Source organism: Chenopodium quinoa, unplaced genomic scaffold (assembly GCF_001683475.1).
Source record: "Chenopodium quinoa cultivar QQ74 unplaced genomic scaffold, ASM168347v1, whole genome shotgun sequence".
Classification (NCBI taxonomy): Eukaryota; Viridiplantae; Streptophyta; class Magnoliopsida; order Caryophyllales; family Amaranthaceae; genus Chenopodium; species Chenopodium quinoa.
Window position 1 is genome coordinate 3,673,561 of NW_018742651.1, and position 72,089 is coordinate 3,745,649.

The 72,089-nt window shown below is 35.1% G+C and overlaps 6 protein-coding genes across 8 annotated transcripts in view; 1 reads left to right on the forward strand and 5 right to left on the reverse strand.

Annotated features, from left to right (window-relative positions):
* The window catches only part of LOC110722134, a 3,655-nt gene extending 2,556 nt beyond the window's left edge, over window positions 1-1,099 (reverse strand). For both annotated transcript variants that reach the window (XM_021901387.1, XM_021901388.1), the window contains exons 1-2: window positions 578-1,099; window positions 1-19 (exon numbers count right to left, since the gene is read on the reverse strand). The exon at window positions 1-19 is cut by the window's left edge and continues 1,569 nt beyond it. In XM_021901387.1, the coding sequence (XP_021757079.1) occupies window positions 1-17 (17 nt within the window). In that variant the 5' untranslated portion in view covers window positions 18-19; window positions 578-1,099. The remainder of the gene's footprint in view (window positions 20-577) is intronic.
* Window positions 1,100-5,288: 4,189 nt separating this feature from the next.
* On the reverse strand, window positions 5,289-5,819 carry LOC110722175. The gene has a single exon (XM_021901441.1). It carries the CDS (start codon window positions 5,817-5,819, stop codon window positions 5,289-5,291), a length of 531 nt encoding a protein of 176 aa, XP_021757133.1.
* An 84-nt stretch (window positions 5,820-5,903) lies between these two features.
* Window positions 5,904-6,365, reverse strand: LOC110722176. The gene has a single exon (XM_021901442.1). It carries the CDS (start codon window positions 6,363-6,365, stop codon window positions 5,904-5,906), a length of 462 nt encoding a protein of 153 aa, XP_021757134.1.
* Window positions 6,366-8,266: 1,901 nt separating this feature from the next.
* Window positions 8,267-11,315, forward strand: LOC110722135. The gene is made up of 2 exons (XM_021901389.1): window positions 8,267-8,788; window positions 9,021-11,315. The coding sequence occupies exon 2, from the start codon at window positions 9,033-9,035 to the stop codon at window positions 10,962-10,964; it is 1,932 nt and encodes a 643-aa protein (XP_021757081.1). The 5' UTR covers window positions 8,267-8,788; window positions 9,021-9,032; the 3' UTR covers window positions 10,965-11,315.
* Window positions 11,316-46,086: 34,771 nt separating this feature from the next.
* Window positions 46,087-58,048, reverse strand: LOC110722136. Of its 2 annotated transcripts, none has more exons than XM_021901390.1 (10): window positions 57,734-58,048; window positions 57,242-57,624; window positions 56,932-57,068; window positions 55,401-55,514; window positions 55,223-55,306; window positions 52,242-52,415; window positions 49,637-49,781; window positions 48,846-49,006; window positions 48,640-48,766; window positions 46,087-48,504 (listed from the first exon to the last, which is right to left on the reverse strand). In XM_021901390.1, exons 2-10 carry the CDS (start codon window positions 57,563-57,565, stop codon window positions 46,561-46,563), a joined length of 3,210 nt encoding a protein of 1,069 aa, XP_021757082.1. In that variant the 5' UTR covers window positions 57,566-57,624; window positions 57,734-58,048; the 3' UTR covers window positions 46,087-46,560. The 2 variants fall into 2 exon arrangements, with proteins under 2 accessions (XP_021757082.1, XP_021757084.1); XM_021901392.1 differs by having other exon boundaries at window positions 57,242-57,650.
* Window positions 58,049-70,319: 12,271 nt separating this feature from the next.
* On the reverse strand, window positions 70,320-71,734 carry LOC110722177. Its single transcript, XM_021901444.1, has 3 exons — window positions 71,513-71,734; window positions 71,267-71,417; window positions 70,320-70,888 (listed from the first exon to the last, which is right to left on the reverse strand). The coding sequence occupies exons 1-3, from the start codon at window positions 71,732-71,734 to the stop codon at window positions 70,320-70,322; spliced, it is 942 nt and encodes a 313-aa protein (XP_021757136.1).
* Between the last annotated feature and the right edge of the window lie 355 nt (window positions 71,735-72,089).

A 72,089-nucleotide genomic window follows, 5' to 3' on the forward strand; every position in this document is an offset into this window, starting at 1 on the left:
GAACCACTAGAAGACATTCCTAACAATTTCAACAAGACAACAATACATTTTCAGCAAATCAAACATTTATAGTTTAGCTCAAACAACACAATCAAATTACACAATGCACATGTGTTATATGTATAAGTTTATAGTGTAAATGTTAGAAATATAGAGTACTGTTTCATTTATATATACAGTATCCACATGCATATTATTTCTCCAAAACAATGGGCACTAACATACACAACATATATATCAATGCACTAATGCAGCAGTTGAAGGGCAAGCATAAAGTTTAGACTAAATGATCACAAAAATCACAAAAATGCACAAAAGTTTAGACTAACTGAAAGCAAGTTTTTAAACCCAAAAATGGTCAAAACTCAAAAGGGGTAAACAAATAACAAAAACGAAAACCATAAAGTTATCCAAAAAGATAAAACACTACATATCCCTTAATCTAGAACATAATATTGAAGTAATTGAACCACAAAACCATGATACAAATTACTGAAATTAGCCAATTTAAGCAAATCGTGAAGGAATGAAATAAAATTAAAAATTTAAAACGAGAATGAGAGATTGAGAGGAATACCTGAGAAAGTGAGAAGGCTGAGAGCACCGACGAGAGTGACGCCTGGACGGCGGCGACGAGCGACGAGTGACGGGCTGACGGCGAGTCGACAAAGGATTGAAGGAATAGAGTATTAAAGTGGCCAGGTTTCGTGATGACTGAGGAGTGAGGACTTGCGACGAGCGACGAGCCGACGACTGACGCTGTGACGGTGGACGGTGGGCGACGGTCAGGCGACTTCAGTCGGCGGCGATTTGGGTTTGAGAAGGTTGAGGTAGAATGAACTCGTGAAGAGGAAGATTGAAAGCAGTAGGGTTTGAGAAAAAAGAAACTGAGGGAGTTGGGCTGGAATAACAAAAGGGCGTGTCCAAAATAAAACGGGCCGTGTCATAGGGAGACACGGTCTGTGTCCATGACGTATTTTTTTTTAAAAAAAAAGGGACACGGATTTTGAAGTGTCGGACACGTATCGCACCGTGTCCCACCCGTGTCGGTGTCGGACACGCGTGTCGACACGGACACCTCAGCTAGGTGGCGTGTCCGTGCTTCACAGGTAATGAATCGATTTTGATCAAATTTAAGGTAGAAGAGCCATATATTATCCACAACTAATACAAAGTTTTCTCACAAAAACACCCCAATTACTAGGGTTTGTTAAATATGGAATAGAAAATAAAGAGAGATGAGGGAAGATTGTTACGTTGTATTTCATATTCCATCTAGTACGGGATATATATAATGTACATTTCCTAGGGTTCCATCAATGGATAAAACCAAATACCCAACTCTAGAATATTCTAGATTGTACATGGGATAATAGTCATCCATATTTAGATATTATCATAACACTCCCCCTTGGATGACTATATATTGAATAAAACAATAACTAACATTTACTACAAAACCTGTACAAAATAATACACTATAATGCGCATAAGATGCTGCCTCGTTAAAAACCTTACCAGGAAAACCTAGTGGGAAAAAACCATGGTTAAGGAAAAAAAAGTGCAGCGCGCATTAACTCCCCCTCATGACTACATCACTTGAGATCTTTAAGACGACGCAATCCAATGCCGTAAGCTAACTTTTTGAATGTTGCTGTCGGAAGAGCCTTAGTAAATAAGTCTGCTAAATTCTCACTTGAACGAATCTGCAATACATTTATATCTCCATTCTTCTGAAGATCATGAGTGAAGAAAAATTTGGGTAAGATGTGCTTTGTTCTGTCGCCTTTGATGTATCCTTCCTTAAGTTGAGCAATACAAGCAGCGTTATCCTCATATAAAGTTGTTGGTGCCTCTTTCCCAGATGATAAACCACAAACTTCTTTTATATGTTGAACTACCGACCTTAACCATACACATTCACGACTAGCCTCGTGAATTGCTAAAATCTCAGAATGATTGGAAGAAGTAGCTGCAATGGTTTGTTTCATGGAACGCCAAGAAATGGCAGTACCACCATATGTGAACACATATCCAGTTTGTGACCGACCATTATGAGGATCAGATAAATAACCTGCATCTGCAAAACCAATCAAATTTTCTTTGGACAACTTTGGGAAAAATAAACCCATATCCTTCGTACCTTGAAGGTACCGAAGTAAATGTTTAATCCCATTCCAATGCCTTCGGGTTGGACATGAACTAAACCTTGCTAATAAATTAACTGAAAATGATATATCAGGTCGTGTATGACTTGCAAGGTACATTAGTGCTCCAATTGCACTAAGATACGGTACTTCAGGACCAAGAATTTCTTCATCATTTTCTCGAGGTCGGAATGGATCTTTCTCTACTTCAAGTGATCTTACAACCATAGGGCTGCTCAATGGATGTGCTGTATCCAAAGAAAATCTTTTAAGAACCTTTTCTATGTATGTTGATTGATGCACAAGGATTCCATTCTCTAGGTGCTCTATTTGTAACCCCAAGCAGAATTTTGTCTTTCCTAGATCTTTCATTTCGAACTATTTCTTTAAATAATTGTCAGTCACTGAAATCTCTTCAGGAGTTCCAATGATATTCAAATCATCAACATACACTGCAATTATAACAAATCCTGATCCAAATTTCTTTATAAAAATACATGGGATGATAGGATCATTCTTATAACCTTCTTTCAACAAATACTCACTTAGGCGGTTATACCATATACGCCCAGATTGTTTCAATCCATAAAGAGATTTGTTCAATTTAATACAGAAATGTTCTCGAGAACTAGATTTTGCTGCTTCCGGCAGCTTGAATCCTTCTGGGAGCTTCATGTAAATGTCATTATCCAGTGGGCCATATAAATAAGTTGTGACTACATCCATCAAACGTAATTCAAGTCCTTCTCTTATTGCCAGACTAATCAAAAATCTAAAAGTAGTTGCATCCACCACAGGAGAATATGTCTCCTCATAATCAATACCAGGTCTTTGTGAGAATCCTTGTGCAACTAAGCGTGCCTTATATCTTACAACTTCACCCTTTTCATTTTTCTTTCGCACAAAGACCCATTTATATCCCACTGGCTTTACACCTTCAGGTGTACGGACTACTGGTCCGAATACTTCTCTTTTTCCAAGAGATTTTAATTCTGCTTCAATTGCTTCTTTCCATTTTGGCCAATCATTTCTTTGTCTACATTCTTCAATAGATTTTGGTTCATGATCCTCATTATTATCCATAACATCTAATGCTACATTGCATACAAAAACATCATCGACGTCGATTTGATTTCGGTTCCATGTAATTCCAGACATGATATAATTTATTGAAATTTCTTCATTATCAGGTACCTGAATTTCTTCTTGTATCATGTCTAAAGTCTCTTCTGGAGATCCTTCGGAAATTGTTTCTTCAATTTGACCATCATCAATCAATGCTCCTTTTCTTTTCCGAGGATTCTTATCTTTGGAACCTATTGGTCTTCCACATTTGTGGCGTGGTTTAGACTCATTAGCAATTTTATTTTGTCCTTCCGGGACATCTATTTTAAATGGAGCATTAACAGCTGGAATATGCGACTTGGTCACTCTTTTTGGGTCAGCAAACGAGTCTGGCAATTGATTCTCTAAACTTTGTAAATGAATTATCTTTTGAACTTCCAGTTCACATTGTTTAGTTCGAGGATCAAGATAGGATAATGATAATTCATTCCATTTAATTTCATTTTCCAGCTCTCTCTTTTCTCCCCCTAATGTTGGGAAAAGTGACTCGTTAAAATGACAATCTGCAAAACGAGCCGTAAATAAATCCCCTGTTGTAGGCTCAAGATATTAAATTATTGACGGGGATTCAAACCCAACATATATCCCCTTTCTCCTTTGAGGACCCATCTTAGTGCGTTGTGGTGGAGCTATTGGAACATAAACCGCACATCCAAAAATTCTTAGATGGGAAATATTTGGTTCCTGACCATAAACCAATTGTAATGGGGAGAACTTGTGATAACTTGTTGGCCTAATGCGAATTAGTGCTGTTGCATGTAATATAGCATGTCCCCAAGCAGAAATTGGGAGATTGGATTTCATAAGCAATGGTCTAGAAATTAACTGAATACGTTTTATTAATGACTCTGCTAGACCGTTTTGTGTATGAACATGTGCTACAGGATGTTCAACATTTATCCCAATGGACATGCAATAATCATTAAAAGCTTGAGATGTAAATTTACCAGCATTGTCAAGCCGAATAGTCTTAATGGGAGTATCTGGAAAATGTGCCCGTAACTTAATCAATTGGGCAAGTAGTCTCGCAAACGCCAGGTTACGAGTTGATAACAAAGACACATGTGACCATCTAGTTGATGCATCAATTAAAACCATAAAATATCTAAATGGTCCACATGGGGGATGTATGGGCCCACAAATATCTCCTTGTATACGTTCCAGAAAACTAATTGATTCAAAATTAATTTTAGTCGGTGATGGGCGAATAATCAGCTTGCCTTCCGAGCAAGCAGCACATGAAAAATTATTATGAAGAATTTGCTGGCTCTTCAAAGAATGTCCACATGAATTCGTAATTATTTTTCGCATCATTATTGAACCAGGATGGCCTAACCGGTCATGCCAAACAACAAAATCATTAGTAAACTTCTGGTTTACTATAGCATGAGCTTCAATAACATTGATTTTTGTGTAGTACAAACCACTAGAGAATGTAGGTAGTTTCTCCAAAACATGTTTTGAGCCTTGAGTTATATTTGTGATTTGAAGGAATTCGTTATTTTCTTCATTGATTGTCTCAATATGATAACCATTATTGCGAATATCCTTAAAACTTAATAAATTTCTTTGAGACAATGGGGAGTATAAAGCATCAATTATTTTAATTTCAGTTCCCCAAGGCAACTTTATAGTGGCTCTTCCGGAGCCCTCAATGATATTTGTACTACCCGATATGGTACTTACATTAATCCTTTTCATCATCAAATGAGAGAAATGTTTTTTATTTTTAAGTATTGTATGTGTAGTTGCACTGTCAGCAAAACATAATTCTTCACCATTCATAGCAAATTGAACTTGAGTAATATCCATGTTCTTCATGAAATAAAATACATGTCAAAATATTAAGCATAAAAATAAAGATGATAAAACAAATAAATCAATAAAAACACTCAAATAGTTCATAAATTTATAAAGCAAAAATCCTTATTACAACGAAAGAAATAAACTTAAATAAATTACTAGAATAAGCAAACATAAGTCTAATACTTAAAACTGACATAATACAATATAATTTTAATTATTCCCTTCTGGGGCAGTGAAGAAATCGACAACTTCTAAATGAGTTGTACTGTCAAAATCAAAATTATTCCCTTTCGGGAAAGTAAGGAAATCACCAACATCAAATTGATTGGCATTGCCAAAATCAAAATCACCTTCACCATTTTCAAGAACAAGGTTTGCCTCAACTTTCTTTCCTTTCTTCAATGATTCTTGGTAAAGTTCAATAAGATGCTTTGGAGTTCTACAAACCCGAGACCAATGACCTTTTCCTCCACAACGGTAACATATATTGTTATCACTTTTCTCTTTTTCATCCCTACATTCCCACTTCTGGTGGGAATGTGAGTTTGTGAAATGACCTCCACGACCTCTACCATATCCACGTCCACGACCCCGGCCACGCCATTGGCCACGACCACGACCTCTACCTCGACCACTACTGCTGGAATGGTCCCTGTTTTTAGTTTCTTTCCCGTTATGGGTTGTCACATTCACTTCAGGGAATGGAGTAGAGCCAGTAGGACGTGATTCATGATTTTTCATTAACAGCTCGTTATTTTTCTCAGCCACAAGAAGACAGGATATTAATTCAGAATATTTTTTAAAACCTTTTTCTCTATATTGTGTCTACAGGACAATATTATTAGCATGGAAAGTGGAGTATATCTTTTCAAGCATTTCTGCATCAGTAATATTTTCTCCACATAATTTCAATTGAGAAGTTATTTTAAACATAGCTGAGTTATATTCACTAACAGATTTAAAATCTTGCAATCTCAAATTTAACCATTCATAACGAGCTCTAGGGAGTATCACTGTTTTTTGGTGGTCATACCTTTCCTTTAGATTACTCCAAAGGATTTGTGGGTCTTTCACAGTTAAATATTCATTTTTGAGCCCTTCATGGAGGTGATGGCGAAGAAAAATCATGGCTTTAGCCTTATCTTGAGGTGTTGCCTTATTAGCCTCTTTTATTGTTTCACCAAGCCCTTTAGCATCTAGGTGTATTTCAGCATCTAACACCCATGATAAATAATTCTTTCTGGTAATATCAAGGGCCACAAATTCGAGTTTGGCAAGGTTCGACATTTTTCACTATACAAAATAATATTAAAAGATAAGTATATATAAATAGTATTCAAAAATATGTATTAAACGTTATAATCATGCATAAATAAACCTGATACAAATCATGCATAAATAAGAACGAAATAGAAGGGGAGAATGTTAGCATGGAGAAAAATAAAAATGGAACCTTAAATTATATATCATGCTCTGTATTCGTTATATATATTGATATTCCAATAAATAAGCATGCAAAAGTAGATAAATGTTAAATTATAATTGTTATGGGATGCGATCATACTTACATGATAATAATAATATGGATTCTAGATAAATGTTTGGTAATCCTACTCAGTTGACTAGCAATGGTGCTGATAACGTGTTAAATATGGAATAGAAAATAAAGAGAGATGAGGGAAGATTGTTACGTTGTATTTCATATTCTATCTAGTACGGGATATATATAATGTACATTTCCTAGGGTTCCATCAATGGATAAGACCAAATACCCAACTCTAGAATATTCTAGATTGTACATGGGATAATAGTCATCCATATTTAGATATTATCATAAAAGGGTTTTCAAAGCTAGCTTTTTAAACTCAAAACTCTATCTAAATCCTCTCTAATAATATTTGGTAAAGGTAGACTGGTCGTGGTTACGACAAGAGTCATGGAGGTGGTTGTTGGTTTCAGAAACTGGTGGTTTTGGTGACAACGGTGGAGGTGGTGGTGCTTTAGGTAAGGCGGTCGATGTAACGGTACAGTAGGAATTGTGGTAGATATCAAAAATCTAAAGTTGATATGAGATAGTTATTGAAGTGTTGAATTTAAATATTAAATTATAATTATAAGATATTGAAGTGTTGACATCAGATATTAAAATTTATGTATTTAATTTGTTAACATAAGTTATTTCATTATCGATTTAACCTACAAAACTGTCGATGATAAGCAATTGAATCACCATCGATATAAGTTTAAGTTATTAAATTGTTATTATAAACAATTAAATTGTCGATTAAGCTACTAAATTGCTGATACAAACAATAGTATTATTGATATAAGTTATCAAAATCTCAATATAAGTTATTAAACTATAGATATAAGCTATGAAACTACTAATATATGCTATCAAATTGTTGAGACAAGTTATTAAATTGTCAATAATATAAGCTATTGAACTACTAATTTATGCTATCTAATTGTTTAGACAAGTTATTAAATTGTCAATAATATAAGCCTAGTATTAATTTATTGCTGCTACACACAATATCATGCAGGTTCATTAGCTACAGCTCTAATCTTTTCAAGTACATAAATTGATCTTTTTTCTATAGAAATTCTCTTAGTTAAAATTTCACGTGGTATGAAAATTTATTATCGAACACCGAAAAAAAAAAAAACTAAAATTTAATACTTATTCTTAACGGTCTAATCTTACCTTAATATGCTTAATGATAATCATTTTTTAATAAGCACTCCGTATGATTAATCATATAACTAATATATAAAGCTAAACTTTTAGCCAGGTCATGAAATAATGACACTTGGCATTCTAACTTTCCGCCAAGTGTCGCGCCACCTTGGATAGATTTAAATAGATTCATAAGATAAAAAAAGTTAGTTAAAAATTATTTTTTCAATCAAATTAGGATAGAATTTTAGAATAAGATGTTTAGTTTAGAGTTTTATTTTCGATAAAATACCAAATAATAAACTTATAATTAGGCCACAAGACAACATCATATAGCATTTTAACTTTACGCCAAGTGTCGTACCACGTTGGATAAATATAGATAGACTTTGTAGAAAAAAAAAAAGTTAATTTAGAATTCTATTTTTAATCAATTAAATTGAATTATAATGTAATTTTATCTTAAAATTCCATAAACAAATCGGGTATCGCACGGGGCACAAAACTAGTAATCATTAAAGTCATGTGAAAACATCAAACAAATCTAACAACAAGTTCTGAATCTGCCAACACATAGACAGAAGTAAATTAAACAATAATTAAGAACCAAAAAGGAAATTTCATAATCAAACTATAGATTATTAACAATATAACATTATCACTACAAAAACCAATTCATCATAAAACAAGTCTATTATTCTAGTTTATAGTTTTATACCCTTTTCTCTTTTACAACTCTCTTTCATTCCTTATTTCTAGGATTCCTAAGTCCACCACCCCACCACCATCCTCTTCTTATCATTACTTCTTTCTCTCTCCTCTTAAATTTTCCAGTAAAAAAACACATCACTTTTTTTTTTCCTTTTGATTTCCCCAAAATTTCCTTTTCCTCGATTTTATACTCAAATCCTTACAATTTATTTTTTGTTACTTACAGTTTTTTTTATAGCAAATTTCTACATTGTTACACATGTATGAATAATCAGTAATACTATACATTACTGCAAATCTCCATTGTTGTAGTATGCAAGTAAGTTTAAGCTTTTTTTTTTTGGTTAGGTTGAATGATTTATAATTTCGAGAAAAACCCATGTTCTAAGGAAAATATAGCATTAAATAATTTCTGGGTATTAATTAATAATTATAACCAAAGATTTCTGGGTAAAAAAAAAATGCTTTGATTGGCACACTACTTTGGTTTTCTGCTGTCTGTTTGTTGGCTCAGTCTTTTATACTGTGTTGTTGTTTTCCATAATTTGCAGTTTTTTTAGAAGATGATGATGCCGGAGAAGTTGGTTAACTCGGTAACTCAGTGGCCGATTCTCAGGCTAACTCGCCGAGTTGGGGTTCTTGTTTCTGTAGCATTGTTAGCATTGTTGCTAGTTTGGAGCATTGATCAATCTGTTGTGTTTGATTTTCTGAGGTATCCAAGAGAAACTCTTTCTCAAAAACTACTTGATAATAGTACAAAATCTGCAAATTCTAAAAATTCTCAAAATTCTACATTATATGATGAATTTAATGCTACCCATGTCAGTTTTTTCAATGATAGTGATGTTTTATTGCCTAGAATAGAAAACCCAGATGAGATTTTGGTTAATTCAAGTCAAAGTTTTGTCAATGTTTCATCTGGATTAGACTATAGAAATGGTGGTGATAATGATGTTGATGGTGTTGGTGTGCCTGAGGGGCAATTAGAGGGGGATTTGGATCGATTTTCGGGTGAATTTGACCCGAAAGGCGAAACAAGGAACCTGAGTCATGGTTTGGATTGGGTGTCAGTTGAGTTTGAGCAGAATTATAGCTCAAATCTGTTGTCTAGGTGGTTGGCACCAGGGGGTGAGGCTTGTAAGGATTCGAAAACGGTTGATATTAGGTTTGTTGGGTTTGATGATGGGAAGGAAATTGTGTTGTCAACTGGGAATGCTCATGAGGTTGTTTTTCAGGCATTGGATGAGTTGGGAAATCTTCATTGTGTTGGAGATGATTATTTTGAGATTGATTTGTCGGGTGAATCATGGAAATCGCGGGCACCCATCAAGGATTGGGGCAATGGGACTTACTCATTTACTCTTCAAGTTCATCCTGATTTTCCTGGAACTTATAACCTCACCATTATCCTACTATTCCGGCACTTTGAAGGACTAAAGTTCTCAACTGCTCGATTTGGATATGATCAGCAGCTTCGAAATATTCCTGTTACGTTTACTGAATCTGAAGCTATCTTGCCTGAATTGCATTTGTGTAGAAAATCCGATTTCAATAGAGATGTTTGGACGGGGAGATGGACAAGACATGGTAAAAATGATGCTTGTGAAATAAGCAATGATGGGCGATATAGGTGTTTGGAATCTGACTATCCTTGCACTAACCCCTGGTGCAATGGCTCGTTGGGGATGCTAGAGAGTAATGGTTGGGTTTATTCTGCACATTGTTCCTTTAGATTACTCTCTGCTGATGATGCCTGGCATTGCTTAGACAATCGATGGCTTTTCTTTTGGGGCGATTCAAATCATGTGGATACAATTCGCAACATTTTGTTCTTCTATCTTCATGTTCCATATCAGGAACTAGATATAGTATCTAGGCGTTTTGACAATACTTTTACAAACCCGAAAAATAAGTCACAGTCTGTTAGAATTACAAACATCTTCAATGGTCATTGGAACATGACCAAGAACTATGAAGGCCTGAATTCACTAGCAAATGAAGGATATCGGAATTTGGTGAAGAGCTTCTTCAATGGATCTGCTGTACCTGACACTATCATTTTGAATTCAGGTTTACATGACGGAATTCATTGGCATAATGTTAGGAGATTTATTCAGGGGGCAGAAGACGCAGCTTCATTCTGGAAAGAGATTATGGAAGGAGTGAAGCAGAAGGGTTTAGCAGTATCGAATTTTATCTTCAGGTCTACAATCACTACAGGAGGATATGCTAGAACACTTTCATTCAATCCCAGTAAAATGGAGGTGTTTAATGGCATCCTCCTGGACAAACTGAAGGCAGCCGGTTTGATTACTGGGGTTGTAGATGATTTCGACATGACTTGGGCATGGCATTTCGACAATAGGTGCAATGATGGTGTACATTATGGAAGATTTCCAGCAAAAATGAAATGGAGAGACGGACAAATCGGGCACCAATATTTTGTTGATTTGATGCTCGGCCAAGTTCTGCTGAATGCTATCTGTGCAAGATGACAGTTTTTGTACCATAAAATTCATTTTCGGTTCAAAATTCTACCCTGGTGGGCGGAAGGATCCAGTAGATAAGAGTATATTGAGCTAGAAGAAATTCAATTCATTACAAGGTCAATAGAGCATCTGTATAATGTGTCAATTTTTTCGTTACCCAATTGTTTGGTTGAGCTAAATATAGGCTATATATGTCAATATTCACAGGGTACTCCCTCTGTCAAAGACTAATAGTCACGTTGATAGTGCCATTGAACTACTAACGTGACAATCAAGTCTGGACGTAGGTTGTACATTACACGTATCAAAATCATTTGTATTACTCCGTATTTGGAGAGACAACCATGTTTATGTCAATTCCAATGTGTTTAACAATAGTTTGCACTACATTATTATTGATGATTTTTATAATATTATACAGTACTCCATTTATAAGCCAAATGTAAGACCGTGTTTGGCTAATCTTGTTGATTAATTAACACCAGAATAAAATAATTTTGGAAGAATCAAATAATTAGAGATAAAGGGCACTAAATCATAAATGCGGTATGTGTTAGAGGAGTGAATAATAAATGCTGGAATAGCTTACAGAGGGATTCACATGATTGGTTGAGTGTGTTTCATAGCAATGGAGTAAAGTTGTAAAGCCAACAACCTTTTGTTAGGAAATTAATATGGAAAATGTTCAAGGAAACTTCTAGCTTCCTAACCTTATTTGCTTGACCTAAGTGTAGTTAGAATTTTATAGTTGCATGTACTTATTGTACTTGGAATAAATTTACGTGTTTAAGATATAAAACATGTTTTACGTTTGACTATTTGGGTAACGCTAGGGTTATATAGGCATTAAATACGAAGTACATATTTTAAATACAAAGTCTTATATGTGGTTGGCCACACGATGTGGCCAGTCACTATAGGGGTTCTATAGGGGTTACTTTGCTAGTGTAATGGGGGTTACTTCATCATTGTTATAGAGTTACTCGGTCAGTGTTATAGGGGTTACTTGATTGGTATTACAGGGGTTACCTGATCAATGTTATAAGGGTTACTTTAAGTGGTCAAACGGTGTGGCCGGTCGCACACAAGACGAGTCGTATTTTAAAATGTTATGTCCTTGGTTTCAAATGAGTTGTTAAGTTTTAACTTTTGATGGTATTTATAAATTTAATTTGTTAAGAAAAAAAAATACTCCATACATAGTTATATGAGATTTTATTATACTCTCTTCGTTCCTGATTGATAGTCACTTTTGCCATTTTTGGTAACTCAAAATGTTAGTCACATTTGCTTTTTTTCAAGTATCATTAATATTATTTTTTTACCAAAATTCTCTAACATTTGCAAAAATATTTGTGCAAATTTAACTTTTCCATGTAAATTTTACTTTCTAATGTACTATAATTACTTTCTCTCTCTATTTTTTTACATACCCAATGTAAATTTACTTTTTCAATGTACTTTATTTAATTCTCCTTAATTCCCGTGATTTTTTTAGCAAAAGTGACTATCAATCGGGGACGAAGGGAGTATTTTTTACCATTAAATACGAAGTACATACTTTAAAATGGTATATCCTTGGTTTCAAATGAGTTGTTAAGTTATAACTTTTGATGGTATTTATTATTTTAATTCGTTAAAAAAAATACTCCATACATAATTATATGAGATTTTATTATATCTTTTACCATATAACTAGTTGAAGTTGTATTAGGGTCTGTTCTCATACGTTGAAATTCAGTTCAGTTAAGTTCAATGAAATTCAGTTCAGTTCAGTTCAACTCCTAATTTCTTTCTCTTATAAAATATTCAATTTAGTTCAGCTCAATTCAGTTCAGTTCAGTCAATAAGAACAAACCCTTAATCTAGCGAGGTACAACTGTACAAGAAGTTGTCAACTTTTGTAAAATAATCTTTGTTTGGATTGAATTTTTGGATTTATTATTGTTGTTAAGTGATATTGAAGCATAATTTTGTTTATTAATGGTCAGTAGTTAGAATAGAGAAGAAATAAGAAGAAGATGAATAATTTGTACAAGTTGGCTAATTATTTTTTGCAAATGGGCAAAGAGTTACTAAGCTTACAGAAAGCACGAAGAAAGTGAGAACGACCCTAAGCTCTTCGTTCAGCAGTAGCTAACATATGAGCTGCTTGGACCATATCTCTTTGCACTTTGATGCACACCACCAGGTCCAAGTTTCTGCACAAGTGTAGAATGTCCTGTGTGATATTTTGGATGTCCGCAGGAGCTTGCATTGGGCTGTGAAGAGCCTTTACTACGCTCTCGCAGTCAGTTTTAATGATCACATTCCTACACTTAGCCTCTTGCTCTTTTATCCCCCACCATACTGCATAAGCTTCAGCTTGTCTAGGGCTCGTAGCAAAGATTTTCCTGGCGACCCCCCATGTTGTCCTCCTGTATTGTCTTCAGTCCAAGCCACAACAGCTATCCATCCCGGTCTGTCCTTTTCCTTTTGTTTCTTCCAAGCTGCATCCACTAGAATTGATCGAGTATGTTGCGTACTGGCCTTCCCAAAGAGGAACACTTTCGGCATCTTTGAGCTATTGTTGCTGCTTTTCCTCTGCAATTGCCACTCCTTATCCCTTATTCTTTCTGTGCCTAGCCATCTCTTAATGTGTACCTGCACCAGATCCATTATAGCCAACGGGCTAACACTCACATTTTTAAAAATAACGTCATTTCTATGAGTCCAAATTGCCCACAAGACTGCTAAAAAGTATTGTTGAATCTTTTCCTCCCTTCCATCTCATTTCCTAGCATATTGGAGTAGGTTTTGTATCCACGTAGTCAAAGAAACACCCTGGTTTGATGATGTGTTCAATCCCAACGCACTTGCCCTCCAGATTCTTTGTGTAATAGAACAGTCTCTAAATAGATGACATGTCGTTTCATCTTCGTTGCCACACAGAGCACAGTGTTGCTGGACTGCCAGACCCCTCTTTCTCAAATTATCTCTAGTCGCTACCCTATTACGCATGATCTTCCACGCTAGGATGATGCACTTTGGCCACGTTTTAATTTTCCATAATTCCTCCCAGCCGCCATTTGCCTCTCCTGATTGTAGCTTTTGGTCTTGCCACCAATATCCAGACTTGAATCTGTATGCTCCACTCTCCTCAGGCATCCACTGGAATTGATCCTCGCCTTGTTCAGGGATACAAATGGAAAGGATATTTCTAGCATCCTCCCGCTCAAACGTGCTCCAAATAAGTGATGCATTCCAGCACCTACCATTAGTCATTAGGTCCGAGACTTTGTTCATGCCCATCTCATAGAATTTTGGCTTTGGTTGTAGCCTCTTTCCCCGAACCCAGACATCCTGTGTTATGTCAATCGAGGCTCCATCCCCAATGATTCTACCAAGTCCGATCCCGACTTCATTTCCATTGTAGCTTTTACCAAGCTTCATGCGGCCCAAGATCCATGAGGAGGCACCCTTCCCATGTATTCCAAACTAATTGGGTTGTCACCATACTTCTTAGAAATTTTTTTTCTTGCTAGCAGTTCGGGGTGGGTGTACAGCCTCCAGCTTTGTCTCATCAAGAGAGCTCTATTCACTTGCTTTATGTTATTCATTCCCAGGCCCCCTAGACTCTTGTGAGCACACAAAACCTCTCTGTTAACCCAATACATAGGTTTCCCTTGGTTCTTATTCGACCAAAGGAACCTCAGTATTACTGACATTATACTCTTCTCACACCCACAAGGACACCAGTACACCGAGAAAATGTGTTGAATAGCTGCAACTAGGATCCCATTAATCAGGATCAGTTTCCTAGCCATCGACAAGTTAGCAAACTTCCAAGATGTGATTTTTGCTATGATTTTTTCTTGAACTTTTTTAAGCTTCACTGATGATCTCCCATCTATATCCATTGGGCACCCCAGATATGTGCCAAGTTCCCTTGTACTTCTTACTCCCAATGGCTGTCTTAATAATCTGGTAAATTTTGCTGGGGTGTTAGGACTAAATAAGATTACAAATTTCTGGAAATTTACAGCTTCACCTGAAAGCTTGCAAAATTTGTCCAAAGTTTGTTTCATAGTCTTTATCGCTGTAGGAGTCGCCTTGAAGCAGAATAGCGCATTGTCTGTGAAAAATAAATGTGAAATTGAGGGTGCTGATCTCGCAACTTTTATCCCTTGGATGCTCTTCTCCCTTTCTAACGCCAACAACTGTCTAGATAGGCTCTGCATTACTAGGATGAACAGATATGGTGATAAGGGATCACCTCGTCGAAGTCGAACTCTAGGGAAAATAAGATTTGTAGCTTCTCCATTGACTAAAATTGCGTAGCTCACTGATTTGATACATTGTTCAGTCCATTCAATCTATTCATTCGGGAAATTCATGCTTCTAAGGATCAAGATTACGAAGTCCCATCTTACTCTATCATATGCTTTGCTAAGATCCACCTTCAAGATAGCCTCGAACCTACCACCCTTCTTCCTCTTTTTTACCGAGTTCAGAAGCTCATGAGCTATAAAACAGTTGTCCACCATACTTCTGTTAGGCACAAAAGCATTTTGGAACTCCCCAATAATTGAACCCAAAATGGGTTTAAGCCTATTAACCAGACACTTGGAGATAATTTTATAGAACGAGTTGCACAAGCTTATAGGCTGAAACTCCGTAACTTTGGTTGGATTATTCAGTTTTGGGATAAGGGCAATAAAAGTAGGGTTTGTCTCCTTAAGCATATGTCCATGCTTGAAGAAAGATTGGACTCCCTTTATAACCTCATGTTTGATAGAGGCCCAGTTCTCCTGGAAAAAGAGAGGGGGTGCTCCATCTGGGCCAGGTGACTTTAAAGGGCGTGGAGCAAAAACAGCCTCTCTAATTTCCTCCTCCAAAAAAGGCCTTGTTAGGCTTTGGGCCTGATTTTGGCTTAGTTTTGGTAGCTCCTTCATCCAATCTTGGGCCTCCTGTATTTCCACCAAATCTGGGTTTGGGCCTCCTTCGTACATTCTCTTAAAGTGGTTGTAAAATTCTTCTTTTATCAGATTTCGGTCCACAATCCACTCCCCTTGATCGCCTTGAATTGCTCTAATTTCCATTTTGGACATTCTCTCCTTTACACTCTTGTAGAAAAAGCTTGAGGTTTGATCCCCAAACGCATCCCATTTTGACTTCGCTCTCTGTCTCCAATACCACCATTTCTTCTCCAAACTTTGCTCCACAGACGCTCTCTTCTCAAATTCCTTTGTTCCCAGCAGTTCAATCTCTAATTGGGCCATCTCCATCTCCGAATGGACTTCCTTCCAATTAAGGACCATTTCAGCTTTGTATTGTACACTCCAGCTTCTCAGTGCATTCAAACAAGCTTTGATTTTTCTTTGGGCTTTGAACATTTGGGATCCCACCACATTTACAGCTCTTTTTGTAGATGAAGCATAAAAATCAATATAACAAAATAGAACAACAAAAAAGTGTACCTCAGAGGCTCGGAATCAACAATGAAGGGGGGGGGGGCATACGAAGTATAAGAGAAGGAAGTACATTTCAATAAAATTAAAATTCAAACCTTAAATAAAAGAAGATTCTCATCACGTAAAAAACAGTGAATGAAGTTTGAAAAAACAAAAAGAGAAAATGAGTCTTAAGAATTTAGAGGGAGAAATATGAGAGCAAATGAGTCTTGAGAATTTAGAGACATAAAATAGGTGTTAAACTTAGGTTTTATCTGGCTGCTCTTAATTCTATTTGCACTCAAACTTCCCATGAATTTTCTTTTGATCATTTTGTTTAGTTAACAGCTTGACACTAAAACAAATAAAGGAAGTCACAATTTAGGGGATTTGTCACAAAACATGGCAATTTTATTCGAGAGCTGTTTGTAATCCCCCGTATTTTTAAATATTTTATAAATAAAATTTTATTTTATTTATAATATTTATTTGTACTTTTCCGGAATTTAATTACAAAAGTTTCAAGTTATTAATATTGGTCGAAAATTATTTTAGCACAAACTATTTTATGAACCTGTGTTCTACAATTCATGATCATACAAACAAAGCCTAGTCTATTTCATTTACCTAAATGGCCTATTAATTTTATGAGGTCTAATCTTCTTACTTACCCTACAACATTCTCTCCTATAAATACCCCATTAATCCCCAAAAATTTCCCACACAAAAAGGAGAGGAGTTTATTGAAGGTGATTTCTAGATAGTAAAGTGGCATACCAATTCGTTTATTCAAGGTACGTACAAGTTACAAAACCTTTCTTTTAGGTGCATGTTTAAGGATGGATCGAGAACTTAGTATCATGCATAGGGATGACTGAGTTAAATTGTTTGGTTATACATTGTGAATTTCGTATGACGTGCACTATTTTATATTGCAAGTATTATTTGTGCTCTAATTAGCAAGGTGCGCTTAGAGGCAAAGGTATATGATTGGTGTAATGATTAATTTATTACTCATTCATGATTATGCAAACAGGATGAGTAAAGGAAGAATTTAAGTCTTATAAGACGATGTTAAGGTTTTGGGGTGCCTTACGCACTCAAGGTGTTTATACACCGAGGTAGTTAAAGGAATAAATAATAAATGTTGCTTGTCACTAATAAATCAAGAATTGAAATTGGAAAGTTGTTTTACTTGATTGAATTGATATTGGATTGATTGTATTGTTTGCATATGAGTCATCACCAAGTCTAAATCTGTAAATCACGTAAAGTGCAAGATGGATGAGCAATAAAACTCTGGATTGGTGCACTTCTGGAGTAATGACAATCAGGGGTTGGGGTAACGGGGTATTAGCCGTGTACTTTTATCGAGGCCGTCTGATCTACGAGTCTCCTATTTCAAATATTTTTTAAAAACTAGGAGTTAGGTGAGATCTCATACTAACTACGGTCACGGAGTCGCGCCCGTGGTCGTTGGATGTTTATTGATGTTTCCGAAAGGAGGCATGGGGTTTTCTTTATTGATGTTCCAAATGGAGCATGGGTTGGACAACCTTGTCAATTGCTAAATCCAATGAAATAGATAAATGAGTTAGTTAATATTAACTAGTGAAGTCTTAATAAATTTGATGGTTGAGTCATGTGTTGAGTCTATAATTTAATGATGCTTATGCTTGATTATTAGTATCATGTTAGGTATTTCTTAATTTACTTCGCAGCTTGTATGTACTCAGCTTTGCTGATTACGTGCTTTTGTGTGTGTCTTTCTTTGGTCATGGTCTTCGCCTTTCAATGACCCTGTGACGATACAATTTTTACACTTGTAATATTGGGGAGAAGATTAACCACAAGGTCTTACATATGCAGCATTCGCATCAGGGTTGTGGGATTTTGAGTAATAGAGAGTTGGTTATTATTCGCAATTTATTTCTTTTCATAAATTTGAATTTATTTAAACTCTGGTTTTATTTATTTACTACTTTTGTGGGATTTTGAATAAGGGCCTTAATGGTTCCAAGTTGTATGATTTAATTTGGTTTTGGTTATTGGTTTTGAAACTTATTTATAACCGAGTTAGTTTTTCCGCTGCTAATTTCTAATATAGCCTTAACATTTAAACACGTGGCGGTAGCACGCTAGTAATTCTCTTGAATTTTGTTCAGGGTATTCACAGGTTTAAACAGAGAATTATTGGGGTGTTACACTGTTAGTCTATGTGTATCTCCACATAGACACCCAATACATAGAAGATAACTCATTAATTTATTATAATAAATGGGAGAGAGTTGAGCGGGAGAAAATTTAGTGACTTTCTCTCTCAGAAGAGAGAAGAAATAAAAACTTAATGTTGAATTAAATGAAAAAATTATGACACCATTTTCATGAAGAGAAGATATTGCGTCAGTCCGTATCGACGAAATGTTTCGTCACTCCAGGGATTTTTGATATCCTATATTGCTGGATGACATTCTCTATTGGGTGGATGATATCCTTTATTGGCTGGATAATATCATATAGCCAATAAAGGATATCATCTAACCATGATATTATATAGCCAATAGAGGATATCATCCAGCCAATAACGGATATCATAGACACAATCATAAATGATATCGTAGAGCCAATAGAGGATATCATCCAGCCATGATATCATATAGCCAATAGAAGATATCATGTAGAGGAAGTAGAGGATATCATCCAACAATTAGAGAACATCACCTAGCCAATAAAATATATCATAGATACAATCATTAATGATATCATTTAGCAATAATATCATATAGAGGATATCATCCAACCAATAGAGGATATCATCAGCTAGTTATGATATGTATAAATGATTGGAGGATATGTATAACTTGTTTGAGGATAATTATAATTTATTTGATAATATGTATAACAATGGCGGAACCTCCATTGAAGAGCTCATACTAAAGGTCATGGGTATAACATAACTTGCTCATTTCTCAATCAAAATACATGCATTTTCCATCAAAATTCTCACAATTCAACATATGTTTGTCCCATATGATTGTATGTTGAATTGTGAGCATTTTGATGGCATTTTTCTGAGCATTTTTCGAAAAATACGAGAATTAAACTTTCTCTCTCTTCCACCATGAAAGACCTCATTTCCCTCCTTTGCCATTGATGTCATCATCTTCATCGTAATCGTCACCTACAGGGGGAGAAAGAGATCCACCATTATTGTCAATATGTCATCATCGTCATCGTCGTCTTTATCGCCATCGTCATCTCCTCCGCCGCACAAACTATTTGGTTAGGCTTAACTACTAACCCAATAGTTTGTGTTTCATGAAAAATCTTACATCATCACAAGCAAGCTCTTTTGTGTGGTTTTGACACTATTTGTATGACAAAGTGTTAGAATCCGCCTCTTTCTCTATGTATCCCCTCTTCTTTTCCTTGTATTTTCCTTATGTTTCACCTTCTAAGTCTTTTCTTTTTACTTTCTAGACTCTAGGGAGTATTATTGTGTTACTGTAGTTTCAGTGTTCACTTGTATTTCTCTATGCAATCAATATAAAGCTCTTTAAGGAGTGATTGGTTATTGAATCATAGCTCCTTACCCCATTGCTATTGCTTTTTGTGTATTGTTTTAAGTCTTTATAAATATTGTGCTTACCTTGTTTTAAAGCATCCCCCACCAAACCAAGAAACCCCAAAAGACGCTTTCATCTTGTCGGTTCTGCTTGTGCCCGCTTTGAAGCATCGGCCGTCACAAGCCCCGACTCCGCACCCGTTGTTGACGAGTGCTTCCTAGAGATACCCTTAATCCGTTCTGCTGTGTGCTCACAAACCTCTCCCGCTCTAGGCTTACGTCCTTGTCGCCAATAGAAGAGAGCGCGCTGCACGATCTGGTGTCAGAACACTCGGACCGTGATGTAGAAGATTATAGGTACTACGCAGCGGAAATAAACATGAATCACATTCATAGAGTACCTAATCCCAAGATCTAATAAATAACACATAAAGAACATATAATCGTACCTTTGAAGCGTGATTCCACGTGCGATCGAGAAAGAACAATGGGAGATAAAGAACCCCAAGCGTGATTCCTCTACTTGGTCCACGGGCACAGATTAAGACCTCTACTTATGCTAGTTAGTTGCAATTGAACCCTTCAATTGACCTTCTACGGAGAAGAGCGAGCAACGAAACACCATGAACCACCACGAACCACCACACGTGCCACCAAGGGTGGCCGGCCGTACGAACGAGGGGAGGAGAGAGAAAGCCGTGAGTTAGAGAGAGGAATTAGGGTTTTGGGATTGGTTGCCTTGATGTCAAAATTCACTGTGTGTGAATTATGACTGCTTACTTGCAACCCTAGGCATGCATCTTATTTATAAATCTCATCTCTAAATAAGAGCCCATGTCAAAAGCCCAAAACCTAATTCTAATCTAACTATGCTAGCCCAATCCATTTCATGATAAGTTAAATGCTCATGAGGCCCATTAATGGGCCTCTAACTTGCTTAACACAATACCCTTGTGTGTGACCTCATAGGATCCATTCTATTGGGCTATGGACTATTTAACTAGCCCAATGATCATTTGTCATATCTAGCAATAAAAAATGACGACCCTATAGGATGAACTTATCATCTCCATAATCGTGATCCTTGATATATCTAGTAATTGCACTTATCGAAGACACAACTCCTTCAATCTCCCACTTGTGTGAGACAAGTGCGCAATGTTCAAATTCCTTAAGTCAATTTGTGTCGATTTGATATATGATTGCATCTCATGTCGTGATCATATTAGTCTACAAATCTTTTCTTGAAAAACTGAGTGAGATTCACAGAAGAAATGATTACTATGTAATGCATTTGAGCACGACCATGCATTTTTTTGAATTCTCCCTCTTCAAGGGGTTAAGACACATTCCTTTTTAATAGGTAGACTCAATCCAATCTTGTGGCAACCAAAGCTCCCACTCAACTCATGAAGCAACCGGGAAACACCCTTTATAATCCCCAGTTACTGCTGGACATTTGAGTGTACCACAACTAAATCAATCATTAAATGGAATCAATGTTCCACTCATGTCAAAGGAATCCACTAATATATCCGGAAGTTCTATACTTGAACTTCAAAGTCAGTCTATAGTTCGATCATGCATCATTCATGCATACCCATGTGATTGACCGTGCTTCACTACGCTCCTATAGCCCATGAAACTGCGTTATCCAATCAATCTTACATGCTAGTCCATTAATTGAAATCATTTATGTCCAGTTTAATGATTCTGAACTAGGAACTTAAATAATGTATGAATTTAGTTCACCTATGGGGTTTCATTCAACAGGTCATCAACCTGATGAGCCCATCAATTCATAATTATTTTGGACATTTTATTTAATCTTGAAACCACGATTAAATAAGATTGAAACTTTGTTTCAATTGATAAACATAATTCTGCAAATGAATGTATTACACATGTAACTTGTTTTTCTCTAAAAACAAATACAACTTCTAATTACATCATTTGCCTCAATCCAGTTTCATTAGCATGTTTCTCATGTTTTGGAAATGGAAGGGGTTTAGTAATTAGAGTTCATGAGAAATTCTCATAAACATGAACTTTGAAATTTCTAAATCTTATAATCATTTTCATCTCCATACACTAAGAATTTTCCTTCGCCCTTTCGCAAGGAACTCTGGAATTTCTAATTTGTATTCCAACGTTATATTGGATTTCGTTTGTAATCTATTATCACTTGTTCTTTAAAACATGTGAATCAAATAGACGAGTATAGTCTATGGCATGCACGATACATCCTTTGCGAATTGCATAAGGATCATCACTCAAAACCTTAATTTCATCAACCTTTCTCAAAGCATTGAATCATTAAGCAACGTGTCATGTGACATGGGATTGAAACTCCTTTCAATATAATGTTGAACCTTATAAGAATCTTATCAATATAAGATTCTTAACCAAACTCAAACATCAATCAAAACCTATCTCTATAGATTTTGAATCCTAAATGTACTCATCATTCTCTTCAAGGTTTTTCATACAAAATGCATCAACCATTACTTGACCCTTCAAGCAATGAATAATTTCTCTTTATACTTGACCAAGAAGACTTCATAGCTCCCACTAAACATCTTGTACACACAAGACCTTTTCTTCATTTTACGAGAACATCAAACGATTTGATTTACTCACAAATTTAAGAACACTAACTCCATGATGCTATGCATCACTAGGATTATTGGATCTTCAAACTTTTGATTGTATCATATACGTACAAATCTTCTTTCATGAACAATTTTATATAAAGTGTTTTGAAGTCCATCTACCAAATCTTATAAGGTAGTAATCACTAAAATATCTTTAATATATCTTTGCAACATGACTAATGTAAAGTTTTCGTCGTAGTCATAGTCATACTATGAATTAGTTGAATCCTTTAACAAATCTTTGCTTACTTAGAAAACATTATTATTTCTTGTCTGTTTTCTTATAATGGGTCTCACCCAATTAGGCAAATTATTCAAGTGTCATACACTTTCTTACAGACTTAGAATCTATTTCAGATTTCCTGGTTTTTAAACCACTTGGAGTTATAACTTGTCAAATCATCTTTGTTACTTGCATAATCATCATGTTCCAAAATGAATGTTTTTAGAACTCTTAATCAATATGATATCATATTTATTTGACTAAGTTTTACATATGCTAGTCATCGTTGTGGGTTTGATGCAACAATTGAAACTCATACAACAACTTTGTTTAGTTTTCAATGAGAAACGACAATAGAGGATGTGCACTTGGAATGTACTACCTTCGACACATGGTTATTATTCCCATTACACTTAATGAGACCACGCGTTGTCATTTGTAACATGAGGTGAATAATGCTCATATTTTTGCTTTGATTCGATTACTTCTCAAATTTCTTCAAGATTTTCGAATTAGCTTTTCTTGAACTCTTTCAAGGCTCTCGAACTTTTCAAGATTCTTATACTCCCACTTGCCTTTTTGAGGAGGCACTTTTTAGCATAGGGTGAACCAACCATGGTTTGAACCATGTTTGTCTGTTGCTTTTCTCGAACTCTGTCAAGATTTACTTTACACTACTCCTACTTGACCCTTTTGGAATAATTTCCATAAGGGCACCTACTTGAGCAACAAACATTTTGTGCTAAGTATGATTTGTGTAGTAGTACCCCGTGGTCTGTATAGGAATTGATCGTGCATTAAACGATTTAATACAATATTTATTCCTTGCTTTGTAGAAAGACTTTATAAGAACTCTTCTTATCCATATCACATATGAAACCTTTGCTACATTTTGATTTGACCTATGTATCTTTGTTTAGTTTTGTAGCTTATCTTAAAAGTATATCCCTTGAACAATGGTTGGAATATAGGTAATTTTACATCCATTATCAAAATATATCTTATATAGATTGATAGCTCCCTTCATAAACACTTCACAAGGTTTTCTTTCGGAGTTTGTCGTAAAACGATTTTACAACTCTTGGATGTTTATCAAGGTCTTGGCTTAAATTCTCATTATTACGATCATATCGCAATACTTTGAATATGTTGCCAAGTATGTCTTGACTTAAATTTTCACAATTACAATCATATTGTAATGTAAACATTTATCTTATCAAGTTGATACTGAACTCCATACTGAACCTTTTGAACATTTTCAAAATTTTCATACTTATGCTTCAACTAAGCACATCTGATCATATCACAAATGAAGTTTCATTGTCCGTCTCTAGCCTTTGAACCTTTGGTTTTCTTACATCGATATGTATTCGACCTTGAGTTCTCATCATCATTTCTCTAAATGGTGACTTTGTCAATACTTTCAAATTAGAATGATATTTACATATATCAATGGATTCATAATTCAATGATATTGAAAGTCCATCCCTTTGGATCTTTCGCATGCAATGTTCATTTTTCATTTGAATTAATTGACATTTTAGAGACAATTTATTTATAGAAATGGTTTAATTTTTTCTATCATATAGAAATTTGAACCTATTTAGCAGTCTCAAAACACATTATGACTCAATGAAGCATAGAATAACATTTATTCCACGTTTTTTAATCTTCAATGCGTAGTCATTACTAACATTGAATGGTGTTTTGATAATGGCAATAATGAATAACATTTATTTAATTCTAGCCAATAACAAGGTAAGGTGAAATATAGGTTCTACTTGTAAAGTTGCTTTTTCTTCCAGACTCGTAGATTCTACTTGTGAAGTAGCAACGTTTGCTTCTAAACTTGTAGATTTATTTCTCCTTTAGCCATACTTCTTCATTTAGTTCAACCTCATTCTCAATAAGAGAGAACTAAACAAGACATCATATGTCCAAGAAGTAGCAATGTGCTAAATCAATTTCTATAATATACTTCTTAAATTTGGAACATTTCCATTCTTTTACCTTCCAACTATATGAGGTAGTTTCTAATCAATTGGAATTGGTCCATTTAATTTGAAACATTTGCTGTTCATAACAAATTTTAGCATATAAGCAGTTCTAGGTTTGAGAAGTAGCAACTTGTTTGCATTTCTTGGCCTATAACTTCTTAATGCAATCCTCGTATATTCCTAAACCTTTCCCATTTGAGCCACTTAGAACACTTCTCTTAGGTTCAAAATGATGCTTTGCTTAACTACTTTAAGCATTTTCATGATTTTGCTAAGTATATTCAATCATTATTTATAATAGAGTTTAATCAACTATTTAACTCTTATATAAAGTGGATGAAGAATAGCGTCATTTGATCAACTTTTGATGATAGAGATTTCCAATCACTTTCTTATATTCAATCATATTGAAGATAAGAGATTTTATTGGACTTCTACACTTGTTTTTTAGAGGGTTTGTACCTCCCATCTCATTATATCCCTTGAAACACTTTTCAAAATGAAGATGTGTTGGCATTTTACTCAAACATTTTGAATCAAACCAACCTTAGACATGTGACATGGATTTCTAAAACTTGCCTTTTAGAACCATCTTAGCAAAATTGGAATATAGGTTTATGGATTATCTTTTAAACTTTTGAGAAAGTTATTCAACTTTATTTTCAATCGAGGAGATTATATATAATAATAAAATTAGAACGACATGTTACTTGTAAGTAAACACAAAATTCAATTATGTTTAATAAAAATTTAAAGTTCCATAAGCGAATTATATTGGCAACTTTAAAGCATTTATTAAATTTTAATTGATCCCTATTGAATAAAATGATTCCAATATCCTTTATTTGTGCAATAATTGACCGGACTGAGGCCCTACCATCAAGTATTGCATTTTCAAGGTGAGTAAACTCTTTACTGATTACAACTCTTTGTAACTCTTGGTTGAATAATTAATCATCACATGTTTAATTGTTACCCTTAGCTTCAAGGTTCTAAACGCTTTAGGTAACCTTGTTGAGTATAACCAATTAAAATTGAAAAACGTGATTTACCCCCACTCCCCTAAGATATAATATGACACCCAGCTGAGGCATGACCTATCATAAATATCGAAGGTTTCATCGGGTTTTTAATTGGAAAAGCAACCTCAATATTACTGGGACTTAGATTTATTATGTTGTGATTAAATAGTGAACTCTAGCGCATCATTACAAAACATCAATAAAATCTAACATGCATAATAAACTGAATGCATAAACAAGACATAGCATGGCCCCTAATCCTAAGAAACTAATAAAGCAAAAAACTCCTACTTGAACCTTCATGGATCTTATCCACCTTGCTCCTTTGGGCCTTCACTTCATGGGCTTCTTGGATTAACTGCAACCTGTAATACTATTCTATTCTATCTACAACTTAAATAAAATAAAATAAATTACAAAAATACTTTATTGGTACGTAGACCGTACTAAGATTACAAAAATACATCACGATGCGCAGATCGTATTTAGCAATCTACTGGGCCATACTAGTCATTATATAACAGTAAATAATATCATATATTAGAAAGTGCCATATAATAAATCACTCATCATGCTTTCCTAAACTACAACATCGAATGTTCACAATTAAGGAAACATGGCACCAAAATATCTCATATTTTTAATTAATGTAATTAGATAATATCATATATTATTCATGACCATCAATAAAATATCATATATTCTAAATTAGTCATGAGATAGAATCAAATATTATTTTAATCTTAAAAGATAAATCATATTTATCCTCAAAGATTATCCTAACAATGTTAGGAAATTCTATCCTAATTACTAGCCAATCACAAAATTTTAAATCAATTATATCCAAAATTAATATGGGATAATCACATTATTTAAATCAATTATTATTCTTTTGGAATATGCTCAGAATATCCTAACAAATCTTATCCAAAATTAACCAGTTTAATTATGGATAATTACCAATTTAACAACTTTAAATATGGATAATATCAAATATAACAACTTTTGAAAGATTTGGCTTTATCCTAAAATAAAAGATTTTATCCAAATAAAACCGAATTTATCTTTCAAAAATAAAAGATCATATTTTCAAAATATTTTATCTTATCCAAAATAAATCATATTCATCTTGAAATTTTTTAAAATAAAATAATTTTTTTATGAAAACCGTGCACCAGCCACCGGGTGTGGCCAGCCAAAGCCGGCCACGGTGGCCGTACATTATGAGGTGTATGCTGCTCTGCAGCGGTGCACAGCAGCAGTAGTAGTGTCGTGCAACTGTTGCTCGGTGCTGCTGTTGCTGCACCCCTGACCCGACCTGCTGCCCTGCCTTGCCCTTCCCTCCAAACCACCTGCAACGGCAGCCGCCGTGGCTGCGCCACCCAGCCTCGGTTGTCGCTGCTAAAAAAACATTTTTTTTATTTTTAATTTAAATAAAACAAAACATATTTTGTAAAATTAAATTAATGTTAATGTGGTCCAATTAATTTCAAAATTAAATCACATTCAATCTTGAAATTAGGATTCTTCATGAAATTAATCCCCAATTTAATTTAACTCTTAAATTAAATGATTTGATCATGAAAAATTCATAATTTATCATGAAATCAAATAGATTAAAATCATTAGTTACATAGTAAACGAATTAAATCAAAACCAAAACACAAAATTCATAATTTAGGGTTAGGGTTTTGAAATTTTCGAAAAAATAGGGTGGGGGGGTTCGAAATTTTCGAGTGATTCAGGGCAAAATTAAGATCTCTTCATGGCTATTTTGAGCATAATTAAATCACATTTAATCAATTCCAAAATTTAAATCACATTTAATATAATAATTGACCCATAATTAAATTATTCTCCCTCCTAATTGAATTAAAATTGTGGACTATCAAAGAATTATAGTCAGTATGCGTAAATGCAATAGGCTAACTGATACCACTGTAGGAGATTATAGGTACTACGCAGCGGAAATAAACATGAATCACATTCATAGAGTACCTAATCCCAATATCTAATGAATAACACATAAAGAACATATAATCGTACCTTTGAAGCGTGATTCCACGTGCGATCGAGCAAGAACAATGGGAGATAAAGAACCCCAAGCGTGATTCCTCTACTTGGTCCACGGGCACAGATTAAGACTCCACTAATGCTAGTTAGTTGCAATTGAACCCTTCAATTGACCTTCTACGGAGAAGAGCGAGCAACGAACCACCATGAACCACCACACGCGCCACCAAGGGTGGCCGGCCGTACGGACGAGGGGAGGAGGGAGAAAGCCTTGAGTTAGAGAGAGGAATTAGGGTTTTGGGATTGGTTGCCTTGATGTCAAAATTCACTGTGTGTGAATTATGACTGCTTACTTGCAACCCTAGGCATGGTTCTTATTTATAGATCTCATCTCAAAATAAGAGCCCATGGAAGAATCCCAAAACCTAATTCTAATCTAACTATGCTAGCCCAATCCATTTCATGATAAGTTAAATGCTCATGAAGCCCATTAATGGGCCTCATACTTGCTTAACCTAATACCATTGTGTGTGACCTTATAGGATCCATTCTATTGGGCTTTGGACTATTTAACTAGCCCAAAGATCATTTGTGATATCTAGCAACAAACAATGACGACCCTATAGAAGGAACTAATTATCTCCATAATCATGATCCTTGATATATCTAGTAATTGCACTTATCGAAGACATAACTCCTTCACGTGACAGTTGGCATCAGAGCCGAGGCTCATTCTTAATTTGCCTAGCATGGTGATGGTTGAACATGCTGATATGTGGGAAGAGAGAATTTTCTGGCTCGAAGGTAAGTCGAAATTTTAGGTTGTACTCGAAGAAAGAGTACCCAAGCTCGAAGATATAGTAATAAAACAAGTCGAGCAGATAGAAAAGCTTAATTCAACGGTGGATGGGTTGACGGAGCAGCTCAATTTTGTGCAAGGAGTAGCGGACGAAACTCGAGACAAATATGCTACCTTTATGCGTGCCCAAAGAGAACTCGGGGGAAGTGAAGGTAAGATAAAACTTCCTAATTAAACCTCGGACCTTTAATGGAACGAGAGATAGAAAGGAAGTCGACAACTTCATATTTGATATGGAACAATACTTCCGCATATGCCAATTGGAAGATGTCTTAAGGTCGACACAGCCACAATGTACTTTGTGGACGATGCAAAACTCTGGTGGAGAACCAAGTACGCCGACATACAAGAAAAGAGGATGTCGGTAGATACTTGGGAGGATTTAAAGAAGGAACTAATAGCTCAGTTTTACCCAAAGAACACAGAGTTCGTGGCTCGTACAAAGTTGGCCACCTTACAACATAAGACCTCTATTCGGGAGTGTAGGGAATAATTTCAAGCCTTTAAAATCCCACTAGCTTGAACCCCACTGTGATCATACATTAAAATACGGTGGCGTCCAAAAGGGAAGAAGATAGAGCAAAAGAGTCGCCAACAAGTTTTTAAGGAACTTGTAAACCGTTCACGAGGTGAAGGTTACACTCCTTAACGATCCAAGAGATCGTCAACTCCATAAGGTCATGAACCAAATAAGGGTTCGGGGATGATGGTACAAATCTAACCTAAAAGAGGTTGAACCTGCCCTAATAATAGGCCTCTACTTTATTCTGCTCGTATTCATGTGCGCTTTCTGATTAACATACAATCAATAGGATTAACCCTAAACCTGTTTAATCTATGTTGGTTGAATATTAATGCACAAATAAACTATTATTGGCGATCACTTGAATTATAATCACAATTAACCCTAACAAGATTATTAATATCTTATTAAGCGCGATTACAAGTACCAAATTCCCTTTAAACATGCATCAAAGGTGATCAAGCAATAACAATAAATAATATGCATATCAAGAAACATAATAAATAATCATGATAATAATAATAATCATAACCAATAATAATCATAAAATTATAACAATTATTATCATAATCATATTCATGTTAAAGCATAGCAAGATCCTAGGCATGATACTAACAAGATTAATAACAAATCCTAGCATGTCACTAAGCAATAAAATCAAATCTTTAACCCTAACATGATACTAACATGAATTAATATTAGGAAGAACATAAAAGGCATCATACTTTTAATCATACTTAATATTAAAGTTACCCTAAACATGATACTAGGAATCAAAATAACAATCTAAGCATGATTTCTATATCATAATATCAATTAAACCATTAAAGTACTAACTTGGATGCCTCGTACCTCTTTCTAATAACAAAATACACACGTTAGTAACTTCAAGGAAAATAATAATCAAAACAATTAAATTAAATAATTGAAAGAGAGATTTGGGACCAAACCCTCAGAAATTAAAACCTTTCACGTCTAGGGCGAAGGCAACTTCGAATATGGCTAGGTGTTTCTAGATCTTGTGAATGCGGAATTTTGTATTAAAAGCAAAGTTTAGAAAAGAAAGAATGAAAGAGATGAATGAAAGAAATTGAATGAAAAGAATTGATGATTCTTGGTGAATGAGGAGAATTGAATGAAGAAGAGAATTGATGAATGCTTATTGATAATTGGTGAATAAAGAGAATTGGTTAAAACTTAAGAATAAAGAGAATTGGTGAATGAAAACGGAGTTTTTAATATGATATTTATAGAGAAAATCATCCAAAAAAGATAATTTAACAAAACAGAGTCTGAAGATCGCAAAAACACATTGGCGCCAGCCCTGGCTAATTGGCGCCAAGACCAGTGGCTAGCGCCAGGCGCCAATGGCTGGCGTCTGGCGCCAATCCTGGTTCCAGGAGCCAAGGTCTGGGGTTGGACGCCAAACTGGTTTTCAACGCGTTTTCGAAAATCTCATAAATTTCCCGTACTGGATGATAAAATAATATAATTTCAATCGAAAATGCTATTTGATCTTGATTAAAACACTGAAGAATCCTAACTGAATTAGGAATGATAAAGACCTTCTAGAATGTTCTAGAAGACTAAAACCATTCCTAATTACATTAGGAATGATAAATTATATTAGGCCCTCCCCTAGATCATTAGGCCGTACTTAAAGCTCAAACCGGTCCCAGTTTAGTAAATTGGCCATAACTTCCTCAATATTCATCGGAATTGGGCTTATAATATATCGTTGGAAAGGTCTTTGCAAGCCCCATCCAACTACACCACTATTGGCCCCATATCATGGACCAGCCAAACTGGATTGGCTGTTTTCTTAAAATAAAGTTTTCAAAAACAGGGAGAAGAGAAAAGAAATAAAACTTTCCGCAACACTAGACCTTTCCACACTTCGTTTCATTCGATTATGATTCGACGCGAAAGTTACTCATCACTGGGTTTGGTTTTGGGGAGACACAAATGGGTGTCTACAGGGAGTATGTAAAAGAATATTCCACGTGCATGCTAGAGATCCATGACATGTCCGAGAAGGAACACCTATTTAATTTTGTTTGAGGCTTGAAGGATTGAGCTCAAAGGGAGATTTGGCTCCAGAAGATAGACACCTTGTCGGGGGCCATAGCCGCAGCTGAAAGGTTGATGGACTACTCGTCAGATAAGGGATTGAATCAGAAGAAAGGAGCTAGTGGGTCAGCATCTAGTACCCCAAAGAGAAACACTGGGAATTCCCAAGTCAGTTCGATTAGCATGGGGAGTAGGTACAAGAGTGTGGGAGACGATCTCCAGAAAAATGGAGCGTTTGCGTCGACCAACAAAGGTGCAACCTCCAGCTCCATCTCGTGGAATAAGCCCCTCACCTATATCCTTTGTCGCGAGCCTCACAAATGGTTCGGGTGTCGCCATAAAGGGGAGATTGACAACCTTTTGAAAAAACTCTCCTCGATGTTATTCCAACCCGAGAAAGTAGAAAGCAGGGAGGAAGCAGAGAACGAAAAAGAAGAACCCACGAGAGTAGTTCACTATGTTTCATGTACTCTGTAGGAGAAAATGAGTCAGAACTAATGTACGTGGAAGTATTGATTGATGGGAAAAGGGTCAAAGCTATGGTTGACACTGGAGCCACCCACAACTTTATCACCAGGGATATTTCTAGCTAGTTGGGGTTGGAAGTGGTACGAGGCGGGGGTCGCATAAAGTTTGTCAACGCTGAAGCTCAACCTAATCACGGTACCACCAAGAACGTGAAAGCCAAGATTGGGGACTGGAGTGGCACCCTCGACTTCACTGTGGCATCGATTGATGATTTCAAAATTGTACTAGGAATGGATTCTCTCCAAGTTAGCAAAGCTATCCCAATTCCCCACCTGGGCTAATTACTTGTTGCCGAAACTATCCTTGTCTCTTGCGAACGTGCTCGCCGGTTAAAGCAGGGGAAGGTAAGAAGAGATCTATTTTGTCAGCAATGCAACTCAAAAAGGGAATGAAGAGAAATGAGCCAACATTCCTTACTACTCTCTCGATGAAGAAGATGAGACAGCTACTAACCTCCCTTCGACCATGAAGGGGTTGCTTGAAGATTTTTCCTACCTTCTTCCTAAGGAGCTTCCAAAAACACTTCCTCCTCGGAGAGCCATCGATCATACCATAGAGTTGGTGCCATGAGCTAGACCTCCCGCGCGGAGCCCTTGCCAAATGGCACCTCCCAAGTTAGCGGAACTGCGCAGACAGCTTGATGAGTGTAGGGAATATTTCAAGCATTATCCCTAGCTTGAACCCACTGTGATCATACACTAAAGTACGGTGGCGTCCAAAGGGAAAGAAGATAGAGCAAAAAAGTCGCCATCAAGTTTTAGGAACTTGTAAACCGTTACCAGGGTGAAGGTTACACCCCTTAACGATCCAAGAGATCGTCAACTCCAATAGGTCTAGAACCATGAATGGTAGTTTGGGGATGAAGGTAAAAATCCAACCTAAAAGAGATTGAACCTGCTCTAATAATAGGCCTCTACTTTATTATGATCGTATTCATGTGTGCTTTATGACTAACATGCAATCAATAGGATTAACCCTAAACCTGTTTAATCTATGTTGGTTGAATATTAATAAACAAACAAAACTATTATTGGCGATCACTTGAATTATAATCAAATTAACCCTAACAAGGTTATTAATTATCTTATTAAGCGTGATTACAAGTACCAAATTCCTTTTAAACATGCATAAAAGGCGTGATCAAGCAATGACAATATATAAATATCAAGCAACATAATAATCATAAACAATAATCATCATAAAATTATAATTAAAATAATCAGGATCAAAATAATAATAATTGTCGTAATAATAATCATGTTAAAGCATAACAATAGCAAGATTCTAGGCATGATACTAACAAGATTAATAACAAACCCTAGCATGTCACTAAACAATAAAAATCAAATCCTTAACCCTAACATGATACTAACAATCATAAATATTAGGAAGAACATAAAAGGCATCATAGTTTTAATCATACTTGATGTTAAAGTTACCCTAGACATGATACTAGGAAGATCAAAACGCCCTAACATAACATTAGGAATCATAACAACAACCTAAGCATGATTTCTACATCATAATAGCAATGTAAACAATTAAATCACTTACTTGAATGCCTCGTACCTCTTTCTAATAACAAAATAAACGCGTTAGTAACTTCAAGGAAAATAATAAACAATTAAATTAAATAATAATTTAAAGAGAGATTTGAGACCAAACCCTCAGAAATTAAAACCTTTCACGTCTAGGGCGAAGGCTACTTAGAATAATGCTAGGTGTATCAAGGTCTTGTGAATGCGGAATTTTGTAAAAAGAAGGTAGGCTTAGAAAAGAGAGAGAGAGAGAGAGAGAAGCTTTAGCTTAGAGAGAATTGATGATTGTAGATGATTGAAAACGGAGTTTTTAGGAGGCTATTTATAGAGAAAATCAACCAAAAAGATAGAAAATTGAACCACAATTCTGACGCGAAAAAACGAAGTTAGCGCCAGACGCTGACATTAGCGTCAGACGCTAATGCTAGCGTTAGGCGCTAATAAGGTTTTTGACACGTTTTCTAAAATCAGATAGAATTTAACCGTAAAATCGTATTTTTCTCAAAAACACTCTTTTATTCTGATTAAAACTCTAAAAAGTCAACAAAAGTCAATTTATCAATGCTAATTGAATTAGGAATGAAAAGAACATTTTAGAAGAATCTAGAAGACTAAAACCATTCCTAATTGCATTAGGAATGATAAATCCATATTAGGCCCTCCTCTAGATCATTGGGCCGCATATAAGGCTCAAACCGGGCCCAGTTTAGTAATTTGGCCATAACTTCCTCATTATTCATCGGAATTGGGCTTATAATATATCGTTGGAAATCTCTTTTCAAACCCTATCCAACTACACTATTAATGGACTCATATCATGGACCAACCAAACTAGATTGGCTGTTTTCTTAAAATAGGTTTTCAAAAACAGAGAGAAGAGAAAAGAAATTAAAACTATCCGCAACACTAGACATTCCACACTTTCACTTCATTCGATTATGATTCGACGTGAAAGTTACTCATCACCGAGTTTGGTTTTGGGGAGACACATTTGGGTGTCTACAATGAGCTACTCCATTTCAGGTTCATCCGACCCTCTAAGGCGCCGTATGGAGCACCTGTTCTCTTCTAGAAGAAACAAGATGGGATTTGAGATTATGCATCGATTTCCGAGCCTTAAACAAGATGACAATGAGGAATCATTATCATATACCCTTGGAGGCCGATTTATTCGATCAATTGGGTGATGATGTGTACTTCACCAAACTTGATATTTGATCGGGATATCATCAAGTCCGAATTTCCCAAGGAGACAAACATAAAACGGCCTGTGTCACTAGATATGGAACTTCCGAGTGGTTGGTTATGCCGTTTGGGCTGACCAACACTCCAGCAACATTCTGCACATTGATGAACCAAGTCTTCCACGAGTACCTTGACAAATTTGTAGTGGCATACTTGGACGACATTGTGATCTTTATCCGCAAATTTAAAGACCACCTGGAGCACTTGAGGAAAGTATTCTTGAAATTAAGAGAACATCATTTGTTCGTGAAGCGGGATAAATGCGCTTTTTCTCAGAAAGAAGTGGGTTTCCTCGGACACTTTGTAGGCGGAGGTCACATCAGAATGGACTCAAAGAAGATCAAACCCATCAGCGATTGGCAAGATCCAAAGAATGTTTCAGGATTAAGATCGTTCTTGGGGCTAGCTAATTACTACCGTCGTTTCATACAGGGATATTCGGCAATAGCAAGCCCCCTCACGGACTTGTTGAAGAAGGATAAAAAATGGAGTTGGCAGACAAGCAGCATGGAGCTTTTCTCAAGATTAAGGAAGCAATGACGAAAGACCCTGTCCTAACTCTTTCGAACAACAACAAACCATTCAAAGTTGAGACTAATGCATCAGATTTTGCGCTAGGTGGAGTCCTTCTGCAGAAGGCCACCCGGTCGCTTATGAGAGCCGGAAGCTAAGTGGAGCTAGAGAAAAGATATGCTGCTCAAGAAAAGGAACTACTGGCTATCGTCCACTTCTTGAGAGGATGAAGGCACTATCTACTGGGAGCCAAGTTCCTTGTTTGCACCGACAATACTGCAGCAAGCCACTTCCTTACCTAACCGAAGCTAATAGGAAAGCAAGCTCGATGGCAGGAAGTGCTTGCTGACTTTGATGTGGAGTTCACATATAGAACATGAGCCAATAATTGGGTAGCAGATGCATTGAGTCAGTGAGCTGACTTGGCATCAGTTGTCCCCTCTGGCGGCCATTAATATTATGACATCAGTAAAAGAACATGTCAAGCAACACCTGCCTGAAGACCCCATGACAAGCACCATCAAGGGATTGATTGAAAAGGGGAAGATATGATGTTTCTGGATGGACGGTGATCTGATCTACACCAAAGGAGACAAACTATTCATACCAAAGGCGGGAGGCCTGCAGAGGATGCTCTTGAAAGAATGTCACGATACCCTGGTTGGAAGAGGACCTTGAGCTTGCTGTCTATGGGCTATTACTAGCCAGCAATGAAGGAGGACGTCATCAACTATGAACTTGCCTAGTTTGTCAATAGGACAAAGTTAATCTTCAAAAGCCTAGAGGTCTTTTAGTCCCTCTTCCCGTTCCAGGACGTCCATGGGAGAGTGTATCTATGAATTGTATTAGTGGTCTGCCTAAGGTGGATCAATATTCAGTTGTAATGGGGGTGATCGACAGGTTTTCGAAGTATGCTACTTCGTTCCCGTGCAAAAGGCTTGTGGTGATGAGGAGACAATGGCGTTGTTTTTAAAACACATTGTGAAGTATTGGGGTTGCCTCAAAGAATCGTCAGCGACAGAGACTGACAAGGGGAAAACTAGGTCGTTTACTAATCCTCCCTAAGTTAAACTAAATTTATAAACACTTAACAAACCTAAATACAAGTATAGAGGCAAGTCAAGGGTCGAACCCAAAGGAACGATAATTCTCAAGTACTCTTAATTATGATCAAGTACTCTCAATTATGCTCCTAAGCTAGGTTGAAATTGAATGTAAGAGGTAACACTAACAACTAACAAAACAAACAACCAAACTAATGAAACACTAGGAATGGGGATCAACAATTAATCATGACAATTGCAACAACTTGAGAAGAGCATGCCAATCAAAGGTTATGAAGACTAATGATAAGAGCTATCAATTGGAATCAAAGAGCTATCTCCTAATTGTTAAGATAGGGTTTACTATGAATAACAAACTAAGAGAATCACAATCCAAACCAATCAATAATTGCAATTCCTAAATCAATTGGTCGTGTCATTAGCAATTACAATGCAATCTAGTATAATTCTCAAGGCCTAATCGAATCACACACATGCAAACCTTCACTTATCACTTTAATCTCAACAATTAATCAACACAATTCCCAAATTAATCATAATCAATCAATCATACAAGTTTCACCCAATTCCTAGCCAAAAAACTATTCAAGAATCATCATCTATTAACTAACAACTAAGGAAATCAAGAATCAACAATATATCAAGAACAACTACATTAATTAAGCATCAAACATCAAAATCAAATCAAACAAACATGAAATTAAACAAGCAATAAGGTGATATAGAGTGAGAAATGCTCATTGATTGATTAATAAGATCTTCAATACAATTGTCACCATTGAATCTTCAACCTCTCAAACCACCATTGAAATCCCTCACTTTCTCTCTCTAAAACTACTCCTAAACTAGAGAGTGGAACTCCTAATCTAACCTAACCCTCCTTAGAGGAGAAAGAAACTATTCTAAACTAAATAATTACATGAATGAAGACTAAAGAAAGCCATACAATATATAAAAAAACGGAGAAAAGAAGCTAAATCGCGAATAAAACCTAGAAAGCCGCGCCCGCGCAGGAGAACAGGGCACAAAGGAGCCCGCGCCCGCGGGGCTAGGACCACGCCCGCGGGGTGCACACGGCCAGCCCACTGTGGCATTCTTCTCGAATTTGCTGCTTGGTGCTGCAGCTAGCCCGTGCCCGCGGCTGCTCGGTGCGCGGCTGTGCTACTACGCAAGGCAGCTCGAGTTGTGCTGTTGCGCGCTAGATGCTCGACTGCTTGGGTTGTGCTGCTGCGCGTGGAAGCTTGGGGAGCATGCTCGGGGCTGCTTCTTGGTGCCTGTGCTTGCGGAGCTTGCTTGGTTGGCTTGACTTGTATGCTTGGCTTCCCAAACTTGGCTCCGTTGACTTCCTTGAATGCGCTTGAGCTCCCTCCTTGATGATTAAATCCCGGGAAACTCGACACACCTACAAAACAAGTCAAAGGAACGGAGAAGCGAGAGAAAAAGCCGAGAAATGAATAAAATAGTAAGAAAACCATCAAAAGCACACATGTCTCTAAACTTACACACAAACACGCAAATAAAGCATTATTATCTAAAAACACGACATAAAAGACGAAAAATGAGCATAAAAATACGAAGAAAACCTACCAGAAGATTTCCATAAATGGCACGCATCAGAGATACAAGATTCATGAGCATATTTTAGACGGAGTTGTTCAAGCTAATGGGGTCGAACTTAAACATGTCTTCAAGTCACCACCCCCAATCCGATGGGCAAACAGAGAGATTCAACAGGCTCTTAGAGGAATACTTAAGGAATTTCGTCAGCGCCAATCAGAAGGACTGGATGAAACTTCTTGACTTTGCTCAACTCTACTTCAACGCCCAAAAGTGCTCCACTTCCAACAGAAGTCCGTTTGAGTTGGTGATGGGCCAACAAACTATTTTATCTCACACCATAACTACGTCTAAAGAAGGGAGAAGCTGCAAAGCCCGAGAATTCAAGAAAGATTGGCAACAAAACATGGAAGTTGCTCACACTTACCTGGAACGGGCAACAAGTAGAATGAAGAAATGGGCCGATCAAAACAGAAGGCCAAAAGAGTTTAATGTTGAGGACATGGTAATGGTAATGGTCCTACCGGAGTAGCTGAAGTTCCTCAGAGGGAGAGATCGCAGACTAATCAAGAAATACGAAGGCCCCATTTGCATTACTAAACGGATTGGGAAGAATGCATACAAGGTTCAACCCCCAACGTGGATGAAGATACACCTTGTCTTCCACATCAGCTGTCTCAAGCCCTATCATCCATATCAAGAGGATAGCAACCGCAACACCAGCAATCGCGCCAACATCATAACAAGGACGAGGACCACAACAACAACAAAAAAATAATCTTTTATGTTTTTGCTTTGTAAGTCAACGAGGTCGTCGACAGCTTAAGTGGGGGAGGATATTAGAATCCGCCTCTTTCTCTATGTATACCCTCTTCTTTTCCTTGTATTTTCCTTATGTTTCACCTTATAAGTCTTTTCTTTTTGTTTTCTAGACCCTAGGAAGTATTATTGTGTTACTGTTGTTTCAGTGTTCACTTGTATTTCTCTATGCAATCAATATAAAGCTCTTTAAGGAGTGATTGGTTATTAAATCATAGCTCCTTACCCCATTGCTATTTCTTTAAGAATTGTGTGTTGTTTTAAGCCTTTATAGATATTGTGCTTACCTTGTTTTAAAGCATCCCCCACCAAACCAAGAAACCCCAAAAGACTTTTTCATCTTGTCGGTTCTGCTTGTACCCGCTTTGAAGCATCGGACGTCACAAGCCACGACTCCGCACTTGTTGCTAACGAGTGCTTCCTTGAGATACCCTTGGTCCGTGTTGCTGTGTGCTCACGAACCTCTTCTGCTCCAGGCTTGCGTCCTTGTCGCCAAAAGACAAGAGCGCGCCGCATGATCCGGTGTCAGAACACTCGAACCGTGACACAAAGGCAATGGAAGTTCAACATATTCTCATAATTGAAGCTAGAGATATTAAGTTCGTTAATTAATCTTCTCATTCGAAGCGTATTTCAGGTATCATTGAAGGTTGAAGGTTTAGGGCACTTGCATTATTTTTTGTTAATTCCAAGTTGAATTCGGCCCTTAAGAGCTAAAATAACCCCTAAAAACTTAATCGAATATTTTTCGACACATAAAACGATGAAAAAGTTACATAAGGCCGCAATTTACAATTTATAAGAACTTTTGGGCTGCAATTTGCAATTTAAATGGTTGCAATTTTCAAATTACTGACATTAAATGGCTGTAATTTGTAAATTTTCCTATGTAACATCTAATCATTGGTTTCCACTATCTTATTTCTCTTAATTATAGCATAAAGTCACCAATCATAATAACCTTTCGGGAATAGAGTGATGCACTTAAAAGAACGGAGGGAGATAATAGTTAAGTATGTTCAATATGATTAAAAAAGTTGTTTAGTATTCTATTTTCAATCTAATTGGGATAGAATTCTAGGATAAAATTGTTAGTTTAGAGTTTTGTTTTCAATAAAATTCCAAATTTCAGGGGCAAGTCTTGTATGTGGCCACACCATGCCACATGATGTGGCCACATTGATTTATAAGAGTAATTTTCATTTATATGTATGAATAACCTCATTTTTTCATAAGAGTAACCCCATGTAATCCATTAAAGTAACTCAAATTTATTATACGAGTAAAATCAAGTAATTTAGAAATAAGTAACCCCATTTGTTCATTTGAGTAACCCCTATTTTTTCGTTTTAAAAACGAAAGTATAATTCCACTAATTTAAGAAAGTAACCCCTTTTTCTCATTTAAGTACCATACATATGTTACAGTAATCCCATCTGATCTTCACCATAACCCTCTGTTACTTAATTAATTGCCTTATATGTGATTATGTGAAATAGTCACACCATGTGGCTAGCCACATATAAGAATTTGTGATCAACAGAGCTTTTTTGGTGTGGCAGGCCACACCGTGTGGCCTGCTGCCAAGTCAGTAAAAATAACGGATTCTGACGCGCATATAACGGGGTTACTGGTTTTGTCAGGATTACTTGTTTTTTTCAGGGGTTACTAGTATTTTTTTTTTAGGAATTACTTGTATCTTTTTTTTTCAGGGGTTACTTGTATTTTTTTTAGGAGTTACTTGTATTTTTTTTAAGGGGTTACTTGTATTTTTTTTAGGAATTACTTGTATTTTTTTAAGGGTTACTTGAATGGATTACTTATTCAAGGGTTACTTGCATTTTCAGCGGTTACTCTTTTTTTTTTTTTTCTTTTTTTTTTTTTTTTTTTTTTTTTGTAGTTACTTGTATTTTTTTTTTCAGGGGTTACTTGTATGGATTACTTATTCAAAGGTTACTTGTATTTTCAGGTGTTACTTAAATTTTTTTTTTCAGGGTTACTTGTATGGATTACTTATTCAAAGGTTACTTGTATTTTAAGGTGTTACTTGTATTTTTTTTTTTCAGGGGTTACTTGTATTTTTTTTTTTCAAGGGTTACTTATCTTTTTTTTTTTTTTCAGGGGTTACTTGTATGAGTTAATTCAAGGGTTACTTGTATGAGTTACTTATTTAAGGGTTACTTATTTGAGTTACTTCAAATGTTACTTGTATGAATTACTTATTCAATGGTGACTTGTTACTTATTCAAGGGTTGTTTATAGGCCCCATACCAAACCAGTAATACCCTACAAGTAACCCTTGACCAAAACCAGTAACACCCTACAAGTAACCCCTGACCAAAACTAGTAACACCCTACAAGTGACCCCTGACCAAAACTAGTAACACCCTACAAGTGACCCCTGACCAAACCAGTAACACCCTACAAGTAACCCTTAACCAAAACCAGTTACATTCTACAAGTAATCCCTGACCAAACCAATAACACCCTACAAGTAACCTAACCCTTGACCAAAACCAGTAACACCCTACAAGTAACCCCTGATCAAAACCAGTAACACCCTACAAGTAACCCCTGACCAAACCAGTAACACCCTACATGTAAACCCTGACCAAATCTGTAACACCCTACAAGTAACCCCTGACCAAACTAGTAACACCCTATAATTTTTGACGTAGAATGTTCGATCTAAGATTCCACGAAGAAAACGAGCTCAAATTTCTTTGGTTCTCATCGATTTCACTAGTTCAAATGTTGTTGATGATCTTAAGGATAATTAATCACAATTTTTTACAACAATTTGACACCCAATTTCTACAATTTCGGGCTTTAAATTGCAGCAATTTAGCAAAGAGGACAGAGAAAATGGGTAGAGTAGATATATGGTTGTTGGTGATGTGTGGTTTGACTTGAAGAAAAAGCTAAGAAAAGAGGAGAGAGAAAATGGGTGGAGTAGAGATATGGTTGTTGGTGATGTGTGATTTAGCTTGGAGAAGAAGCTAAGAAAAAAGGAGAGAGAAGAGTTGTAGTATTTAAAAATACAAATAAAAAATAAAAATTGTGGCTGGCCACACCGTGTGGCTAGCCACATATAAAAATTTGTGAAACTCTAAACCAACAATTTTATCCTAAAATTCTATCTTATGAAATCTATTTAAATCTATCCAACGTGGGACGACACTTGGCGGAAAATTGGAACGCCAAGTGTCGCTGCATCGTGACCTGGCTAAAAGTTTAGCTTTATATATTAGTTATATGATAGTACATATATAAGATAGACAAACCATACGAATGATGTACTCACTTGATCAGTCAAGTACTCTTAGACTCGTAGTATATATGGTAGTATTAGGGCCTATTCCCTTCAGATTATTTTCAGTTCGGTTTATTTCAGTTTTTAATTTCCTTCTCTCATAAAATATTCAATTCAGTTCAGTTCAGCTCCAATAATTTCAGATCAGTTCAGTAAATCAGAACAGGCCCTTAGTGTTTATTTCAGTTATCAAACATATCGGAAATAAAAATTCTTAATAATCAAAAAATTGTCAATATTTATTTGAAATTTCTTTCAAGGAAAAAACAATAAATTACTTCTCAATTAATAACCATACATACGCTCAAGTTTAACCTAACTTTATGTACATTAATTAGTTTTGTGCCCCGTGCGATGCCGGGATTGTTTATTAAATTTTAAGAAAATTTTTAATCTTTGTAAAATTTTAAAATATACATTGATACAAAGTTTTTTTAAAATTTTTTTTTAAAATTTTTTTAAAAAAAATTTTTGAAATGGTTTTTTAAAAGGTTTTTTCTGACATTTAAGAGGCATTTAAAAGGTTTTTTCTGACAAATTTTCCAATAATATATATCACAATCTAATATAATTTTATTACTACGTAGACCTATCAATCAGGGTTGAGTCATAAGTCATCGAATCGGGTCACTTCTGGTTACGAGCCAATAAATGTTTCAACCCTTGTCCAAAATTCTGGCCGGTCAACCCAACAGGATCTGAACAATTTTATTTTTTCATTTATTTTTTGCTAATTTTTTTTCTATTTAATCGAAACATTTTCACCAATATTATTATTAGTCATTACATGCCTACTAAAGTTTTTTTTTTAAACTTGTAGGGTGTTACTGGTTTTGGTCAAGGGTTAAGTTACTTGTAGGGTGTTACTGGTTTGGTCAGGGGTTACTTGTAGAATGTAACTGGTTTTGGTTAAGGGTTACTTGTAGGGTGTTACTGGTTTGGTCCAAGGGTCACTTGTAGGGTGTTACTAATTTTGGTCAGGGGTCACTTGTAGGGTGTTACTAGTTTTGGTCAGGGATTACTTGTAGGGTGTTACTGGTTTGGTCAGGGGTTACTTGTAGGGTGTTACTGATTTTGGTCAAGGGTTACTTGTAGGGTATTACTGGTTTGGTATGGGCCCTATAAACAACCCTTGAATAAGTAACAAGTCACCATTGAATAAGTAATTCATACAAGTAACATTTGAAGTAACTCAAATAAGTAACCCTTGAATAATTAACTCATACAAGTAACCCTTGAATTAACTCATACAAGTAACCCCTGAAAAAAAAAAAAAAAAAAAAAAAAAAAAAATTAGAAAAGTAACCCTTGAAAAAAAAAATACAAGTAACACCTTAAAATACAAGTAACCTTTGAATAAGTAATCCATACAAGTAACCCCTGAAAAAAAAATACAAGTAACACCTGAAAATACAAGTAACCTTTGAATAAGTAATCCATACAAGTAACCCCTGAAAAAAAAAATACAAGTAACTACAAAAAATAAAAATAAAAAAAAATAAAAAAAATAAAAAAAAAGAGAGAGAGAGAGAGTAACCCCTGAAAATACAAGTAACCATTGAATAAGTAATCCATACAAGTAACCCCTTAAAAAAAATACAACTCCTAAAAAAAATACAAGTAACCCCTTAAAAAAAATACAAATAACTCCTAAAAAAAATATAAGTAACCCCTGAAAAAAAAAAAGATACAAGTAACTCCTGAAAAAAAAAATACAAGTTACCCCTAAAAAAAACAAGTAATCCTGACAAAACCAGTAACCCCGTTATGCGCGTGAATAGTAACCCCGTTATATGCGCGTCAGAATCCGTTATTTTTACTGACTTGGCAGCAGGCCGCACGGTGTGGCCTGCCGCACCAAAAAAGCTCTGTTAGAGTTTTGTTTTCGATAAAATACCAATATTTCAGACGTACAAATTGAATTATAATTTTATTCAAAAAAAATTATTAGATTATAATTCTAAAAAATTATCATATAAATTTATTTTTTTGTATCATAATATTTTTTGGAACGAATGAAGTAGTTCAAAACGCAAATCATTCATTTATAATATGTACTAATCGGTTAAAATAACATATATATACTTCACAATCTAATAGAATTTTATTACTATATAGGCTTGTTAGGTCTGGTCATGAGTTAACTCGAACTATAAATTTATCTTAAAATTCAATAAACAACCCGAGCATCGCCGGGGTACAAAACTAGTATATATAAAACTAAACTTTATGCCAGATCACAAGACAACGACACTTGGCATTCCAATTTTTCGTCAAGTGTCGCACCACGTTGGATATACTTAGATAGACTTCATGAGATAAATTAATTAGTTTAGATTTCTATTTTCAATCAAATTTGAATAGAATTTTAGAATAAAATTATTAGTTGAGAGTTTTATTTTAGATAAAATACCAATATTTTATATGTATAAATTGAATTATAATTTTATTAAAAAAAAATAAGATTATAACTCTAAACAAAATACCAATATTTTTTTAGCCATTTACATGTCTACTACATAGTTTAAATCGTTACAAAAAGCACATCAATTCCTAACTAATTTTGTATTAGTGATATATTTTGAAATTTGACACATAGATTAAAAAATTATCTTAAATATAACAAAACAACCCGAGCATCGCACGGGGCACAATACTAGTATATATATATACACACACACACACACTAGGTTAATTCCCGTGCAATGCACGGTCATAATTAATTTTTTACAATAAATAAATATGGTGTTATTTCAACAATAATTTATCCAAAAATAATATATATATATATATATACACACACACTAGGTTTATTCCCGTGCAATGCACGGTCATAATTAAATTTTACAATAAATAAATATGGTGTTAATTCAACAATAATTTATCCAAAAAATTTATTTGTAACAAAATAACTTAATTTAAATGTAAAGATTATTGAATTGGATTGTATAAAAAAATATATAGTAATAGAAACTTAGAAGATTTAACGTTTGTATAAGAAAATTAAATTATTAGCTTAGGTAATTAGGTTAGTACCCATATACGAACTCATATACATTTGTCCTTTAATTTTTGACACACTTTGATCGGCATAATATGAAAATTTATTTGAGTTCATTTTACTTTAGGATAATTAGTATTCCGTAATCAACTTTTTAAATATATTTTAGTTTGCGGATAATTAGAACAATTATATTTAATTTTCCAATATATGTTATGTACGAAGTATACTATAACAAAATTATTTTGTTCTTATAAACGTTATGTATAGTTTTAAGATTAATACTCCGTAAAAAGTATACTACCAAAATGATTTTTCTTTAAAATTGATATTGATAATATTATAATAATCTTGGAAAACAATATATTCCAATACCTTATTTTTTTAAAAGCTATGTTAGTATTTTTGTAATAAAAAGTTTCCTAGTATATATAGAATATATGTAAAAATTTTAATTGAGTAATATTGGATTAAATATGTTGTCAAAATAGAAATGACTATTATTATAGGTTATAAAATATATAGATGTCATTAAAATATGGCCAAAAAAATTAAAAAGGAAAGGGAAAAAAAAGGCGGGAAAATTTTTAACCAGGAAATGACAAGTCATTCCTGGTTTCGCCTTTAGTATAAGTTATTGATTGGATTAAATATGTTGTCAAAATATAAATGACTATTATTATAGGTTATAAAATATATAGATGTCATTAAAATATGGCCAAAAAAATTAAAAAGGAAAGGGAAAAAAAAGGCGGGAAAATTTTTAACCAGGAAATGACAAGTGTCATTCCTGATTTCGCCTTTAATATAAGTTATTGATTGATATATATATATATATATATTTATATATAGCAGCAGAGTTCTTGACACCTTGCTGACACCAATGGTGCACCAAGGCGATAAGGCCTGTTCACATTTTCTGAATTGAGTTGAACTGATTGAAGCTGAGCTGAAATAAATATTTTATGAGAAAAGGAAATTAGGAGCTAAACTGGGCATACCCTAATGGATTAGAATTATGTTTTGGATGAGACGCCTTGGTATATTTGTTCAAAAAAAAAACAAGGTATACAGTTCTTAAATTAAGAAGTTATCTTTCCTAAAAAAAAAATTATCTAGCTCCTTTAATTTAGTACTTCGGTAATTTAGTACTCGGTAGTATGTAATAAAAAAAATAGGCACAAACGACAGAAAACGCAGCAACAGGAAGCCATATCACGGACCTCAGCTGCAGAGGCTAGAAATTTATTTTGGTGACTAAAAAGCCATAATTTAGACTTCAGAATTGATCAACAAATGCATGGAGCGCAATATCCACCTTCGTACACAAAATCTAGGCTCGAAAATACCTCTCAACGCCGGAACAGACCTCTAACCATAAAAAAGATGAGGAACTCAGATTTCCCACAGATAAAAATCAGGATAAAAATACAAGAAATTGCCTGTTGTAACATATTTTACTTGGATGAATTAGATGTTCCCATTCCTACTACTAACAACTAGCTATATATACATGGTGTGGGTCTCAGCTGTTGTATAGGTATGTACAGCGGGCCTATCATCCTATCTCTCCTCATGATTTGGCCAAAACTCCACTTATGCATCTCCTCCATACTTCAGTTTCATGGAGGCTCAGTTGCTATCCTCAACAGTCCATAGAGACTGCTCATTGATTCCAAGATTTCACGAATGGCTTTCCAGAAGGATCATGTATCGATGAAGGTTGATTCCCCAAGCTCATCCACCCCATGCTGGGATTCTTCAAGGTAGTGGACGCTTCACCACCACTCAAGTAGTTAAATGGAGATATTGTTTGAGGCAAAGTATTGCTTGTCATGGGTATTACACCAGCCAGTTCTTGTCCGTAATTCGTCGGTGGGATCATTTGTTCAGTAGAGTTCACAGGGTTGTATGGACCCTGTGAACGCATATTGCACTGTGAGAGTACACTATAGAGGCTCTGGTCGCTACTGCTAACACTTCCAAGACTTGGGGTAGGGAGGGTTGGAAAAACAGCAGCATCCGACGTGGACCAACCACCATGAGCTCTGTTTTCGGTAGGAAACCAATTATGATTTAACAATTCACCAGAACTCAATGGTGGAGGCTGAATTGGGTTTGAAAGACGGGGATTATTCCAGTCTCTCACATTCAGGGATGAAAAATTTTCTGGCGCTGGGATAGCATACCTACTGTTGTCCGAGTAAATGCTATTTTGAATGTTCTCATGCATATATAGCTCACTCTGTGCTTTCTGTCTATGATGATCCAATGCAAATGGTGGCGGCAAATGCATATGGCTCGGGAACTGAACAGCAGGCTCCATGACAATATTAGTTGGACGAAACTCAGAGACAGTCTTTTTTTGCTCCTCATGAAAATTCTCACGCTTAATTAGAGAATGCAGCAGCTCATTTCTATCCCTATTTTGATAAGGATTGAAGAAAGGCATATGACTTGTATGCCTGTTCAAGAGGTCCTTTGTTGTGTCATCTTCAGGCAATGCAGACTCCAGATCAATCAAATGGGCTGTCTGTCCTGCAACTACTTCTGGATGCCTAAGACAGAGTCCACCAGAACTAGCATGCAAAGTAGTGAGTCCACCAGAACTAGCATGCAAAGTAGTGAGTCCACTAGAATTAGCATGCAAAGTAGTGAGTCCACCAGAACTAGCATGCAAAGTAGTGAGTCCACCAGAACTAGCATGTAAAGTAGTTGGATGAGCATGATAAGATTCAGGCAATCCGATTGAAGACCACATATTCTTGAGTGATGAGCCAGGGATTTCCCCAGGATTTGAACCAGTAGCAGAATTGTTATGAGTGTCAAGGTGTGATATGGTGAAAGGTGCTTCAGATGGCTGAGCAACATGCTGGTCAGGCATGGAGCGCGTGTCATTTGTTCCAGAAGTAACAGGATTATTTTCTGCATTCAAATCCATAGGAGTATAGTCCGCATTGTTGTTTAAAGGAGAATCTTCCAATGATGATTTATTCTCTACTGAAGACGGACCAAAACACTCATTGGCTTTTAAAGTGGGATTCAGCAAAGATTGATTCTTCATGCGGGATGGATCAAGGTCCTCGTTGACATTTGAAGGATGCCGCTGCAAAGGTTTATCCTCCATAGAGACGGATGGATCAAACTGTTTATTGACATTTAGAGGAGGATTCTGCAATGATTGAGCCTCCATGGAAGCAGATGGATCACAATGTTCATTAACATTTATAGGAGGATTCTGCATTGATTTAGTCTCCGCAGAAGATGGATCAATCTCTTCTTTAACATCTAGAGGGGGCTTCCGCAATGATTGAGTCTCCAAAGAAGAGGAAGGATCAGTCTCTTCTTTAAAGTTTAGAGGAGGATTCTGCAACGATTGAGTGTCCATGGAAGAGGATGGATCAAACTCTTCGTTGACATTTGAAGGAGGATTATGCAATGGAGACCCATTCTTTATAGAGCATGGATTAGAGGCCTCATTGTTATCATCTGACATAGAATCCTGAGTCGCTGACTCATCATGTTGGTGGTCCTCTGAAGTCTCTTGAAAAGTTTTCCCATCCTCATCTTGAGCAGGATCCTCATCATAAGGATTAACCAAATTCTCATCCTGATTCGATAATACATGGGCCAGATGTTAAAAAGATGTGAAAGCCAAAAACCACAAATATAACAATCAGGAGCAAACAGTGGAGAGTAGACCAAAGTAAACCCCAAATAAAGATGCAAAATAATGGAAACGAACCTTAGATTGTACTCCCAGCTTCTCTTTCATTTCTAGCCATAAAGAATCCATGATTTTACGCTTCTCTAGTTGCCTATTTCTCCAGCTTTGTAAAGCAGTTGGAAGATCTTTATTTGCCAGATTTAACCTAGATAGGAAAGATTGTCGGAATTTGGTTTGATTTTACAATAAAGCAGCAGAGTAGGACAGATAATACAGCAACATACCAGTACTCATGGATTCGTTTCTGCTCTTCTTCCACAAACATCTCATATGGTTTTACATTGGAACTATCAAGGCCACCCAGCAAACGGTTAAGAGCCTTGGATTGAATACTCGCACCAGACTGCCTCATACTCTTAACAAGTTCATGCTGCTTCTTGCTAATCTGAAAGACAAACAATGACAGTTGTTCAACCCCCTGATAATAAAATACATGTACATATCTTAAGAGCCTAGATGAATATGATGCTACGATCATACAGCAGTTGCAAAAGGGTAACACCTACACCTGACTTGAACAACAACAAGAAAACTAAGCATCGAGGAACAAATTCTATCCAAAGAGAAGAGAGAACTTGTTAAGATATGAAGCATGACTCAACAGTTCAGTAGAGAAAAGAGAAATAAGTAAGATGAAGAAAAGGGTCAATTGTAATGGATGCTACGAAGGATCAAATAGTAAGTAGAATTCTCTTGTAAATTCACAAACAATAGTAAATAAATATTTGACTTTTCTCCTAGCCATTTGCTATTTGAGTTTACATGTTATTAGCACATAGTCTATAGGCTATAGCTCACAAGATGTACAGGTTGTTAACCTTTGTAGATGTTTCCTGATCATGTTGTTTATCACATAAGCCTGTTATATAAATGCCTTAACAGTTACCAACGCTCACAGCATGCAATGTTTTACCATATAAGGCAGAAAATAAATATAAAAGAGACCTGTTCAGCAGAACAATGAAGTCACAATCTAACATAACATATGAAATTTGCAGAAATGACAGAGTTTTACCTTCACATAAGACATATATTTGGCACCATCATTGGGGATCAAATTGGGCTTTTGCGATTTTTCTGCTTTCTTAGGTTTTGACAAAACATTAAGAGGCACCATCATCTTCTCATGTTTGTCCTTCATAAGGTCCTGAGTGCGCATCCTGTAATACAAGCAATCTAATTGTAATTCCTCAACATCAAAAAGAAGCAAACTATTGATGAGATCATTGACAATGTGACAGGTGCTTGCGCATGGACATAAACAAGGCGAAGACAATAAAGAAGGAAGAGGGGAGAGAACATGTCAACCCACTTTCACTCAATGTCTTACATGCAAAACAAAAAACAGCCCATCTCCCTGACAAAATCCAACAAGATCTGACTTAGTTCACTTCACCTTAAAAAAATAAAAAACCGCTAAAAATAAGTTCAGTTCAGTGAAAATAAGTTCAGTTCAGTGAAAATAAGTTCAATACAATAAAAATAAGTTCAATTCAATAAAATAATTTTTGTTCAGTAAAAATCAGCAACTTTAAAGAAGAAATATAACGGAAAATCAGGAACATTTCAACAGGAACATTAGGTGTAATGCTTCAAACATGTCTGCAATGTAGAACATGCGAAATTAGGTGTAATGATGCAAGGGTAGATAAAAAAATTGCAACAGGAACATTTCAGCATCTGTAAATATTTTTAAAAAGAAATGAACTGACCCCAACAGAGACTAAAAGAAAATATGCAAAACCATTAGAACCCTTTATCCAAAATAAGCAAAATTATTATTTACTTAAATTATAACTCATAGCTAGTATTATTATTTACTAAGATGATAGATCAATATTTAAACGTTGATTGATTGACAAATTTAGGTCAATGATTTTTTTTCTCCTAATTTAATTTTTAAACAATAATTTATGAGATCATTAAATCTAAAATGCACTAACCCTAAAGTGTTCAATGAAAATTAAATGAGGATATTCAAGTAATTTTAGGGAACACCACCGCCCCCCCCCCCTCCGGCTTATACTTCCTCCATTCCCTTAATAAAGCAACAAATACTATTTTAGGATATTTCACAAAAATTGCAACATTTCCTTCTTTGCATATGTTTTTTCTTTACCTCTCTCCTCATCACATGGGTTTATAATAGTTTTCTCTATCTCTCTCATCATCTTAAAAATCGTGCCTACACCCCTTGTTGCAGTATTAAGGGAATGAAGTATACTGGAGATTATATGAGCCTCACGAATTTCTCAAGGTTTTCACATACCCAAAGCATTTTTCTAAGTCGATCCAACCATTCACTAATAAATCCTTTTAAGTTTTAACATAGTTCCAAATAGTTTGTTCTCCTTTTAATGCTATGCCCTTCAATATTTGTGAATTTCAACTATGTAATGAGTGGATTTCTCCAGATAAACACGCTGAATCAAGTTAGATTCTCGTATTTTTATTGAATTTAAAGTGTGGGGCCTATAGACTGCTAAACCACACAAGCTATACAGAACAGAGGGGGGTATGGTATAGCTCTACTTATTGCTCTTCACTACCTTCTGGCTTACTGCATAGTGCATACTTTCATAATTAACTAATATAACTGTCATGCACTAGCCTCAACCAATCCCACCAGCATGATCAACAACCACTATCCACCATGCATATTGTTTACCCCTAACAGAATTTAGAACTACAAATTTCCACATTCAGGTCTCCCTATTTAAATCAAGAGGTGAAGAAATGGTTCATATATAGTATAGTATGAGTATTTTTGGAAAAGATATCTTTCACATTGCACCCCTCTAACTCTAGTCTTATAGTGCCAGCATCTTATATTGCAAAGATGCTTAATGAGTCAATGATGAGCTTCTTACACAGATGAGTGGGAAAAAAAAAACAAAAAAACAAAAAATAATTCAATTGTAATAGAATATAAAACTCCAAGTGGGCAATCAGGGACCTTATTCAGATAACCAAATCACCCTTGACTGATATATTATGCATAGGCTTGGAATGAGAGTCTTTGTCAAGACTCGAGATATTACTTTAGGTATACCAGGACTTCATGGAATTTGTAAAGAGATAAAAATTGAAAACTTATGTAGAAGCATACACATAACAGACTGTCAAGGGGTGACTCTTTAGATGTGAAAGGGTACTTAGAGATTAAAGTTAGTTATAAGTTAAAAGATAGTTGGGAGAATATAAAAAAGAAAGCATTGAACAGCTGTTAAACATATAAAAACTAGAATACACCAATGCTAATGCATGGGATATATGTATGTTTAGGAAAAAAGGTAGTATAAGTGGAAGTTATAGATTTATTTTTTTTTTTCTTTTTTGAAAGGAAGTTATGGTTTTTTTTTTTTTTTTAGTTAATTATTTGGAATTTTGGAGTTGCAGGAGTTATTTTCCTTATTTGTAAGTTATGAAAAAAAACAGTGCATGAGAATTGAGGTATGGGGGTTTGAAGTGTTGTGGTTCAGTGTTGAAAAATGATTCTTAATTATATATAAGGTCAAAAATGAAAGCAAATAGCAAGTAGCATGACATTAACTATAGTCTAATTCAGTACAGAAGATAATGGGAAGCAAACTGATGATAAAGCAGAACTATAAGCTTACCTCTTCTGCATTTCAGCATCTCTAATGACAGACAACTTTTGATTGTCACTATAATATATTTTCTCATCTGCAATTGAAGACCGAGATTCAGACATAGCAGCAACGTTCTCATCAGCTTTGTGAAATTTGTGTCCGTTCACATCAGACAGAATGCCCTGCTCATACCTTCGTGGTCTGTTCAGGAAACAAAAATACATATACTCAGACCAACCAGCAACATAATAGGAGTCTAGGGGAAATAAAATGAGTTCATTAATTCACATAAGATGATTCTTATTCTTCATAAGCTGCACATATGGTTCTGTATTGTCCAAGGAGGAATAACAGTTTGTTCAGTTCAGCTTATTTCAAGTCCTTGATACTTTTTTCAGAGCAAACCAAATAAATATAGATCAGATCAGATGAGATAACATCAAAGTTCATATCAGATTGCCTTACAAAAATCACAGGTTCATGTATCAACATTGATCCCATTGTTGCTGCTTTTTTTTCCATTTTTTTTTGGGGGGGGGGGGGGGGGGTCATTACATTGTTACTGTTTCATTACTGTTACAATAAAGATTACTATTGTAATTGTTATGGATTTACAGAAATAGAAATTTGACGTTCAATAAGATATGATGTATGTAAGCTGATACATTCGATTGTTCATTTTTACTCTCTCTGCTCTCCAATGATCTTCCTATGATACATTTCTCCACATTGATTTCCTACTTTTGCTCTAACTCACATGAAAAAACTCTATCCTGACCAAAATGTGAAAATAAAAAAGGGACTCACTCACCACTCCCTCCTTTCTTTATCAGCAGAGAATAGGAGGTAGTAGTAGTAAAAACATTTTGCACTAACATAATAAGATATGCTAAAACTACTGGTACAAGTTATGTTGCTCAAATCCTTCCCGTAAAAAGCTAGACATATCCATGTCAAACACCACATTCAAGTCTGATACTTTTAACAAATCCAATAAACATATTTTTATACTAATTTTCTTTGCTAATATATTTGTGAGTAGTAACAGTAGTGGTGGTACTTAGCAGTGTTTTCATCAAGCACTGATTACAAAATCAATAATAACATCAAACAATGATAATATTAACAGTTATCATTATCATAATCTTTAAATTTCAGATAAAATTTAGACAAGTCAGCTTGGATACAATATAGCACATCAAATGATAACTCGCAAAAGCCTGTCAAGTTAATTTGTGCATATGTATTAATCGCACATTTTAAAACAAGTTCCTAACAAGAACTCATAGCAGAACATAGTATGATAACACAACTTCTAAGAAAAATTTCAATATTCAATCGCAACAAATAAGCAGATTGCACAACTTTAGCACATACAACAAGCTAGTATCTAAGAGCCACAGAGAAGTATAAATGCATAAAAAACATTCAGGAAAAAAAAAATCACGGGATTTTAAAAAAAAAAAACTCACAAATCAAAATTCATGAACCAAATTAGCCAATTTAACCACTGATAACAGAAATCACTCGCCACATTGACTCTTTCCATAGTTTCGAAATATCAAGAATGGTTCCAGGCCCTTAACTACAGATCTCTAAACAAATACATCTATTTTACCACATTAACTCATTCTCCATGATTTATTGACACAACTTTCACCTCATAGGATCACATCCCACAAGATTCCAGGGCAGTTATAACAAAGGATGATGCACAAGAATGACCGGTTGTCTCCACAGAATTTCAACAAACTGACTATAAATCCAACAATTCAGGCAGTATGAAACTGGAAAAGGATGAAAATATCAACAAAACCCAATCTACTCCATATCAAATTAGCAGACAGCTGAGCTCTAAACAAAACATCAAACATCACGCAGCTCCAATATAACTTTTTGCTCAATTTCCAACCAAATCAGCAAACTTTTGACTAAAAAAACATCCAAACTTAGCTGGACAAACCCAGTCTCAGCCCACTCAAGCACAATAGACAATATATTTCAAGAAAAGAGAAACAAATGATGCTATGGCAGCTAATGTTTCATGGAATTTAAAGCATCATGTATAATGGCCCTAGTCACAAGGGATACCTAAGAGAATACTTCCATCATAAGCCATTATCTTGGGTAAACTAGATCCATTTCACACCCTAGGAAAATGTCCTTGAACACCATCAATGATATACTAAACAATCTTCTTCTGAATATATGTTGTATCTAACAGTCTAACCTACTAATTCATTGTAAACTTATCAAGCACCTAGACCAATAGATCACTGTATAATAAACCCTGTTCTATTAACTCAAATATTATTAAAAAAAAAAAAAAAAAAAAAAAAAAAAAAAAAAAAAAAAAAGATACTAGACGAAGGCAGGGCACATGAGCATTATGTAACCTAGGCAAAAGAATGCATAATCCATCACCCATCCAGCCCATTAGAGACTAGACATATCAGCAATGAATAAAGGATCCAAAGAGGGATTCAAATATAATTCCCTTAGGGTCGGTCATATGATAAGAGAACGATACAGAGTGAAATATCAATTATAAACCCCAAAAACACCAAACTTTCAACCTAATATCTCTAGAATAGTCAAATGGCTCACAATCATAAAAGATATGGGCAACACATGATCATAGCACAGCCTTACCACCTATTTATTCAGGCTCCTATACTAATGTCAAACATAGATACAAGTCCAAGAATCGAAATTCATTATTTTATGAAATTTATCACAGATTTTAGACCAAAATGAAATGTCTGGCATCCATATCCATGTTAAAGTGTCAAAGATCCACCACGAAACACAATGTCTAAGTAAAATAGCATACGGTAACCCCTAGAAAGTAACTATCTTCACATTATTAATGGAAAAAAATAAGGGTAATTAGCAATCAGATCTCCCAAATCAAAATTGAAACCAGTAAAACCTCTTAGAATACATTATTTTTGGGCTACAGGAGAGTCAAGACTGCTTTGATAGCCCAAACAGATAGAACAACCAACCTAGAGATTATCTGTTGAATTTCAGCTTCAGGATCCTTTGAGCTTGCACATCTCTGCTTCATGTGTTGCAAATTCCTTATCATGCTGCCATAAATTGGAAAACAATCTATAAATCACAATCACTAACATGCAAAACTTTTGAAGAGAAAGAAAACAAGAAAGTATATTAGGGAAATACTTGTCATGATATTGTTGCAGCTCGGAATAATATGCTTTTTTATTAGTCTTAAAGGACTTCTCATGTTGAAGAATTGTATCAGGGTGAAGATCACCAGAGCAAAGTGAGGTACCCCTGCATAAATTAAATTGCATAAATTCCTCTATAGCCAAATAATAATGTGAAGTATTAACAATAATAACAAAAAAAAAAAAAAAAAAACTCAACAATAGCAACACCCCAATATGGAAGCACATAAGGGCTTAGGAAAGTCCTACATAGTTTTGACCCATGAAGCCAAGACAATCAGAAAAAGCAGTCCACTGAAGACCGCATGTAAACTATTTCAAACAAGAAATAGTCCGACAATGAAAGGCAACCTATTCCTGAAAAACCTCACATAAAGAGCTCACTTGTTATAGATTGAAACACAAAAGCAATTACTTTTAGTGGAAGCCTAGTTAGTCTGGTTAGTCTTTTCAATGTATAAAAAGGCTCAAGGCGCAATGAGGCGATGAAGGTCCTGCAGCGCCTCAACAACAATAAAGCCTTAATCTCAAAATGATTTGGGGTCGACTAACATGAATCGTCATAAGGCGTACAATATAAAACAATTAAAGAAATTTTGCCTATGTGCGCCTTAAGTGCGTCTCTTTGAATGCGCCTCGCCTAGAGCAAAAAAGGCACTCTACCCTAATCGCCCAGCACCTAAGCACGCCTTTTTATAAGCTGAGTCTTTTGTTCAATTTTCCTTTCCCCTTATAATTTTGCCCATTTCAGGAATTCCTGCCCCCCTTTGTGACTTGGATTACTTAAAACTTGATTATGTCTGCACAACATCGCAGCTCACTACCGTCGGCTTGCCACTGCCAACTTAGTGGCCCCCACCTCAATCTCATCACACCAAGACCACCAACCTCTACCAGTTCCTACCTCTCTCACAGCTCAAAAATATTGTATCTATTAGCTCCAAAACTCATCAAGTCACCACCTTGCTCATGACCACAACCAACCGCCACCAAAATAGAAAATATGGAAACTTGGCCGTAACAAAGGCGAGCAACTTTGAGGTTTTGGATCTACAAATCCGACATTATGCTTGTAATTGTCGGTTGGAGCTCAAGGTTCTTGGAATATCCTCATGCCAGCTAAATTGTTCCTGTGATGTTTGGGAAGCTTGGGACATGGTCATGATCAATGGCATGCGGTGTGCTCAAGGAGGAGATGCAATGGTGAGAAGTTTCAAGGTAGAAGAAGACACGGGTTGGAAAATGTTTGTATGTGCCCAAACAAATCAAGAACTTTGGAGCTTTGTTTCTTTCCTTTCAATTTCTCTCTATCAATTCCCTTCCTTTCCCTATTGATTAACCAAACAACCCTCTTTTCAATCGGAATTTCTTTCCTAGCACATTCATCTAAATTTATCTTTCAATGTCCTAAAAGATGAACTCAAATAGGCTCCAACAAGACACAAGGTGATCAATGATAGCTAATTGTGCAAGGCAAGAACAGCAACAACAAGCAAGCAAGCAAGCAACAACCATAATCTCACCATTTTTTTAAAGGGTTCCCAAAACAGAAGTTGTCACCGGAAAGCAAAGATTGCACAACTTTATCAGCTTCAACTCCGGGAGGAAGAAATTGCATAAGGACATTTCTCTCTTTTTCTGTTAAAACAGATTGCCAAACCTGCAATTTCGACAACATAATCAACACACACCGAAAACCACAAAGAACAACCTATAAAATAACAATCATTACTAATCTGAAAAGGAAATTTCCCTTACAGATCCTAGTAATCCCAATCTGCCTAAACAAACAGCCCGAAAAGACAACTTTTAACAATTAGTAACAACAATCACCTCATAAGATAGAACTTCAGCCAAATCATTCAACTCAAACACATCCTTCGGAACGACGACGACATCGGCCAACTTAGTATTACTACAAGGCGCAGAAGGATTAAAAGGGCTCAAATGCCTCCAAGAAATCCCAATTTGATCCTCTTTGGCAACAACCCTCTTCCCATTATCATCCCATTTAAGGGATACATGAGTGTTAAAATTAAAATCATATTTAGGCGATCTCAAATCCCTCTTTTTTGCCCTATTATACTGTTCCTGAACCCCATAACCAAACGCAGTATTAGTAGAACTCAATCGTCTTTTCCGTTGATCAGCCGCCATTGCCACCAATTCTAAAACATTCCACAGTGTAGCATTTCACACCAAAATTTCGATATTTTCTGTACAAAAATTGAAATTCAAAAACCTAATTACAAAATTATAGAATACCCAGAAATAATAAATCACAAAATAAAACAATAATTAAAAGATTTACGAGGAAGAACTTACAAAGAAATCGAATGGAAATAGGTTAAGCCGATGATAATTGAAGATGAGATGAGTTGCGGAAGAGAGAGAAGGGGAATTAGGGTTTGAGAAAGGCAGACATGGAGGAGGTGTTAAGGGAAAAGATGAGAGGATTGGACATTGAGTTGAGGTTCAGGATCGAGAGAAGCACATCCACTGTAATTTTCACACAAAAAAAAAAAAAAAAAAAAAAAAAAAAAAAAAAAAAAAACCAATACTCCATACTTTAGTTTTTCCATCACGGCCCCGTTCTTTAGATCTACTCTGCTCTGCTTTGCTCAAAAAAATATGTTCTCCTTTCAAATAATAATTAATATTATATTGATGATAATAACTTATTATTTTGAATATGTATAATACTTATTAATATTAAAAATAATTTTAATAATTATTTATTAATTATAATAATAATTAATTATATTAATTATTAATAATATTATTAATAATTCAAACTATTAAGAATTAATATTTAATAGTATTATTAATTAATAATTTCTAATAATTATAACAATTCTTTCAAAAAATAATAATAATAATAATAACAAAATCTTTTTATAAACATTTGATATTAGAATCACAATGTGTAGAAACATTTTATGTGGGTATTGATGGTTAGTTCATTAAGTTGAAATATTTTTCAAATCTTTCCATACAATTTAAGAATAATAATAAAAAAATAAAAAATAAAAAAAAAGAGTTTGTTTCAAGTAGTACTTTATACATCATTATTATTTTGTGGGTTAAAAATATATGATTAAGACATATTTATAAGTAAAATTATTATTACTCATTAAATAATTTTATTTTTAAATGTTTGTGAAATAAATATAAGTAAATCGTTGTCTTTTATCTTTCTACTATTAACATATGTTAAATATGTTACACATTTATTTATGTTTTCACTCACCTAAATCAATGGTATATGCACTTAATAATAATAATAATAATAATAATAATAATAATAGTAATAATAATAATAATTACGATCACGATAACGATCACAACAACAACAACGGCCAATTGACCATATTGGTATAAAAGTTAACACCCTTATGACAGATTGGTATAAAAGTTATTGTCGACGACATATTGGTATAAAAATTAACATGTGGCGACATATTGGTATATAAGTCAACAAATTGCGACATTTACCCCTATTTTCTCGTCGGAGGATATGCGTATGATACACGCGCTTAATTTTAGTGCTAATAATTTTTATTTGACATTTTGTTTTTTGTACATTTCTCTACTTTTTATATTAATTTAAAAAAATTATGAAGTAAAAATCCAAAATAAAATTAAAAAAAAAAAAAAAGTTGAAAGCCCAAAAGTGATGAGAAAGAAGCTAGAGGGAAACGAATAGGAAAGCTTGAGCAAAGGGATATAAGCTTGAATGTATTGAGGGCGTTGGTCATTGAAGCATCACAAGGGTAGATTCTTCTTTTTTTTGAAAAAAAAAACACTCATATATATATATATTATATTGTTGATTTACAAAGTTGTGGGTATAATTAAACAAGTGAAGTAATAATGAAAGTTAGCGTCTACTAGTAATTGGTTTTGAAATTAAATAACTAATATTGAGATTTTGTTTATTGTTTATTAGTTCTTTGGGGTTTTATCGTTTGATTGATTTATCAAAGTTATTGTATTGGAAGGGAAGAGGGAAAAATTATTATTTGGTGCTGAATAAGTATATTATGATAATAAATAAGATTGCAAAAGTAATTAAAACAAATTTTTGAAGTATACAACACGCTCTTTCCCGAAAAAAAAATAGGGGTAAATGTCACAATTTGTTAATATCTATACCAATATGTCGCCACATGTTAATTTTTATACCAATATGTCGCCGGCAATAACTTATATACCAATATGTCATAAGGGTGTTAACTTATATACCAATATGATCAATTGGCCCAACAACAACAACAACAATAATAATAATAAAAATGTTGAAATATGCTCTGCCTGCTATCCTGAAATCTGTTCTGCTCTACTCTACTCTGCTCTACTGAAATTTAACCTGCTCCACTGACCCCTGCTCTGCTCTGCTCTGCCCAGAAGCTCAAAAGAACAGGGCCTTAATAGATTCCGTCTTACAATTTGTTCAGGCCCTGTTCTTTTGAGCTTCTGGGCAAAGCAGAGTAAAGCAGATTTCAACAGCGCAAAACTGATTTTATTATTATTATTATTATTATTATTACTACTACTATTATTATTATTATTATTAATAATAATATTATCTCATTATTATTATAATTATTAAATATTAATTATTATTATATTAATTATTATTAAAAGTTAATAATTATTATTTTTATTATTATTAAAAATTTATAATTAGTATTATACTTAAAAATTAGTTACTATTTTTAAAAATTAATTTTTATTATAAAAAATCAATTATTATTATTATTATTAATTAATATTATTAATAATAAGTATTATTATTACTATTATTGTCATTTTTTTGAGAAAATATTAATATTAATATCATTATTATTATTAAATATTAATTATTATTATTATGTATTATTATTAATATTATAATTATTGAATATTAATTATTATTCATAATATTATAACTATTAAATACTATTTATTAATTTATTATTATTATTATTATTATTATTATTATTATTATTATTATAATTCAATATTAATTATTATTTTAATTATTAAAGATTAATTATTTTTTATTTTTTATTATTAATAAATATTAATTTTTAATAATATTATTAAATATTATTTATTTATTATTATTATTAAATATTAATTGTTAATAATATTATTATTAATAATATTAATTATTTAATGTTGTTATTATTAAATATTAATTTTTAATATTATTATTAAATATTATTTATTTATTTATTTATTATTATTATTAATAAATATTAATTTTTAATAATATTATTATTATTAATATTAATTATTTATCATTATTATTATTAAATATTAATTTTTAATAATATTATTATTATTAATATTAATTATTTACTATTTTTATTACTTCCTCCGTTTTTTTATTATTGCACCATACATGTTGGGCTCACATTTTTTGGTAGTGGGAAAAATGAGGAGAGAGAAGGGTAAAAGTACAAATAAGGCCATGTGATGTAAACATAAAATAAAGAATCAAGTGTTAAAAGTATGGGTATATTGGATATTTACAGTGTGAACACACATATTTTGTTTTTTTAATTGGAAATGGTGCAATATTTGTGAAATTTCCTTAAAAGGTAAGTGGTGCAATAATAAAAGAACGGAGGAAGTATTAAATATTAATTTTTAATAATAATAATATTATTATATATTAATTATTTAGTATTATTATTAAATATTTATTATTATTATTATTATAATTCAATATTAGTTATTATTATTATTAAATATTAATTATTTATTATTATTATTAAATATTAATTATTATTATTATTATTATTATTCAATATTAAGTATTATTTTTAAGTAGAGCAGGGCAGGGTAGGGCAGTGCAGAGCCGATTGAAAAAGAGCAGAGCAGATTTCAGTAGAGCATGTCTAAAGAACGGGGCCTAAGTGGTGTCCACATAGCCACATGTAGCTTTGTGTGTAGTAGTGAACAAAATAAAATAAAATAAAATAAAAAGATAAGTTGTCGTACACCTGTCAAAAATAAATTCCTAACAAAACCAACTAATAATGCAGTAGGGTAAGTAGGGTCGAATCCACAGAGAGATGGTTATTCAATCTAACTTCTAAGGTATGGAGAAACTAAATTATATCATGAAATTGGGATAGAAAAATAGTCTAAATTAAAATAGAAATAAAACAATTAATAAGAAGACCTAGGGTTATGGTTCATCATGTTTATAGCTCTAAATCTATCAAATATCAATAAAAATTCAATCAGTCAATTATCTAGAGCAATTGCTAAGCCTACGATCGGGTCTTAATGCTCTCAATTCAACATATGCAGTACGGTCGCTAACATAATCAGAATTGCTAATTGTAGGGAAGCCTCTAAAAGTAAGATCTTTCAATTCAAACTCTTATTAACATGAATTAATCAAACAATTGATCAGGTTGCAAGATTAACAATATAACACTATCAAATAGAGAAATGAATAATCAAAATATTAAAAATACCAATCAAGATTCATCATATAATCATGGATTCCCAAACCCTAGAAATAAACTACTCAAACATGGAAGAAATAATTAAAACTAGATCTAAGGAATAAAACATGATTAAAAACAAGAAATAGAAATAAAATACCTCAATGAATTGAAATAATAAACCCAAGAATCATTCATGGAAGAATCCCTGAAGATGCCATGAGAAATTAGGGTTCGAGAGAAAACTCAAAAGAATGTAAACTAATCAGTATAAAAAGACATAAGGGAAAATAATATCCCTTGAGTATTTATATTATCCTAAAACTAATCTAAAGATAGATAAAGAAAAAAATAAGAAAATAAAAAATACATAAGCTGCATTACTATTGGACCATCGACGATGACGGGGCACGAAGATGATCGATGCAAGAGGGACGAGTGAAGACGTGACAGCGACAAAGTCTCGTGGCTGCTGTTCACTCGTCAAAACCTGCGGGCGCAGGTCAGCCCCGCGCCCTGGCAGTAGCTACGGAGCCTCGATTGGGCGCGGGGTATGGTCGCAGGCTACCTACCTTGGATTAAAACGGCCATAACTTCTGTTCTAAGAGGCTTCTCAGGTCATGTGACCTATCATTGGAAATCTCTTCAAGTCTAGTTTCCAACGCAATTTTAATCTCATCAATCCGATCTGTCGAACTCAAGTTATGATCAAAAGAGTGGACAAAGTTCAGTTTTGCCACTTTGTAAAATATCGTTTAACTTCGTTTCTAACTCAAATTCAATTCCGAAAAGTGCATAACAATCCTTGTGGATGCTATATTCATTCCTCATGCATATAAATCTCAAAATCAACATCCACAAATGTGATATCTACGGTTAATAAGCTCAATTCGTCGGCGTCCAAATGACTACAAAATCACCTGAAACATCAAGACAAACACAAACGAAGCGTAATAGAGCACAAAACAAACAACTTATGCATTTGCAACCTAAAAAGCAACAATAAACTTAGCATAAACGTGCCTATAAACTCTATATAAACATCACTCATCAAAAAAAGAAAAAGAAAAATTAAATAAAAAAAATCTTAAACTACCCAACCACCCCTGTGCCACCACCTCCTGCTTGTTCTTTGCCCTCACCCAACATAGCCGCCGGCCACCGCTCCATCGCCGACATTGAAACCACTCTCAACCTAACCCAGCCCCACTGGAACCCAACCACTCCCTTTCCCAAAGCCAAATTCGTCGCACTAGTGCCATTCCTTACCGATTTCATGGCCGTTTTAGATATTAGGGTTCTATTTTGGATGGTTTATGGGTGCAGGAATGGCCGAGGGGGAGAGTTTTCGATAGACGGGGCTGGGGAAGAAAGTGGGTTCCGGTGGTCTGGGTTAGGGAGGGGGTAAGTTATGGTACGGTGTCGGCGAGTTGAAGTCGTGCGTGTGGGGGTGGGGATGCGGTGTTGGTGGTGGTAGTGTTTGGGTGAATGTAGGTATTTTCCTTTTTTTCCTTTTTTTTTAAAACCAATCGTATAGCAACACGTGGAAACGTGAACCCCATTTAACGGAGTATTTTTGGAATCTGATAAGTGGTGGTAAAATCAATTTTCTTAAAAAAGTTTTGGTGTTGAATAATTTTTTTGTGTTAAAAACCGTTATCGGGTTTTTTCGGGTGTTAATCTAAAATTTCCCAAAAAATTAATCTTGATTTGCGTCAGTATAAAAATTTATTCCACCCAACATTCGTTAACTTTATTTAGCAAAGAACTGCTAACAGTGATAGCGCTTCTTTTAATTAAATCTAACTCTTTTTTTTTTTGTCATATTTGGCTGAAATCGGTTTTGCCATATTTGGCTGAAATTGGAGATAGATAGTTGAAATTATCTCTTTCCAAAAAAGAATAATGAGGTAGCTGGTCGTATGAAATCTATATTTTTTTTGTCATTAAATTGTAGTAAGGGATCGAATATAATAAGTAACCTTTTTTTTCTTTTATTTTTTTGGTCATTTAGATCTCCAAGTTCTTGCTCTAAGTGTATATTTACACATAATAAGGAAAAAATTAACGGGATAAGAAACTAATTTAAAAAAGGATTCTACTTATTCATCTATCATAGGTAATTAATAGTATCATACATCACACGGTGTGGTGAAATAGGTTTAAAATATAAAGGGTAAAAAGGTACCAACCTGTACCAATTGACCCTATTGACCAGATGCCGACCCACAAGTAAAGTTTCATTACAGTAGATCAAGTGACATGGGCAAGGTCCTCTACTCTTAGATTATCATATTACACTAGAATTGTATCATATATATATATATATATATATATATATATATATATATATAACTCAATGGAAAGACATGAGCCCGCCACGTGTCATCATGACTAGGCAGATAATGTAGCGTCATGTCATTTCTTAAGTAATTCTTATAACCCCTAATTTAAGAGGATGTTTAAGGTGACTAATCACCGTAATTATTCTCTTGATAAGTAACTCTCATAAACCCCCATTTAAGAGGATGTTTAAGGTGATTATTCATCAATTCCTTGATGTTTGGGATTTTTCTACTACGTTCCCATTTCTTTATAACTAGATCGAAGAAGCCTTTTTATTTTATTTTATTTATTTATTTCATTTTATTTTATATCCTGATTTTTTTAGAAAATAACACCACAAAATAGCCAAAATTTTGATTATAACACCACAAATTTTAAAACTTTTATTATAACACCACAAAAAACCAAAAAAATTTGATTTCACCACTACTTAAGGGTTTTTGGATGGAATCTGTTAAGTGGGGGTTCACATTGCCACATGTCACCGTATTATTGGTTAAAAAAATTTAAAAAAAAACCCCAAAGCTAAACCCAGGCCCACCACCACCACTGCCACTGTCGACATCCCAACCCTAGTCACTAGCGCTCATTTCCTCTCCTACCCCAGCCGTCGGTGCTCCACCCTAGCCTACACGCGCCTACGCACAACCTTAGCCCAAACACCAGCGCTCCCTTCCCTACTTACCCCGGCCACAACTGCGTAAAACCACCTCCTTTCCCCACCCTTAAAAACGGTCAAATCGACCATAGAAATCAGATTCTGGATTTCCATGGTCGATTCCAACCATTTTGAGGGTGGAAGGGTAAAAAATTGGTGGTTTTCAGGCTTTCAACCGTTAGGGTCGTGGTTGGGCTGGCGTGTTTCACGGCTAGGGTGTTTCAAGGTGGATGGTTTTTTTTTCGTGGTTGGCTGGGATATTTTAAGCGCCGGTTGGGCTTAGTGGCTGGGCTCAGGTGAGGATGTTTCACCGGTGATGGCGGGAGGCTGGATTAGTGAGGCTTGGTTGGGCTTGCGGCTGTGAGGCTTGCGATAGAGGAGTAGGGCTGGTTTTGTCAGTCCGGGGTGGTCGTCTGGGGGAGCCGACATTCGGAAATGGAGTAACGATGGTGGAGACAAGGAAGAACAGCGCCGGTGGTGAGGGTGGTGGCTAGGGTTAGGAGTTGTGGTTTTTTCTTTTTTTTTCTTTGTTTTAATCAACTAGTTAACTGACACGTGTAAAGTGTAGTGCTCACTAATGGTTTTTTGGATGGCGTTAGAAAGTGGTGGTGAAATCAATTTTTTTTGGTTTTTTGTGGTGTTATAATAAAAGTTTGAAATTTTGTGGTGTTATAATCAAATTTTTTATTATTGTATGGTGTTATTTTCTAAAAAATCCTTCTTATAACCCCCAATTTAAAGAGGACGCTTAAGGTGATTAATCAACGCCATTATTCTCTTGATAAGTAACTCTCATAACCCCCCATTTAAGAGGATATTTAAGGTGATTATTTATCTTCCTTGATGTTTGGGATTCTTTTGCTACCTCCATGTTTCTTTTATAAACAGATTGAAGAAGCCATTTTTTATTTTATTTTATTTTATTTCCTAATTTTCTTACACTTGAAAAATACATCAAGTACGATAGTCTAAACACATTCTCTGTTGGGTATAAGCTACTCGACTCAAACCTTTCACCCAAAAGTGTTTTTGAGTGGAAGTGGCGTGTCAACATTAAGGTTTGTGCCGGCAAATACAATTGAACACCTTGGTTGCGTCGGAAATTCGTTTCCAAGTCAGTGATTTGCATCACAATGGACCGATATTGTTCCATTGTTTGTGAAATTATCTTTTTTATCTTACTTAATATTTTGATATTGTTTGTATTAGATTACTCCTTTATTTACAACAAATGTAACTAATTTAATCTATATTTGTATTTTATCACATAATTTTTATTATAAACCCCATTTATAATCTACATATATTGACCCGGGGCATTGCCCGGGCCAAAAACTAGTTTAATGTATAAAAGCGCTAACGGTGTTTGCGGTTTTAATGTATAGAACCACTATCACCATTAGGGCTAGCGGTTCTTTACTGAACCAGAATTTTAAAAAATAATAACAAAGCTTCCTCCAATCCTATCTGGACAATAAAGTGGGAATAAGTTTTTAAAATGATGTAATTTTTTTGTGTTTTTCAACGGAAATTTCAAAGGTCATTTAGCGAGAGAGCCGGGGTTAATGAGTAACCTTTTTTCTTTTTAATGTTCATCAACCTCCGTAATTTTTCCATATTCTTCAACCTTTTCTTCCATACTCATCATCAATGGCAGACAAACCCCAACAACCACAACAAACACTATGCCTAACACCACAACAAACCCCAATCCCAACACTACCATTTCTCAGTGGCAAAGTAATGAAAAACCCAAAGAAAATTATATAAATTTAGGGCATGTTTAACCCCAAATGGTCGGTGTTTGTATTTCCTTCCTCCATTGATTTCGTGTACCTCCATTGAAAAATATAATTAAGCTCCATTATTAAAGAATTTCAAGATCGCTTCCTTAATCCACCGGGAGCAAATCCTGACCTTTGCTTAACTCACGTTAACGTCCTTTACCCACCGTTATGGCGTCTACTATAGTAAAACCCGACGTGAAATTACCCTTATCTTTGATAGGAAAATGACCGACGTGCCGATTGAGTAACATGCCAGATTACTCAAATTGAGTAACTTGGATTTACTCGTCGTTTGACACATATATATCCCTCAACGGATTCAACTCTTCAAAGACAATGTTATTTTTTTTTTTGTCCCTACTTTATCACAAAGATACTTTAAAAAGGGAAAATTGAATTAAATAATCTAAGCTTGGGGGTCTTTAATTTTTTTAGGCTAAATCGTTCACCAAACTATAATATCATGTCATCTTACCACATGTCACATTATAATTCCTCTAATATATTTTACATTTACGGAAAAATAATTTTTTTACTTTCCCTTTTTTTTCCTGCCTTTTTTTCTTTCTTTTCCCCCCTTCCATTAAATCGACCCCTTACCCCTCCACCTCCATTGAATATTTAAATCCAATGGAAAACCCTTATCCTCCCGTCCTCCACCTCCATTAAACAAGCGACAACAACTCCTTCCCTTAAATTTGATAAAACTCATTTAAGCGACTGATTGAAAAAAATAAAAAACTTATTTGAGTGGAATTAGCTGGCTACTAGTCCTACACTCCCACTACACTTCGATTGGCTTATTATATTGGCCAATTAGCTAAAATATACTACTTATCAAATTGACTAATTTAATTTTGCCTCAATTAGCTTCCCACCAAACACTCTTTATTATTATCACACGCTTATTACTCATTCACTTTTAAGTATCAATTCATAATTAATAACATTTACACTTTGTTTGGATGGAAAAAAATAGAAGGAAAAGAAGAGAAGAGAAAGAAAGGGGGATAAATTCTCTTGTTTGAGTAAGGGATTAGAGGATGGAAGGGAAAGAAGAGGGAGAGATCCATTTTCCCTCTCTCTTTAATAAGCATAATCTCTCCAAAATCGAAGAGATTTGGAGGGAAAATTGAGCTCATATCCCCTTCTCTTTCTTTTGCCTTCTCTTCCACCTTTTTCCCTCCCCTTCTTTTCCTCCCTTCTTTGCCAAACAAAGCGTTATGTGGGATCTTGATAGATTATTTAACATGTAATTTTATAACATTATACGGACTACATAATACGTACGCGTAATTAATAAATTATACAAAACAGAGTAATAAATCCATAATAAATTATACGAAGTATAAAGTACAATATAAGAGCATCAATACTCGGAGTATAATTTTATACCATAGTGTAAAAACTCATCAAAAACCTACACTTTTTTTACTACATTGGAGGTATAAAATTATACCATTTGATGGTATATACCACCCCATGGTAAACATTTGCTTTTTCCCCGTGAAACATGAACCAATCAGGTCATGCCATGTGGCCTGGTTATCATGTATTTTTTTTTTTTTCAATTGCATTTTAAGAAAAAAATTATAAAGTTAAAAATTATGAAAAAATTATCATTATTCATAATTTTAAATAGACACTTGTATTGATGCAGTTTTATATATTTTTTTGAATTCACTTTTTACTACCTTAATTTTTTATTTTATTTAATTAACTTTACAAACATTAATTAGTTATTTCCAATAATAAAATAAAAAATAAATATAATTAAATTAAGTGTATTATTTTTTTTTGAGGGAAAGATAGTATGAGCTTTTATTAAATTAAATCCAATTCCGCAAGAGTAATGATACTCTGCGGGAAAGGTCCAGTACAAACAAGTTCATCACAAGATTCGGTATCCCATCTAGCTATGTGATGGGCAACCGTATTACAAGCTCGTCTAACATGAGAAAAAACACAAGCATCGAAAAAAGCTAATTCATGCCTAAGATCCTCGTACACTAGGTGGATTGGGGTAAGGCCATTGTTCTTGCCATAAGCACCTTTTATAACGCTAGTAGCATCGCTCTCCACATGAATAATGCTGAAACCAAATCTTCTTGCGAGGAGTAAACCATACCGAGCAGCCAGACCTTCCGTTATTGCAAGACTTGTATAGGGGATGCGTTTTGTTCCAGCAACTAAGAGCTTCCCTGTCTCATCTCTAGCCACTGCCCCCAGTCCCACAAAGCTGCCTGCACATACATAGGTATCGACATTTATTTTCACCACGCCATTAGGTGGGCAGAACCAAGAAATAGCACTACTTGCTGCCATGTCAATACGTCCCATAGCAGGTAGACATCCCACCTTCTTCGTATACTCACAGTACTCATCAACCAAGCTCGAAAAACCAGCAGCAACAAGGACCACATTTTCCCTCTTATTGCTAAAGACCACCTTATTTCTGCAGAACCAGGCAGCCCATATTAAAGCCCCCATTGATCTCAGCTCTTTCGTTTTCACTCTGCTGGCTAACCAGCTCCATCTCTCCTTAAAAGAATCAGTAGGTGCTCCTACTAGTAAATTCACCAAGTTGCTATGTCTCCAAATTTCAGCAGTAGCCTCACAATGAAAGAGTGCATGAATTATCATTTCATTTCTAACACCACATACCTGGCAGGTTCCATCTTCAGTGACATGTCTGTGCACAAGACGTTCTTTCACAGCCAAATTACCCCTGCACGCACTCCATATAAAATGCTGCAACTTTGGGGGAGCTCTCAAGTGCCATATGCCTCGCCACAGTTTAGCATTTTCTGCATCAGAGTCACTTTGTTTCAATCTACCAGTACTTGCAAGCCAATAGCACGATTTGGCATTAAAGACTCCATCCTTCGTATGGATCCAGAATAGTGAATCTCCTGGGCTTCTACTAGATAAGGGGGTGGCAAGAATTGCAGCACTAATGTCATTAGGGAATAAATTATTAATTAGTTCCCTATCCCACGCCCCACCCCCTTCCACCACCAGCTCACTAACCCTCAACCCCAAATCACTTGTGCTATTTGGAGTAGGATACACAACTTCTCGATCATAAAAAATCCAAGGATCTGTCCATACTTTAATGTCATGCCATGTGCCTACTCTCCAACCCATACCATCCTGTAACACAGACTTTGCTCCCCAAATGCTTCTCCAAGAGTAGCTTGGGTTATGGCCTCTATTAGCTTCAATGACAATTGACCTTTTATAAGATCTCGCTTTCAAAGTTTGGTGCACAAGAGTATTGCCTCCCTTAAAAAGCCTCCAGGCTTACTTCGCCAACAGTGCTTGATTGAAGCTTTTCAGATCACGGAAACCCAAACCCCCCATCGCCTTTGGAAGACATAATTTTTCCCAACTCTGCCAATGTAGCTTCTTAGCATCTTCTCTCGACCCCCACCAAAAACTACAAAGAAGAGTATGGATTTCATCAATTAATCCATCTGGTATCTTAAAAATGCTCATCATATATGTCGAAATCGCTTGAGCCACTGCTTTGATGAGTACTTCCTTACCCGGTCTAGACATAATTTCTCCTTCCACCCATTTAATTTTTTTCCAAATTCGTTCCTTTAGGCACAAAATACGGCTTTTTTAATTTACCAATGACATTCGGAAGCCCCAAATATTTCTCATGTCTGTCAACCTCCCTTACCCCCCAAAGTCTCAACAATCTCCATCCTTCGATCCAGCGGCACACATTTGCTAAAAGTTACATTTGTCTTATCTAAATTGACTTTTTGACCAGATGCTCTTTCATAAATACTGATAATATCAGCAACAACCGAGCATTCCTGCAGAGTAGCTTTTGCAAACAATAAGCTATCATCGGCAAAAAACAAATATGAGACTCTAGGTGCCCCAATACAGATACTGGCCCCTTTTATTCTATTTTCCCTCGCAACACGGGACAAAAGTGAGGAGAAAGAATCCGCACACAGGAGGAACAAGTATGGTGAAATAGGATCTCCCTGTCGAAGACCCCTAAAGGGATGAACTTCACCCGAAATCACACCATTCACCTTAAAAGAAAAAGAGACACTAGCCAAGAAATCCATAATTCTTTTTATCCACAGCACAGAAAAACCGAGCTTTGCCATCATCTTCTCCAAAAAAACCCATTCAACTCTATCGTACGCTTTCATCATGTCAAGCTTAAGAGCAATGGACCTATCTTTCCCTTCCCCCCTTTTTTCATAGCATGGAAAATCTCAAAAGCAACCAATGCATTATCTGTTATTAGATGCCCCCAGGACAAAAGCACTTTGATTGACCGATACAATATCATTCAACAAAGGTTTTAGTTTATTAGCCAATGTTTTTGATATTATCTTGTGTAACACATTGCAGCAACTTATCGGTCTAAATTCTGTCATCCGTTTAGGCTCATTACATTTTGGAATAAAAACAATGCATGTTTTATTAATTTCTAACAAATCCACCCCACCATTCCACCATTTTTTCACAAAATCAATAATATCGGTCCCAACAATATGCCAAAATTTCTGAAAAAATAAAGCATGCATACCATCCGGTCCGGGTGCTTTGTTTGGGTGCATTTGAAAGAGCGTTGCTTTTATTTCCTTACCACTCTGTTCAGCTTCAAGCCTGGCATTATTCTCCTCCGACACCATGGTGTTTAAACCTGTAAGAGCCTCATTAAAATTTGACGGGTGCTCCATTTCAAATAATTCAGCAAAGTAATCCGATACAACAGATTGCAGCTTCTCATGTTCTTCCTGCCAAACGTCGTGCTTATCAAAGAGACCACTTATGTAGTTTCTTTTCTTCCTCTGACTTTCTTTTCGATGAAAATAAGACGTATTTTTATCACATCTCGTAAATCATTTGCCCTTGATCTAGCAAACCCATATGATTCTTCAAGGCGTCTTAATTCATCAAGCTCTGCGAATAACCTTGTGCAGTTATGTAGCATCTGAGTATCAACTCTCCCTGCTTGAGCCTCTCCTAAAGCCTGCTCAACCTTTCGGATTTTTTTCTTTAAGGAGCCAAAAGTCGAAGCAGCCCACTTGATTAAATCCTTAGCACAACTCATGATACGGACGTGAGATCAGCCCCCTCATTACCCCTCCATGCATTTGCAACCACCTCACCACACTCCTCCCTTGATAACTACAGTGCTTCAAACCGAAATAATTTCTCCTTCTTACCCCTTTCGAAATAATTCCCTGCCTCTAATAATAATGGTGCATGATCAGAGTTTTGAATGGGTAGATGTTTCACAGTATAATTCGGCAACAAATTACACCACCCATCTTCAGCAAGAGATCTATCAAGTCGTTCTCGAACAATGGTTTCCGGATTTAGACCACGCTTCCAAGTAAAGATGTTCCCAGAGAATCCCAAATCACGCAACCCGCATCAGTCGATAGTCTCACGAAAACCATCCA

Bases quoted from the DNA above. Each gene is read 5' to 3' on its own strand.
- LOC110722177 (XM_021901444.1), bottom strand. From the start codon at position 71,734: ATGAGTTGTGCTAAGGATTTAATCAAGTGGGCTGCTTCGACTTTTGGC. The intron at 71,418-71,512 runs GTGATAAAAATA...GACGTTTGGCAG, and splicing joins GGGCAAATGATTTACGAGAT to GAAGAACATGAGAAGCTGCA. The intron at 70,889-71,266 runs GTAAGGAAATAA...GTTGCTTTTGAG, and splicing joins GCTTGAAGCTGAACAGAGTG to ATTTTCCATGCTATGAAAAA.
- LOC110722175 (XM_021901441.1), bottom strand. From the start codon at position 5,819: ATGAAAAATCATGAATCACGTCCTACTGGCTCTACTCCATTCCCTGAA.
- LOC110722176 (XM_021901442.1), bottom strand. From the start codon at position 6,365: ATGTCGAACCTTGCCAAACTCGAATTTGTGGCCCTTGATATTACCAGA.
- LOC110722135 (XM_021901389.1), top strand. From the start codon at position 9,033: ATGATGATGCCGGAGAAGTTGGTTAACTCGGTAACTCAGTGGCCGATT.
- LOC110722136 (XM_021901390.1), bottom strand. From the start codon at position 57,565: ATGGCGGCTGATCAACGGAAAAGACGATTGAGTTCTACTAATACTGCG. The intron at 55,307-55,400 runs GTATTTCCCTAA...AATTTATGGCAG, and splicing joins CTGCAACAATATCATGACAA to CATGATAAGGAATTTGCAAC. The intron at 52,416-55,222 runs GTTGGTTGTTCT...TTTCCTGAACAG, and splicing joins ATTCAACAGATAATCTCTAG to ACCACGAAGGTATGAGCAGG.